The sequence below is a fragment of the Glycine max genome, chromosome 10 (assembly GCF_000004515.6).
Source record: "Glycine max cultivar Williams 82 chromosome 10, Glycine_max_v4.0, whole genome shotgun sequence".
Taxonomy (NCBI): domain Eukaryota; kingdom Viridiplantae; phylum Streptophyta; class Magnoliopsida; order Fabales; family Fabaceae; genus Glycine; species Glycine max.
This window is the reverse complement of record NC_038246.2, coordinates 9712687-9784775: the sequence shown is the minus strand read 5'-3', so window position 1 is coordinate 9784775 and position 72089 is coordinate 9712687. Positions and strand designations below refer to the sequence as shown.

At 35.2% G+C, this 72089-nt stretch overlaps 5 protein-coding genes across 6 annotated transcripts; all 5 read left to right on the top strand.

Annotated features, from left to right (window-relative positions):
• The first annotated feature begins 1889 nt into the window (after positions 1 to 1889).
• Positions 1890 to 3275, top strand: LOC106794742 (uncharacterized mitochondrial protein AtMg00810-like). Its single transcript, XM_014762626.1, has 2 exons — positions 1890 to 2015; positions 2100 to 3275. The coding sequence occupies exons 1-2, from the start codon at positions 1890 to 1892 to the stop codon at positions 3273 to 3275; spliced, it is 1302 nt and encodes a 433-aa protein (XP_014618112.1).
• A 21861-nt stretch (positions 3276 to 25136) lies between these two features.
• On the top strand, positions 25137 to 34848 carry LOC100792823 (DExH-box ATP-dependent RNA helicase DExH1). Of its 2 annotated transcripts, XM_003535769.5 has the most exons (16): positions 25137 to 25540; positions 25932 to 26077; positions 28127 to 28226; positions 28314 to 28526; positions 28649 to 28744; positions 29049 to 29324; positions 30019 to 30222; positions 30322 to 30474; positions 30968 to 31060; positions 31585 to 31799; positions 32568 to 32727; positions 32947 to 33220; positions 33311 to 33503; positions 33610 to 33796; positions 33963 to 34331; positions 34545 to 34848. In XM_003535769.5, the coding sequence occupies exons 1-16, from the start codon at positions 25244 to 25246 to the stop codon at positions 34659 to 34661; spliced, it is 3093 nt and encodes a 1030-aa protein (XP_003535817.2). In that variant the 5' UTR covers positions 25137 to 25243; the 3' UTR covers positions 34662 to 34848. The 2 variants fall into 2 exon arrangements, with proteins under 2 accessions (XP_003535817.2, XP_006588874.1); XM_006588811.4 differs by lacking the exon at positions 25137 to 25540 and having other exon boundaries at positions 25939 to 26077; positions 28123 to 28226.
• Positions 34849 to 36196: 1348 nt separating this feature from the next.
• Positions 36197 to 37174, top strand: LOC102666173 (zinc finger CCCH domain-containing protein 13). The gene has a single exon (XM_006589819.1). The coding sequence runs from the start codon at positions 36197 to 36199 to the stop codon at positions 37172 to 37174; it is 978 nt and encodes a 325-aa protein (XP_006589882.1).
• A 4274-nt stretch (positions 37175 to 41448) lies between these two features.
• LOC102665905 (uncharacterized) lies at positions 41449 to 43239 on the top strand. Its single transcript, XM_006589818.1, has 2 exons — positions 41449 to 41870; positions 42282 to 43239. Exons 1-2 carry the CDS (start codon positions 41449 to 41451, stop codon positions 43237 to 43239), a joined length of 1380 nt encoding a protein of 459 aa, XP_006589881.1.
• A 2370-nt stretch (positions 43240 to 45609) lies between these two features.
• On the top strand, positions 45610 to 71430 carry LOC100787719 (protein virilizer homolog). Its single transcript, XM_006588810.3, has 28 exons — positions 45610 to 45906; positions 46188 to 46276; positions 46951 to 47074; positions 47711 to 48367; positions 48510 to 48878; positions 48967 to 49071; positions 49254 to 49436; positions 49638 to 49779; positions 49881 to 50062; positions 50201 to 50286; positions 50376 to 50424; positions 56228 to 56294; positions 56397 to 56869; positions 56945 to 57044; positions 57845 to 57978; positions 58249 to 58316; positions 58395 to 58611; positions 58767 to 58982; positions 59093 to 59248; positions 59338 to 59391; positions 59546 to 59757; positions 59839 to 59908; positions 60090 to 60409; positions 68212 to 68395; positions 68481 to 69842; positions 69988 to 70725; positions 70851 to 70922; positions 71288 to 71430. Exons 1-28 carry the CDS (start codon positions 45832 to 45834, stop codon positions 71306 to 71308), a joined length of 6525 nt encoding a protein of 2174 aa, XP_006588873.2. The 5' UTR covers positions 45610 to 45831; the 3' UTR covers positions 71309 to 71430.
• The last annotated feature ends 659 nt before the right edge of the window (positions 71431 to 72089 follow it).

The window sequence follows — 72089 nt, the reverse complement described above, 5'->3', positions numbered from 1 at the left end:
AGGATTGGCTTTTCCTCATAAGCAAAGAAACATTCTTCTTCTTCTGAACCACCACACAAGGTTGTTCAATAAGTATCTGTTGATATGTCCCACTCACAACCTTCCTCTGGTGACTCGAGTTCCCAATTTCAGCTTACTGCCTAGCAATATAGCTAATTGATGAATCTTTTAGAAAGTCATGCTACCAATGTTGTCATCCCTCAAGGTGTTTCTTCTGCCAGTGGTATGATCCTTTCTACATCCACTTCTAATTTTCTTCATGATTGCTGGCTTTTAGATTCTGGTGCCAGCATTCATATTTCTTGTTCCCTTCATTATTTTCGATCTTACCAACTTATTTATGATAAAATTGTCACTCTGCCTAACAATGATGTTATACCTATCCTTGCCATTGGTTCGGTTTGCTAAACCAATACCTTAATCTTGCATAATGTTGCCTACATTCCTAAATTCAAATTCAATTTAATTTCAGTTAGTGCTCTTCTAACCAATCCTAATTTGTCCATTTCTTTTTCTCAAAATGAATTTGATATTCATGAGAAGCAAGCTTGCAAGAGGATTGGTAGAGGGGATCTCATCCAAGGCCTTTATGTCTTAGATCTCAAGGACACTCTTGATTGCAAATTTACTTTTTATGTTATCAATTCACATACAAATTCCATTCCTTGTAAAAAATGCTCATATTTGGCATTCTAGATTTGGTCATATCTCAGACAAAGTTTTCAAACATTTGAATAATAAAATTGGTCTACACCTTTCTCCCAATTTCTCTTCTTCTAATTGTTTTGTTTGTCCTCTTGCTAAATTTAGAAGATTATCTTTTCCTAACTCTTACCATTTATCTGCATTACCATTTGACTTAATTCACTGTGATATGTGGGGTCCCTATGCTCACCCTACCTATGAGGGAAGGAGATTTTTCTTTACATTGGTTGATGATTGCTCAAGATTCACTTGGCTATTTCTGCTTAAGCACAAATCTAAAGCTTCAATCTATGTGCAACAATTTTTCACCATGGTTCAGACTCAGTTTGGTGTATCTATCAAATGCCTCAGGTCTGATAATGCTAAAGAACTTGCCCTCACTTAGTTTTTGGCTTCCATGGGCACTCTTCATCAATTTTCCTTTGTTGAAAGGCCAAAACAGAATTCAGTAGTGGAAAGGAAGCATTAAAATCTGCTCAATGTAGCCATAGCTTTGTTTTTTCAGTTTAAAGTTCCTATCTCATTCTATGGTGATTGTATTACCACTACAACTTTTCTCATCAACAGAACCCCTTCACCATTACTACAAAACTGCTCACCCTACAATATTCTGTTCAAAAAGGAACCTGACTATCATGCCTTAAGAAGTTTTGGATGTTTAGCATTTGTTTCCACTCTTCCATCATCAAGGAACAAGTTTTCTCCTCGAGCAGTGCCTACAATTTTTGTTGGTTATCCCCAAGGTTATAAAGGATAAAAATTGTATAGCCTAGACACTAAGAAAATTTTTGTGTCCAGAGATGTTGTCTTTCATGAATCCATTTTTCCTTTTCAAACCATTTCACAGCCTCAAGTCATTCCTGATCCTTTACTTGATTTGGTTATCCCCATTCCCATCACTAATACCTTACCTAACCCTGACCAGACTTGTAGCCAATCACCATAGCCACCTAATAGCTTTAACCATGACCCAACTGATCCACCCTCAATCCTTAGCTCAGATCATCCTCACACTTTGCCCTTTGTCACCTTAAGAAGGAGTACATACCACTCTAAGCATCCCTTATACTTGTCTGATTATGTAATATCACAATCTCAAGTTGCATATCCCATCCAGCATCATTGTTCCCTATTGCCTCTTAGCACCCCTTACAGAGCTTTCATTAATCACATCTCAGCTATCTATGAACCTTAGTTCTATCATCAAGTTGTTCCTTATCTTGAATGGCGTCGAGCAATGCATGAGGAAATCCAAGCTCTTGAAGCAAATTCCACTTGGACACTTGTTCCATTACCACCTGATAAGCACTGTATAGGATGTCGATGGGTGTATAAAGTTAAATACAAAATGGATGGCTCTGTAGATATAGACAAAGCTCGATTGATTGCCAAAGGTTATACAACAAGCTGGGATCGATTTCTCTGATACATTCTCTCTAGTAGCCAAACTTACCACTGTGAGAGTTCTGCTTTGTGTTCCTGCTGCTAAAAACTGGTGCCTCCTCCAATTGGATGCTAATAATGCCTTTTTGAATGGAGATTTGTTTGAAGAAGTTTATATGGAACTTCCCAAGGGATACAGGTCAGCCAATCCTTCATTTGTATGCAAATTGAACAAATCATTATATGGCTTAAAACAAGCCTCTAGACAATGGTTCTGTAAGTTCTCCACTACTCTTCTTAGTCATGGATTCCAACAATCCAAGCATGATTACTCCTTTTTCACCATTGGCTCAGGAAATTCCTTAGTCATTTTACTAGTATATGTAGATGACATCATCCTGTCAGGACCCAATCTTGCCTCTATACAAGTTGTTCAGACCAAATTACAGCTTTTGTTTCAATTGAAGATCCTTGGCCCTTTGAAATATTTTCTTGGCTTAGAAATAGCCAAATCCAACATAGGTATGTCACTATCCCAGCGAAAGTATGCTCTATCTCTTTTGGAAGATACAGGTTTCTTGGCCTGCAAACCTTCCAATATACCAATGGATCCCAATCTGAAACTCAATCTTCATGATGGAGACTTACTCCCTGATCCATCAATATACAAAAGATTAATTGGTAGATTGCTTTATTTGACCATCTCACGACCTGATATCACCTTTGTTGTGAATTGCTTAAGTCAGTATATGAAAGCCCCTAGAGTTCCTCACCTACATGTTATTCATCATCTTCTGCAGTATATCAAATCTGCTCCTAGACAAGGTTTGTTTTTCCCTGCTCAGAACTCTCTCAACCTCACTACCTTTGCTGATGTTGATTGGGTCAACTTTGTTGATACCAGAAGATACACTTTTGGATTTTGTGTCTTTCTTGGAAACAACCTTCTTTCTTGGCGTTCTAAGAAACAACCCACTGTTTCAAAATCATCCACCGAAGCTGAATATCATGTCTTGTCTTTTGTTACTAGTGAAATTGTTTGGTTAAGCAAGTTACTTCTTTACTTTGAAGTTGATGTGCCCTCTGTGATGCTATTTTGTGATAATAAATCTGCTATAAGTCTTGTTTCAAACCCTGCTCATCATGAACGATCCAAGCACATTGACATTGATCATCATTTCATCTGAGAATATGTTCAGTCCAAAGTAGTCAAGCTTGTCCATGTCAATAACCAACACCAAGTTGCAGATATTTTTACAAAAGCACTTTCAGGCCCGGTTTTTGGTAAATTCATTGTCAAGTTGGGAATTATTAACATCTATTCGCCAACTTGAGGGGTATCACAATTAAGCAATTGCAGTTAGTTACAATAAGGTATTTGAGTAGTTAGTTGATTATGGCAGTTAGTTAGTTACTAGAAGTTATTTGAGTAGTTAGTTAGTTATGGCAGTTAGTTAGTTGCTAGAAGTTATTTGAGTAAGTTAGTTAGTTACTCAAGTTAGTTATTTTTTGTCTTTGTATAAATAAGCCAACTTTGTAATACTTTGATAAATAAATCCTAAAACTGTTTTTCATCTATCTTTCATTTCTGATACAACCATAATGCACTACATCGTTCCTGCAGAAACACAATCACGACGCAACCATAAGTCTTGAATTGGAGCAATCCTTTGGCTAGCTCTGTTATTTTCTTGATGAATAAAATTAATTGTTATCATGTACATGATTTTGAGCTCTTGCCTCCTGGTTATACTTGTTGACTTTGTTACATTACATTTACATGTTAACTATATTGTATTTGTTGAAGAGGAAGTACAATTATTTGTCAATCCAATTAGAATCCAAAAGTTGTATATGTTGTAGTAATTCTAAAATGTATTAATTTTTATGCTATAGATTTTGAGATGAGGTTGAGAGGAAGAAAATGACGTTAGTGATCCAAAGAAGGGAGAGAGGGTAAAGAGAACAATTTTTTTATTTGTAAATAAAATATTTGAGATGACTATAATATTCATTTTAGAATTGATTAGAACAAAAAAAAATTATGGATATATCTGTCTTAAGATATTTGTGTGGAGTATTAGTGATTTCATATATATATATATAAGATTATACCTTCCTTCCATCGCAAAATGATTATGAAGAAGGATCAACCACTATTCCGATCATGAAATAGATGAAATAAATCTCAAAATAAATTTTTGTTCAAAAATGAAATCTTATCCTAATACTAGTAGGTAGGGCTTATTATGGAATAGGAATTGAAATCCCGGGAGGTCCCCCAGATATCAACTAGGCTGGTATAGTAAGAAGGCTGAGGAACACGACACGAGAAGAAGGCTTCCGTTAATGGGTTAATGTATGTAGATGTCGTGGCCTTAGCACAAGCACTATTATATATATATATATATATATATATATATATATATATATATATATATATATATATATATATATATATATAATTTGTTTTTTTTTTAAATTAAGAATTTTATGTAAAATAATAAATTGTGATATGAATCTAAAAACATGTAATTAAGCTTTATTATACTTGAATTAAAACTAGTTAAAAAAGATGATAATGATGATGGATTGGATAAGAAAATAAATAAATACTTTAAAAAAATCTGAATTGAAAATGGACGTAAAACTATTAATTAGTATTAAGAAATTATCCATATCTACGTTACAGTTTCTATTCACTGTATGTCTTACGATGCCATTATATTTAGGAGCAAGTGGCAAAGTTATAATTATCTTGCACATGGCTTGCCAGCTAACTAGTAAAAACTAAAGATAATTCATGGAACCAATTGGGAACTAACCAAAAAGGGGCAAAACAAAGTACGAGATGAACAAAATTTTATGAATTATGTTGAATCGCAACTAAACCAACTGACAGTAACTCTCATGATTCGAACAGGTTATAAGCCTTGCAAGGTGGAGGAACCATGTTTTGTGTGAAAAATAGCCAACCTTCATCATCAGGCTACGATAACAGAATAAAAAGAGTAATGAAATTTAATAAAGATACCCAATCCTTGAGGAACAATATAAATAGGGGAGGAAGAAGTGGTCCCCAAAACAAAGGCATAACAAAAAATTATGTCGATTTCCAAAGAAAACTGGTAGATTGAGAATTGACGCTGCTCTACAGTCATTCTCTTTAAAGCAGGGGAATGAGACATTTATCATGGTATTTTAAAATAAGGAAATATGACTTTGGTTGTTGAGTGGGGTATCCCTAACCCCATCTTACCAATTTTTCTTTTCTACTTACTGTCATTTAGTTTGTCGCTAACCTTTTATTTGATCTTTCTAATTATTAATTACTAACTTCATCTTGTTAATTTTTCTTTTCTTTCTACTTTACTATCACTAACCTTTTATCCAACCTTTCTAATTATTACTCACTTCATCTTATCTTGCTTGTTTTATTTTATGCGCTTAATTATTACTAACCCTTTATTTCATCCCTCTAATTGTTACTAAATCCGCTTGCTAAATTCTACTTAACTAATCATTTTTTTTTTATCACAACAATTTAAACTCCTGGCTTATAAATATAATTTATTTTTTATTGTAGACATGGTTAACGCTGCACAAGAGAGATATATAATAATAAATAAAATCAAACTCTCAAATTCTACTTTTTTTTCTTTTATAATTGTTTGGTCTTCTTTTGTGTGTGTAGTTGGAAAAATAATTAAATTAAGTCTCACGGTTACTCGATTACGCAAATAAGTTTATTAATTTGCATATCAAGAAATTGGATACAAATTAATGTGTGATTGAATTATCGATGTAATATTAAATCAAACTATGTATGAGCAGCTCCATCCATCCCACCAATTTACCACAAAAAGCCAAGTTTGTGAATCATATAATACAATAAGGATGAAGATATTGAATCATAAGATTTTTCATAATTGACTTTAAAGATTAAGCATTCCTTCTTTCCCCTCTTGACTTCCTCCACCACTAAGAATGAAAATAGGTTCAGTCAGACCAGACTTTGTATAAATAAATCTAACCTATTAGTTTGTCAAAATTTCTTTTTAAGATCTGGTCTGACCTTCTTAAAAGTTTGATCTGACCTATTAGTCTATTTAAAGATTTTTTTATCTCAAATATTTATTTTATTTATGATAAAAAAGATTATTAACTTATTAAGATATTAAATATAAAAGTATAATATATATATATATATATATATATATATATATATATATATATATATATATATTATATTTAAATGAATAAAATGCCCAACCTATTAGGTTTAATAGGCTTTTTTATAAGCCCTGTGAGCGGCTTGACCTATTCCCATCCGGCCACAACCACCCCATCAAGCAAATTCCTTCCACCTATAAAAGCTCCTTGCCTAGCATCGAAAACTCCATCAAGCACCCTCATTATCCTCCTAGATAAGATGATAAGACCTTTTCTAAGATCTTATACAAGCTTCAAATGAGAGAAATTGGTCTAAATTCATCAAGCTCCTATGAGCCATCAACTTTTGGAACAAGTGTAATGAAGGAGGGGTTGACCCCCTTGGGATTACACCATGTTCATAAAAGTCAGCAAAAACCTTCAACACGTCATCCTTTAGTGTTGGTCAAAACTTTTTAAAGAACTTAAATTTAAAGTTATATGGACTCGGACTTTTGTTACTATCACAGTTCCTTACTACTTCTCTAATCTCACTCTCCTGAAACTTTTCAACAAGCATATCATTTTTCACAATAGGTTTATGTTTGAACGACTCTTTAAGCCCCCCTAACCTTGGTCTAATCCCCCCTCATATTGAAATCTCCTCTCAAAGAAACACTTCAAATTCTCTTTAACCAGTATTGGATCCTCCTCCCATTTACCATTTACCAATAAACCACTTATTGAATTCTTCATCCTTCTCCATTTAACAATTGTGTGGAAATATATGAATTATTTGTCACACTCCTTAAGCGACTGATATCTTGACTTTTATAGCAAAAAGGACTCATCCTTCCTTACAATCTTCTAATGTTCCACAAAAAAGAATTATCTTTCGCACTTGATATCCTCCTCAACCACAAATAGGTCAGTCTATTTAGCTTAAAAACTTTTTAAATGGCCTAAAATCTAACATTTTAATCCATGTAGGCTTTTATAAAAGCCTTGGCCTAGTTTAATAAAGGTCAAAGTGTAGCTTATTTTTGAAAAAGCTTGATCAAACTTGGCCTTTATGTAATTTAGGCCATAGGCCCTATGACCTATTCCCACTCCTAATAGAGTGTGAAATAGTTTACAAATTCTGATTCTTCAAAAATGTTTGTATGCATATTATATATATTATTTTTCTCATCAATTACAACTCATTCTGATTATTTTAGCTCAATAATTTAATGCTCTTTCATTTTTTCAAAACTTGAACATAATTGTTAATGTGTAATCTTCTAATAAATTCAAAAATGAATTACAAGTTGTTTATGTAATTAAAATTATCCGTTTGATTACAAATTATGAAATTGAGATTAGAATGAAAATTGATAAAATTAACATATCTACACAAATAAATAATAATATAAATATTCCTATAGTCTCAAAGTTTGACATGACGCTTATGCAAAAAAAGATTAAATGAAGTGAAAAATAAAAGAGTATCTTAATAGGAATTAAACTCATGATACTTTATTCATAAACAAGACAATAAACCACTAACACACTTATTTTATTTAGTTAAATATATTAACATTATTTTCTATGTATCATTAGCCTAGAGTTATTATTTTTTCTTTCAAATTAAAAAATATTTAATATATATAATTTTTTTTAATTTTAGTTACTATCATTTTATATGTTTTTATTTTGAATAATATACATATTTTATTTTTATTTTTATTTTACCAGTTTATAATTAAATTTAATAAATTAATATGTAAATTATTTATATAGTTTTTATAAATTAATTTTAATATACAAATTTTTTTTACTCTAATTATTTATGTAAAATTAAAAAAAGGTTTATATATTAAATATTTTTTAATTTATAAATTCTGATAATTTAAAAAAATTATTAAATTTTGACTAATTATACATAAAAAATAATGTTAATATAGTTAACCAAAATAAATGAGTATTTTATTGCCTTATCTATGAATAATGAGTTATAAGTTCAATTCCTCTTAAGACATTTTTTTTATTTTTTATTTCATTTAATTTTTTTCACGTTAGGACCATTTTAAAAGGTTCCTTTTTTACTAAATAAATAAACCATTAGCATCAAACAATTACCTCACTATGTTCCCAACATGGACGGGTTCTAGCATGCAAAGGCAAAACTCAGTTTGGTAGGTGCAAAACCTAGATAGGTCATCTGATTTAGTTGTCCCTAATCCAATGTTGTAGTTTGGGTTCATTGGGTGATATATTTATATTAGAATAAATACCATGTGTAGCTTATTAGGACGACATGTGTGCACATGTGTATTTACTCGTTCCCCATAATGTTATAGTAGTGGCTGCCTGAAAAGTAATTGCCCCAAATTGAGAATTTGGTTTCCCAATCTAATTTATGCCCTAATATTCAAAATTCAACCCCCCATCACGATAGCTACTTTTGCAGCTCCAATTTGAACGATGCATGGGAGAAGAATCCTAGTAAGAGACTAGAAGTTTGATATCCAGTTTTGCTATATTGTCTTGTTCGCACCTTCTATTTTGTTTGTACCATCGCCTTCGTTGGTTCTCCTTAATGTACGCACACCTCTCATCTTTCCCGATTCACAATTAGTGTTTTCAAATGATTTTCATAATGATTGGTTGTACCCCTATGTTCGTCCGCAATTGAATGGATTTCACATGCTAGATGTATGCATATTGTTTTGTTAACGATGAAGTTGCATGTTGAATTCACATTTGTTAGTATTTTAAAAGTTATTTTCGATTGAGAATAGATGTGTCATTTTCTTGAAATTTTTTGTCATGCATGAATAATGTTGTAATTGAGAATGTTTTATGCTATCCTCAACACCATGATTTTTCCTTACTTTTGATATGTCACTACTTTAGTGTTTTATGGTATCCTCTAATGCAGGTAGGGTCACCCTCTATTATTTTGTGCTTTGGTTTTCTATATTGATATTATTGGTATGAAAAATTCATAAATGCAGATTAAATGGAATATGTGTAGAGGAATGAATAGAATGCTAAGTTTTTTTTGTTATTGACCTTGGATGTTGAATGATGTGGTTGTGTTTAGTAGTGATGAAAAAAAACATTGCATGAATATGCTTCATTTGTAATATCATCTTCTGAGTGATCCAAAATTTAGAGATTGTGTGTGAATAATGGTTTGCCTGCTTCATTTTCTAACCTAGTCGATTAACATTGATTTTTGTCAAAAATTAAGGAAGATGCAATTATTGATGCAATAGTACAAAGTTTAATAGAGCAAAACGTACGACATTTTCTGCTTGATTGGTTTATTGCATTTGGACCTTTTACCATTGTCAAGTTAAGTGAAGAAAATGTATTGCATTTGGACATTGGGATCTTGTTACCAATTTGATGACCATAACAAGTGTTGGGTGATTTCCTGTAAATTTATAGAAGTGCATTCATGGCAAATTTTGATTGGTTATGCAAATATAGTGATTTTATTGACTTAACTTTTTTTATGTAATTTAATTTCGGATAAAAAGGTTGTAGTTAATCATTAAAACAAAATGGTCCTATTTATTTCAGGTCGAAGTAATGGTTGTAATGTGTAAGAAATTGTATATGGGCCTCATTTTGAACATGGTCATGGTGACATGTATTTTTGTTTGAATGCTTTAAAAGAAAATGGGTCTATTTAGTTCAGCCTTTTGCAATAGTCCTCATGTGCAACAAATCGGACATTGGGCATGTTTTTAATGGACAGTGGATACATTTTTAATGGACATGTAATTTTGGTTATTATGCAAAATTGAAGATATTTTTCAAATTTAATTTTTGGACTTATGATTGAAACATGTTTTCCTTATTGTTGGATTTGTTTAAGATAATTAATAAGAAGTTGCAGTTAAAGGTAGGAAAGTGTACAATTGTAGTATATGTGTAATTTTGATTTACGTTGGCATGAAGGTTTTTCATTATTAATATGTTTTTTTTTTAATTAGTGGATAAAGAGTAAAATTTGTTCATCATAAGAAAAAGGGCTATTGCAATTTGAATTAAAAGCCATATAATATGACAATAACATTACAATACACCATTTTTGTATATAAATTGTAAAGGCTAGAATAGAAGTACCGCAGTCCAAAAAGTAAATAACATGTTAAAATATGACTATGGACATCTCTGATTATGAATTCTAAATCCCATTAACTTTGACACGGATAAATTCACAATCGTTTTATTTTCATAAACACGATGTTGTCATTGAGCTAGAGCGGATAAAAAACAACAAATTGTTGTCATGCTAAGCCAAGTTGACAAATATTATGATTTATGTCATACCACTGAAGTGACCAAATTTCTAGAGTGTCAAGAGCTAGCATGACCACAATGCCACTTGGGTGATTTTCATTGAAGATGTAGTGCATCATGTGATGTGGGATGACCTATCGTTGATGAACATAAGTTTAGTTTTTTAGTAAAAAAAAAAAGTGAAATCACATGTAATAAGTAATAATATATTAAACATTATCATTATTAAAAGGCATCACCATTGGTTGTGTTAGTTGTAACATTGTTTCAGTTATGGTGGTTTGCCATAATAATTCTTCAAACAAATAATCTTCTTCATCATCTGAACCATCAATGTCTTGCTCGATGACAAACTTAATGATTGTTGCACAGATAAAGGAAACTTAGCAACACCGTTTCTTCAATACCATAAAAGATTTTCATATCATAAACATCATCCGTTAGTGGACCACACTAACTTATGGCTTCCATGGAGCATGTGATTTCCCCTTCATCTGGACCCATATCTTCTAATTCATATCGTAGACAATGGTAAAATCTTTGTGGGATTGTTGTTAGAAGAAAATATAACGTAAATAGTATGAAGGATGTATATGTATGCGACAATATGAGTGAATGACTAAGGCACAACTGAATATGCAATGCATATTCTGTCGAAATGGAGCATAATCTTGAACTGCATTTATGGTTCCATGGGTGGCAAATCTTACAAAAAAAAATGGAATATCATTTACGAAATGCACAAATTTTAACAGTATTCAAACAATGTTCATGAAATTACCACTGAGGATGTACTGCTACGATCTTTAGAAAGAATTGTTTTTTGGATGAAGGACTATTAACAGACTGCTTGATAATGAAAATGACCATATGCTTAAATAGGGTTGTAATTTAAGATAGTTTTTGTGACCTTATTAAACATAACATTAATTTGTTACCTGTAATGTCATCCTTGTAATCTCATTTTGTGAATGATACAATAGGTTGAGTATAGTAAATTATGAATTTTGTTAGGTGAATAGTGTTTTATTTATTTTTTTGGTTTCTTAATATGCTCAAAAAAATTGCTTGAATTTGAATTTTTTTTGTAATATATACTAATGCATTTGATAAAAGTAATGGTTGGTATTCCATATTAATAATAGTTAATTACTAATGGTGCACATGGTCATTTAGAGCTAAGTCACGGGCTAATGCTAGACCTTTTATTTATGAAGAAAAGGAAATTATGTGATGTGATGCGTTCTGAGAGTATGGAGTGCGTATATTAGCTTTCAACCATTGTCCGTACACTTGTTTAATCCTTTTCATGTTGTGTGGGTGATGCAATCCTACCCCGCAAGGGCATTGGATAGAAAAATCCACGTAGATTGGGCCAGAGATGCAAGAGAAGGCCCTAGGGTTCTTATAAGCCTTATGGTAGATTTCGGGCCCATGGGCTAAGTACGAGCCCACTTATCTTTGTAAATATTAGATTAAGGTTTCATTATTTTTGGGCCTTGTATTTAGGGCTCCATAATGTAGGTAGGGTACCATAGAAATATAGGATTTTTCAGCCCTTGTATTTTAGGGCACCTAGACTAGTTTTTGTATTAGGGGTAGTTTTGTAATTTCACATGCACTAAGTGAATATTTGATGTGTGTTGGGAAATAAATTTAATTGAATTGGTAGAAGCCCAATCCAATTAAATTTTAGAGGGGGAGGTGAGTATTTGCTTACTACACCTCATTGCCACATCATATAGTCACACTTTGTGCATGTCCTTCATGTTTTACATGCCTCATGACACCTAAACACACTTAGTGGAGAATCTTGGAATTAATATTGGATTAGTGGGTTGAACCATAACTAAAATTCACTAATCACAATTAGTGAAATTTTGGCTCTAAAGTTTGGCTCCACAAATTCAATTTCAAATTCAAGTGAAATTTGAATTGAAATTCAAATTTCCCTCCAATTTTGTGTGACACTTAGGCTATAAATAGAGGTCATGTGTGTGCATTTTTTTTAACTTTGATCATTTGAATATTAAACTTCAGATTTCAAAGCTCATTTGGAGCACAAAATTTCGTGCTCTTCTCTCCCTTTCCCTTCATTCATTTCCTTCTTCCTCCAAGCTCTTATCCATGGCCTCCTATGGTGGTGAACTTCTTCTAGACTCATCTTCTCCTTGAAGTGGCATTTCCTCTCTCTCTTCCTTCTCCATTCCACTGTCATTCATCTTCCAAGAAGCAAAGGAATCCGTTGATGAAGAAGATTCTAGGCCTACAAGCTCCAATGGAGCTTACATCAGTGGGCAAGCTTTATACGATACATCTTGTTTTGTCATTCATTAGGGTCTATGTTGTCTACTCTATTCTATTCTATATAAGATGCAAGATGTTACAAAATAAATCGTCTCAGGGTTTTTTTAGACCTTAAAGGGCCTCTTGATTTTCGAGGGGCATAGAACAATTAATAGGTATTTGTTGAGGCTGTGCACTTTTGTTGTTGAATTTGAAAGCAATGAATTGTTGTCATAGCAAGTTGTTCAATCAATACATTCGCAGCCGAATTACTAAGTGGTGTGTTGTCTTTTTAGTAAGCTCACTTGTTAATTGAAAAAATTACAATACAAAGCCAGACAACTATTTTGGTGCAGAGCTAATAGTCCCGAGGAGAATTTTGAAGTATGTGAAAATGTTGTCATTTTTTTATTTGGAGTTTTAATAAGGTGCAGTCTCATAATAAAAATTGAATTTTTTAACATAAAAATGTTTTAAAAAAACTATAAATAATAATATTTATTAATATTTAAAGAAAACAACATGAATAAAATTGAAATTGCAAAATATGTCAAAATATTTATTCATGTCAAAATATTTATTGTATATTTTTGTATTGTTAAAATTGTATATGGTAATTGGAACATTGTTTAGTGATAAATTATTTTGTAATATAGTCATGATTTAAGCAAACAATTTGATAGTTCACCAAAGAAAAAAAAATAATAAACATTAATTATGGCAACACATTTCACTAATAAAAACAAGAACAAAACGGTGGTGGTTTGACATCAACACTAACCCCCCCCCCCCCTCCCCCTCCTACAACCACCACTCCCTTCACTACATTTTTTCTATCTAGTAATAAGCATACACAAACAAAGTAGATAGACCTAACTTAATAACTATCATCCATATTATTTTATGTTGCCTTTCATCACAAATTAAAATGAATGACACCATTAATATCCACGAGTTATACTTGCCATTAAGTAAATAGTTGGTAGGTTTAGATAAGCAATAGATATGGCAAATGTAGTCTTCAAGTTATCGTTGTTCTCAATTTTCTGTGGCTAATAATGAACAAACTCACCTAATGGAAAAATAGGACAGTGAAAATACAACTCGCGAACCTTGAATCCCTCATATGGTGTTCATTGAGCTGCAATATTGTCCTTCAAGGCTTCAAGAGAGATATCTTTCTTCACTTCAATTGCACTACCATAGTTGCTAACAAAGATACAATCAAATACAAGACATGAGCAATTAATAGAGTCGTCGTATTGAACAAATAGTGATTGAGTCAGTTGTGACACAACCATTGTTGAATGTTGGTGGTGAGATGGAAGTAGGGACTACTTGCAATAGTTCTCTGTTTTGAGTGCAAAGAATTGCAATGGCAAGAAGACAATAATGCAGGCCTATATTTATAACAACTGATATGCATTGCATAAATTTTGTTGTTAATAAAAAAAAAAATATCAGTCATTGATATTTTTTAATGCTTGTTTCACGTATATTTTAATGAATTATTTTGAAAATAATGCACCAAACATGGAATGCTCTTTGCCACTGAAAACAAAATTATTATGTTGATAATTAATCTTGTGTTTATACTTGTGTCAATGGTATAAAGTGACTTATTGAACCTTTATTAACATATTCAATTTCCCCAAAGCCTGACCTATCTGACCTTACATGGAGTACACTACTATCATTTTATGATTTGTTTGTTCCTAGTTTCTAAAGGCAACATTATTCCATCTTCTGATCTTTAAATTCATCCTCCACCAAAGTAAACAAACATACTTTTTGAGTTGGGTTCATTGCAACATGATGGTGTTCCTTTTTCAATGGAGAAGGAGCTGTGGGAATGTCTACACATTGATGACTCTTATTTCAAATATTTTGTCTGGCTATCTGTGTTCAATTCCAAAAGCAACATTCCAGGACCAACTACTGTCATTCACACAATCATCATAAATAGGCAGGCTATTGTCTTTTGCCTATTCCTACCACACCCAAATTGTTATTTCAATATCACGCTATACAACATGGTTAAGGTATTTCATGACTATACCTACTCAATGATAGGGACACCTATGTAATTGATATGAGTTGTTGACTTTTTTGTGTTGAAATTATATACAGGTTTTTCCAAAAGATACCTTAGATAATCATGTGTGGTGATGTATCTGATAAACCCGAAGTATGAACATTATTAAAATCATACACTTTTTGTAGTAGATATTAGTATGAACTTTTGAAAACCTATATTTGAATTCATAAGCAAAGTTTGTTCATTTTCAACGACTGCAAACTTGTGTTGGAACATATGATGATATCATGAATTCATGGTCATTGGTGTGTGCACTAGATGATTACAAATGACAACATTTTCTAACAATCGCATGTGCAATTTGAATACTACATGGATTTGCTGTAATTATATACCTTTTTGACCGATCGACATGCAAAAAAGAAGAAGTCAATATATTATGAGGAGAATAACATCTTCAAAACATAGTCATTGAAACCAACTTCTAGTGTTACCGTGCAACATTTGTTCATAGGAAACCACTCTACGTTGCATGGGTTGTGATATATATATATATATATATATATATATAAAGAGTTTTTTGGTTTTTTTTAAATTTATTTCTATTTTTTCTTACAATTTTTTAATAAAAAATAATTGTTTTTTGTTTTAAATATTTATTTTAGTAATTTATATATATATATATTAATTTATAAAAAATATAATTTATGTAGAATATTATAAATAAAAAATGCATATATTTAAATACTAAATATAAATATAATTTAGTTAAATATTTATAAAAAAATGCATATATTTAAGTGATCTAATTGTTTCTCGTAAACAAATTAAATAAATAAAACATGTTCAATTTAAATTGTTGGTTGCATATATTTTTTTTAATTTCAAATATGTATTTTAATAATTAAATAAAATGAAAACACAAAGGAATTGAAATCTATGTTAGGTTGTACTGTTGTCCAATGTTTTTTATTTTAAAAATGGAAAAGTAATTGAATATTAAATATTGTTATTTTTAACATAATGATTTTTAAATTAACTTTATTCTATTATAGTAAAAAATTTAAATAAAATATATCGAAGGGATGTGTTTAATAGAATGTGGGTAAGTGTTCCTAATAGTTTACCTATTATTGTGTGTGTTTTATTTTATATTTAATGAATTATATACAAATATTTTGTTAGTATAATATGCATATTATAACCTTTCTTTTTATCCATATGCATATTATAACTTTAGTTACATTATTTTATATAGAATGAATATAACAATGAAATTATCATTTTTAATTCATAAAGCTTGCACTTTTTTCTCAAAGAAAGTTGGTGAATGATCTTGCTTTAACTTTTACTTTTATTTCTTTATATCTTTTGTGTCTAAATATATCTATGATATTAAAATTAAACGAACCTGAATGTAATACAAAGATCAAGATAAACAAACAAAAAGAAAACTAATTAAATTTCATATATAATGAATAATTCCACTTATTTTTACGTATGAATAATACAATGTAGTCAAATAAAAAAATTATTTAGTCAACATAATTAGAGTTATTTAGTCAAAATAAAAAAGTAAATTCAATTATCGAATGTAATAAACTAACAATGTAGTGTTAAGAAAAAATTGTGAAAAATATACAAAATATGATTTAACAACATATGAGAGTTTTTTTTCTATATCAACATATAGATAATGAAAAAAATAAACAATTTAAAAAATAAATAAAGAAATAACAAAAGAAAAACCAAAAAAAGAATCAATTCATTTTCTGAAATGAGTTTTAGTATTAAGAAAAAATCTACTTTAAAAGGAATTAATTTCTGAACTAGGAAAAAAATAAACAAAACCACTTTACAAATCGGTTGCTGGGGAACTCATTTCTAAAGTGCATTTTTTTTTGAAAAAAAAATTATACAAGTCAGAAATTGATTTTGGGAAACCTAGAGTGTTTTATCTGCATAGTTGTGGACTACCCCTTTAACATGTCTAAGTACAATTTGCAAGTATCGTTAATTTGTTATGTTAAAATTTTGATTTTTAATTTGTGGTTAATTTTTAATGTTTAATATTAAAGGTGTGTGTTTCTCATTGACTTTTGAAAGTTATTTTTGTTAGACACTACCTAATCCATCATTGGACGACCCAGACATATCTTATAGTTTTCGTGAAAACAAACATATCAAAAGTCCAAATCTTTATCAGACAAAAACGCATAGTAATTGGTTTTTTCAAGAAACAAGATGAAGTTGCACAACATTCATATTATTCAATCCGAAGATACTAACCACAATTACAAGCTTCTATCTACCTACAAATACAACATCAAGAGAAGGGAAAAACAACAATGAACAAGTACAAAAAAACAAGAGTCGTGAATGAAAAACAAAGAGTAAAGAAAAGCTTTAGACCATAAATACACTGAGCTTAAGTGAATCGATCTATTGTAATATACAAAGTACTTGTGAAAGTTAAGAACTTCATTGTAAATTTAGGCTTTTAGTGTTTTAAAGAATTTCTTATTCTATATCAAACTTTTGTTTGTGAAAGCTACGAGTGACTTAGTGACAAACCAATTCTTGAGTGTTTTTAGATTCACGAAGAGTCAAAGGTTATGCAAGTAGTGACCTTCGGTATACTTGTAAGTCATAAATGGTAGAAAAGAAAACTTGTTTTAATCAAGGTTAACACATTATGCACTTTAGGTTTTTACAAAAACATATGTTTTATATATCATTGGACAATAATTGACTTTTATCTTATATGTTAGTTTTAAGTTTCTACATTGAAAATATTATTTATAAGGACAACACCTATTTATTTATGGAAGCATTCTTTCGTTCTTGTAAATTTTTTTGTAAATATTTGTTTTGAATCTAGCCTATATTGGACACACCTTTTAAATCTTTGGAGAAAAGAGTAAACAATTACGATAATGGATTAGTGATTAGGGTTGATTGACGAAAACTAAGTGATTATCAAAAAATTTGTGTCATTATTTACGTGCATGTATATATATAATTATTTGATATCCTTTATTGATAAAAACAAATAATGGTACATTGTTTGTATTAGCAAGTATAAGCACAATCATATTATATTTTTGCTTTTAAATGGTTATGTTTTTCGATAACATTAAAATTGTTTAATTATTAAAATTCTACATTTATAAATGTAAAAATAGAATTGTGGCTTTTAACATATTTTTTACCTATATTTATTTAATAAGTAAATATTAACAACGTTTTAAATAAGTAATGTAAATATTATTGTAAATAAAATAAATAATTAACCTAAAAATTATAATCTAAGTTAACTATTGCGTCCACATCGCATTTAATGTGATAGATAGGAAATGCCTTGTGTGAAAATTGAATATTGTCATAGCAATGAAACCCTAGTCACTTTGGCATGCTCCCCACTTATTTTAAAGGAATTCTTTCAAGGTATAGAAATTACATGGGAAATTGAAATTACAACTATAAATGTGTTGGGACGGCCATGTGTTGGCTTGGACATGGAATCACTTGCGATTGATTTTATCAAACACATTTTTATGAGAGAGACTATAGTCACACCGACGTAGAAGTCGTCAGTCAACAATGGAAACTCAGAGCAAAACCATCAGATCTGACGAGTAAGATTTTTCCAAGCCTACTATGTTTCCACTATTAAGATTTTTATTCATGGTTAGTATGATGAATAAAAAATTCCCAGGAATAAGGCTCCAACAGGGTTAAGGGGAGATGCTCCAGGAGTAACAAATAGCAAAGAAAGCGAATGAACAGTGTGTGAGATGCCTAATAGGCCACCAATAATAGTTGAAGGCATCGCTGTGGGACAAAATGTTGACACCAACAAGGACATCACGTTGCCAGATTTGATGGAGGCTATATAGGTCAACTATCATAATACAATACAACCAAATTTGCAATATCGACATTTTTTTTTATGTGTTACAATACAAAATATAAACCTAAATATTGATGAACATGTATATACATTAATGGCTCCATGTTGTATGTAGGCACTTGGTAATAGAATTTACCGACTAGAGGAATCAAATACATCCCTTGTACAAGTTGTACTCCCCTATATAACAAAGGGAACAATATAATTGAACAAGGAAATATCTTCACAGAACAATCCAAAATATGGAAGTCATTCTACCCGGCCAGACGAACAATCCTGGAGTCGTAACATGTCAAACAATGGTGTCTTTTACTATGCTAAAACTGGTTATCATACCAAGAACAAGCAAAAAATCCCTAACATCAACATTATTGAAACCATTTATATAGGGGGATGAACCTTACGTCAACAAGCCAAACAAAAAATCGATGTTTAAAAGTAACTTTCTCTAGGAAGAAGTTGGTAAATCGAAAGAAATGTTAAGCAACGAAATTGTTACTAATTTGGAGGAGAGTCCTGTAAATACACAAAGCCAAAGTGAATCACGATTATTCTTCAGTAATTACAAGATAGGGCTTTAGTCAAAGGTTGGAAATTAACATATATAATAACATTATTTTAAGATCACGGTTGTTTCACAAATAAAAAATGTGTCCTTCAATGTAGGAAGGTAACATCTGTTCCCAGAGTTCTGTTTCATTTAGGAAGTTGTCCTTTCCACCAATAACAAGGTCTAGATCTATGAAAAAACCTAAGATTGAGTCACAAGCAACAAACAACATAACACAATCAAGTACTAGTTGCCCAACAAAAACGACTCAAGGCATTGTAATAAACAACAAGTAACATGCATGTTTAAGCCTACTGTTGACATGATGCTTAACCAAAATGAATTGCAAATGTATGCTTACCTCTTCAACTAGAAATTGGACCCAAGGTTACAAAAAATTACAATACATTTTTTCGAATTAACACATTGATATTGTCTATGTTAATTTATTGTAAACTTCCATTGCAGTGGAGATAAAATGGTCTTTGTCATTGAAAACAATATTGGAACAAGGAAGGATTTTTACAGCCTCCTTCCAAGGAAAATTGTTCACTCGGAGGTTGCAATTAATTTAAAACTTCTACTCCATATTGAAATTGAAATGGGCTCGACAATAACAATGATTACCTTCATCTGTTTAGATTGTCCTAATTATGTTATTAAAGATTATGAACACACAACTGAATACTCTATCAAGGAGGGTTTGGTGCCTACCCCCAACATTTGTTGTGAGTATTTTAATCTTGTTTGCCAATTGAAGTCATTTTAATAATTAATGTTTCAAAACAACATAACATGTCTCAAGTATTGATAATTCGTTAATTTTTAGGATGGTATCCTAGCCGGAAACAACCTTTATGAATTGGTGAAATTTTAGACCTAGATTGGTTGACTCCTTTTGAGCACTTGAATATGATACAAATACGAGCATGAATATTCATAAATTATGAAATTCATTTTTATTTAGAGTTGGAACCAAAATAGGTGCAAATGACCTCCTGATGGATGCTTTACAAATATATATATACCAATACAAGAAAGTTTCGAGCATTGATATCTTTGTGTTGTATGTTTTGCGAATAAAAAAATCTACCATCTAGACTCTCATCTAAGAGCCAACAATATCATCCCAAGAAAGGAGACCATTAGGAATTTGGTTTGTTAAATTATCGAAATACCATATTTTCATTATTTCTTTTACAAATAGTTACAATTTCATTTGACACCATTGTATTAATAGTCATTGAGTCAATCAGCTCTTATGGAGATTATCTATGACAACAACTCATGTAATGAGACTTTACCACCATTTGACAAATGGAAAATTGTTGAAGCTAGGGGAATTCCTAATTGTGGCCAAAGGTAAGGGCAACCGACCCTACAATTCACTATTCAATAATGACCAATTATTATAGATAGTGCATACAAATATAAAGAATTTTTTATTTATAATAAATAAAATTTATGTCTTTATTTTTTTTGTCAATGCAAACACAAGTGAAAACTCTGCATTGTGGGTTTTGGAATGGATGCAAATGGAGGAATTCTTTGTCAATAGTTTCTTTGGAGTGGTAAGTGTCTTTAACACATACCTATCTTCACTTGTTCTATTTGAATTGTTACCTTTCAAATGCATAATTTACTTTACATCATGTTGAAAACCCACTTTACAGCTCGATGACTAATGGACTAGGATGAAATTTGATCTGGCTATGGTAAATGAGACCATAATGAATACAAGAACACGATCCTCAATAAGGCTTTCCAGAATTGGCATGAACAACTCACCAAGAAGCAATAGATAGTGGAAACCTATGGGTCGTGTGGGTGTGGCTAGCTAATTTATTTTGTACACAGACTTTGTTAGAATGGTATAATGAATTTGCAATTTGTGTGTACAAGTTTTTTGTATCCACCTTAAGCTAATGTATTGGTGTTGTTAGTGCCACCTATAGGGTCCAAAACACTTGGAGATTTTTTGTCTATATTTAAATTAATGTATGTCGACTTGTCTTTTACTTTGTAGCATTATTATTGTTATGTGATGCACTAGATATTTATATCAGGAAATTTGGCCTTTTTCATATAATCATACAAAATTAGGCCTTTAATTATTAGTACACGCTACGAGCCTTCTTGTCTAATTAATTATGAATGCCACACAATGGTTCTATAAAGGCGCCATTCACATTTGTGAAATTAAAATGAAACACCCGGCATGAATTTTAGAAGACACAATGAATTCATTCAAATATATAATACTGAAGGCAAAGAATAAGGTCATCCATACTAATCCAACGGTTAAGAGTTGAGTGTCCACTAATAAGTTAAACAATACATAAACAATAATTTTTCATATCACTAATGGGTTAAACAACAATTTATCATGTCAATAATGAAATTTTTGCATCAGGTACACTAAACATTAATGAAATCTTTGCAATTAAAAATGTTTGTTGTCCATTGACAATGTTGTGCATACCTAGGCTTCAAGAATAACAACCATCATTAACCCATTGTGCAACTTGTTGAAGGGACAAAGGTCTCAGGAAATTGCTTGAACTACTCATTAACAACACAATAAACACATGTCAAACATTATAGCACAAAAAACAATAACATAGTTATTATTGACATATTTAAAACTTAGGACATTACCAGAGTTGCATTATAATTTGTGTCTTCATCACATCTTGATCCAATTTTGACAACGATGTTTTGGCTTCTTCTTGTTTTGTTATCACAAGATTGTTTGTTGTGTCCCTCTTATCCACAATTGTGACAAATTTGCATCCTTTGAGGCCTGTAACTATCTTTGTTAGTAGTCTGACCACGCCCTTTAAATCTTATGACAGAAGGGTCTTGCACATCATAATGATGACTTCCCCCACTAGTTTTATTTGCATGTTTACCATGTTGCACATTGTTGTCTTGCTTTACCTGATTCAATGCCTCACTTAGCAAATCCACCAAATGTTCATAATGATCAAGGCGATATGCATAGTGAATTGCATGCCTGGATAACTTGACCAACGTTGCGTACCTTCCAATATAATGAGAATTCTAATAGGAAGATCCATCAGAATACGTACCATGAATACTTTTCTTAGCATGTTTTGTCCACCTAGCCATAATCAAGCACTACGACAATTCTATAATATCTAGATTCGACAATACTTTCAAAATATGGTCACAAGGCAACCCCACAGACTCCATCCTTAGACAAGAACACTTGAATTCCATCAATGAGGGATAAAATGACACTTTTCATGTTGCACTTGATCAATTTTTTACAATAGTGAAGACTCTATACATCGCCATTTCTTTAGATTCTACAACTCGTAACAAGCTTGTATTGCTTAAATAAGGCTAGAATAAATGGAACAATTCCTTTGTCAGGTGTTCAGCTATAGATCTTTCTAGACAACGCAAAGATATTTTCAGGCCAAACTTTCCATAATTAGAATTCAAATCAACCTCAAGCTTCCTTTGTCGAATATACATTAGACACCTTTGAAACTATTACACAAAGTCAGTAAGATTTGTCCTTAAATCAACACATTTGGCAACATGGATGGGGAAGGCTTCGCATCGTGAGGCGATTTGTATTCCTACAAAAATATTTCCCTTTATGTAAGTTATGGTTCATATTTGCTTTCTTTCATACAATTTTCTCACCCAGTTATTATCTTCCAAACCAAATCTTACAATCATGTCATTCCATTTATCATCAAACTCAAGAATCTTAAGGTCTCCTAACATACATGTGTTCAATGCTTGCAAAAAATGCTTTATTTTTTACATGACTCAACGCATTATGCAATAAATGCCAAGCACACAACCGATGATGCACCCTAAGGAACACAATCTAATAGCATTTCTCATTACAAGGTCACCATCTGTAATAACAGAACTAGGATGTGTTTCTTTCATTGCTTTTAGAAATTGTTCTAAAAGCCACACATATATTTCCTCAATCTCATTGGTAACCAAAGCAATAACAAACATTGTGGTGTTATTGTGATGATTAACACCCGAAAAAACAACTATATGACAATTGTATTTATTCTTCCTATAATTTACATTGAACGCTAAAACATCTCCAAAAATAACATAATTCATTCGACTCTCCACATCACACCAAAATAGGTGTTGCAATCTCTTTTCAACATCTACATTATAAGCAACAACCATTATAGGATCTTTTGAACACAATTGGCGAAAGTAGTTCAAAGCCTTATTAACATTTGATGATTGTTCTCACCTTTGTTTGCAAAAATGGTTATAGATATCTTTTCCAACATATCCCACCTTATTATAACCCCCTAAAGTTTGGGCCAATGAGACATATATGTGCGGTGGTCTAATGTCAACTTTCCTATAATTTTTAATTTGCATAATATATGTTGCACTAATTTTCCTATGACCTGGAAGCAGTCCACAATCTTGCTCATTCAACAACTTATGCTTATGACGACCACTAAAGACAAAGACATACCAACGCCCAGTCAACTCATTCACATGAACACAAATATATGCCTTACATCCACATCGAGTGAAATTCTTATGTTCATACTTCCTTTTTCGTGGACTCGATCATTTGTCTTGTCTATAACCTTCCCTTGAACAAACATATATTTGTTGCAACATCTCCCCCTTCTTGTTTATGAGAGATGACTTTTTCAAATAGAAAATTCATTGGTTCGTGCATACCACTTATAAAATTCATAAGCAACATCAAGATCAACAAAATTTAGCCTTGCAATATCCTCAATAGAAAAAAAAATTAATTGCTACTCCAAAATATCAAAAGTACCATTAATCATCAAAGGATTCATCATTTCTTTCTACAACATATTCTACATCGTCTTCCAAAACAGTTTCATCATAACCCTCTTCATCCGAAACCTCATTGTCGCAACCTTCTTCATCATCTAACTCATAATAATCCAAAACATCATTCTCAAAACATTAATTATCATCTAGCCCCTCCTCCAACAACAACACATCTTCTACATCTTGCTTACCAAACCCATCATCCTCAAAAGCAACCCCATCATCCTCCAAAAAATCATCCTCTATATCAACCTCCTCAAATTTCCCATCATTTGAATTGTCTCTTATTTAATGTTCTTCCTTTTATATATGCATAGATTAACAAATTATTGATGATATTAAACAAATTAAACAACCAAAAAAGTAAAAAAAGAATAAACTTTCCACATTCAAAATTTCCTTTAAAAACACTAAAATTACACAATTAGATCTAGCATGGGAAATCCATTCAATATACAACTTCATCGTTAATGAAACAATATGTATATTGCTGATGAACATAACAAGTGCAATCAATCACTACGAAAATCATTTGAAAACATTAATTATGAACTGAGAGAGATGAGAGGTGTGTATACATTAAGTGAAAAGCGAAGGCGATGGTACAAACAAAATAGAAGGTGCAAACAAGACAATAGTGTAAAACTTGATATCAAACTCCTAGCCTCCCACTGGGATTCTTTTCGTATGTGCTGTTCGAATGAGAGACATAAAAATAACTATGACGATAAGGGGATGAATTTCGAATGTTAAAGCACAAATTAAATGAAAAAAAATCAAATTGTCAATTTGGGATAATTACTTTTGGGCGGCCACTACTATAACATTTAGGGAACGAGTAAATATATGTATGCACACATGTCGTCCAGATAAGCTACATGTGGTATTTATTTTATTACAAATATATCATCGAATGAACCCAAAATACACCATTGGATTAAGGACAACTAAATCAGGCGGCACATCTAAGTTTCACATCCATCAAACTCAATTTCTCCTTCGCACGCTAGAGATTGGCACCCCCACACGTTGCAACTCGCACTCGTGTATGTGCTTCCACTTCCCGCGGTCCCTCCTATAAATGCCTCGCTGCCTCTTCCGCCCTACTTTCTACACCGCCCACCATCGCCTCACTCTCACCTTCCTACACCCGCCCGCATCCAAACTTTTCCCCACAGACCTTCGAATCTCCTCCCCCGTCATGGCCTACCGCCCCAACTACCAGGGAGGCGGCCGCAGGGGTGCCTCCTCCTCCGCCGGTCGCGGCGGAGGACGCCGTGGAGGCGGCGGAGGACGCGGCGGCGGCGGAGGACGCGGCGAGCAGAGGTGGTGGGACCCTGTCTGGCGCGCCGAGCGCCTGAGGCAACAACAAGCGGAGGTAAATTCAAATGCAAAGTTCAAAACAAAATAAATAATTTAAATTTTGTCAATGTACATAGCTTATTATTAGTAGTAGTAGTAGAAGTAGTAATTTCTTTTGGCAAAAAAACTTAGATATAGTTCTTTAGTTGCTTCTGGATGTGTTGTTCTTCAATTAGAATTGAAGTTTCACTTGTATAATCCTTTAACGCGAACTTTTATTATGTGGATTATCGAGATGAAACTCTAATTCTGATAGGAGAATGACACAAGGAAACTATTTAAGTTTTTTTCTTTCTTTCGTGTGTTTGATAATGTGCACTGCCACTGCATGTTCTGTGGTGACTTTGGTTAATATTTTGATTCTTTTTGTTACTATATTTTGAATAATTTTATAAATTTTTTTGCAGAAGGAGGTGTTGGATGAGAATGAGTGGTGGGATAAGATAGAGAAGATGAAGAGAGGAGGGGAGCAGGAGATGGTGATTAAGCGTAACTTTAGTATTGCAGACCAGAAAACCCTAGCTGATATGGCCTATCAGCATGAGCTCTACTTGTATGTTCACTAAATACTTTTAACTGCTTCATCATTCAACTAGATAGTTAGTTAGGACTATGCTTCCAATTGTATATATGATGTTTTACCATATTTTCCTCGGTTTGGAGGGAGAGAAACAAGAAGGTGCAATCATTGATAAGAAAAGGAAAATGGTGCATGGACACCTGTCCTATTATTTACATATTGAGAGATATAGAGATAGACTTAGGTGGTTTGGGCATGTAGAGAGAAGACCGGTAGACTCTGTAGTGAGGAGAGTAGACCAGATGGAGAGAAGGCAAACAATTCGAGACAGAGGAAGACCCAAAAAGACTATAAGAGAGGTTATCAAGAAGGATCTCGAACTTAATGATTTGGATAGAAGTATGGTACTTGATAGAACATTATGGCGGAAGTTGATCCATGTAGCCGACCCCACCTAGTGGGATAAGGCGTTGTTGTTGTTTGTTTGTTGTATAATAGGTGATATGATGTGACAAAAAGAGAGATAGAGAAATTAAGAGTGTCAACTAGGTTCATGTATCATTACTGATAAGAAAATCAATGGTTGATTGGGATTATGACTGCATACATGCACACGTAAGACAAACTATATTTTTAATTTGTTGTTATTTCCTCATGTGCCTTGTGGGAAAAAAGTTGTTTTTTGTGAATTGTGATTCATCATTTTCCTTGTGATAGAACTCTTCACTGTGCCAAATTTATTTGTTGTCCTAATATGATGTTTTTTCTTTTTCCGAATATCACTTGAAACAAAGTTTAGTTTGTTTTTTCTATCGGTTTCCCTTTTCTTTGGCTAATGTTTGATTCCGCTTTGCAAAGTGTTTGGTTGTAGTTTGCTTTGATTTTGCATTAGTGCTGATGTGTGAATTAGGGGTGTTCAAGTTTAGGTCTTTTTGAGGATTAGGCTTGAACCAAACCATACTGCACATTCTGTGAATTAGCCAAGTCATGAGTTCACACACTGCCATTTGGCACGGTGAAAAACCAAAGTTTCAGAAATATTATTAAGTCTAAGATTTTCCTTGATGATGTCCTCCAACGTCCTTTTCGATATCCCTCCTTTTTCTGGGGCTAAAAATCATTCAATCTACTCTTTTAACTAGCGCCTCTTGTGGCCTTCTTTGTACATTGCCAAACCACCTTAGCCAATTTTGTCATCTTATCCTCAATGGGTGCTACACCAATCTTCTCTTGTATAGGTAATGCCATTCCTTATTCTATCTTTTCTTGTATGAACACACATCCATCTGTCAATTGTGTTAACATGACAGTATATATTAGATAACAATCTAAATTTCTTTTGCTATGATTTACACTCAACAATAAATCAAAAACAACAAAGTTCTGTACAGATCACATCAATTAACAACAATATGAATCATAGATTTTTAGTTTCTCAAGTTGCAGATTTTCTTTATACAGTTTCAGCTGTAGCAACTTAGCAAAACAAACATTAAAATAAAGGTCCTGTTTATGTGATAATTGGTTGGAAAGGTCAGTGAAATGAACTGGTGTGGAAATTGGGGATGGTGATTATAGGCTAAAATGCATGTAAAAGTGGCCTGGCTGGGATTTGACACTGGGATCAAGTAGTCCACAAAAGGACTTGGTGCCACTAGCTCTTGGGTAAATATATTATATTTAAATATAAACTATTGGCTAGATTTTTCCTCCCTAACTGTGGTATGGACATTCTTTTGTTGCTGTAATGTGCACTGAACCAAATGGAACAGCAAACATTGTTTGGCTTGGATTTGTTTCAATGCTGTACTTGGTCTGGGCAATGTTTTGACTAACCTAAGTTTTATATTGTTCTTCTGCTAGCAGTATTATGTTATCTAGAAGTAGGGGCTGGGCAACTGCAATGAGTAACATAACTTTCTAAATTCCTAACTGCAATTGAATTTGTGGAAATAATCATTTCTGGCATAGAATATGCTACATACTGCGCATAGATTAGCAGTACTCATGAACATGTTGAGCTTAATCTGATTTTTTATAACTAACATCTTAATGGTTTTATTTGTACTTGGGCAAAGAAAGCCATGCTTATAGTAAGGGGAAGGTTCTCGTCATTAGCAAGGTTCCATTGCCTGATTATCGTGCAGATCTTGATGAGCGTCATGGATCAACACAGAAGGAGGTGGAGTATATCTATCCTATTTCAATGTTTGATTACTTATTTCTTGCCGCATGTAGAAATGTGGTAACTATTTTAAGTTTTCGGCAGATTAAAATGTCCACAGACATTGAGAGAAGAGTAGGAAATCTTTTGAATAGCTCACAATCAACGGGGGCAGCACCATCTAGTTTGCCTTCTGTATCAGCTGACCTTGGACATAAACAATCTGCAGCCACTATAAAATCTGTTTCTTCACGACAGGCTGATTCTTCTAAGGAGAAACTTAGTGTTGCACTCAAGGAAGGGCAAGAACTTGTACAGGTACCTAAGTATTTGTCAGTAATTTTACCATAATCTGATATCATCTGTTTGCATCATTTGTGCCAATTACTTGACTGCTTTATTTTAAACTTACATCAGGATGGGATATTATTTATGTGCAGGCAAGTGATAGTTTGAAGGAAATGAAATCATTTAGGGAGAAGCTTCCTGCATTTAAAATGAAGTCTGAGTTTCTGAAAGCTGTTCAAGAAAATCAGGTGGGCAGATATTTCTATCTATTGTGACTAAAGTGGCTTATTTATCATAGTTTATTGACTTGATTCATAATAAGTTTGTAAAAAATAATATCTATAGATCTTCATGGAAGTAAGAAAGGGCAAACTTTATTGCTAGATCTATGGGTGGAGTCCATTGTGAATATGGATGATATATTGTCTGTTTGGACTTCTTTTCCTACATTGTTTATGACTGTTTCTGAATTATCATCAATTGCAATCATTATTGGTTATAGTTATATCTTTGATTTTGCAACAGCGTAAAATTTGGCTTGTGTTTGCACAGGTATTAGTAGTTTCAGGAGAGACGGGCTGTGGTAAAACAACACAGTTGCCACAATTCATTCTAGAAGAAGAAATATCGTGTTTGCGCGGAGCTGATTGCAACATAATTTGTACTCAGCCTCGTCGAGTATCTGCAATTTCTGTTGCAGCTCGAATATCTGCTGAAAGAGGTGAGAGTCTCGGAGAAGCAGTTGGATACCAAATCCGTCTTGAATCAAAACGTTCTGCAGAAACACGCCTTCTTTTCTGCACCACTGGTGTATTACTTCGGCAGTTGGTAATATTAGATTCCTCTCAAACTGAAAGTCTCCTGTTTTTTAGACTCCAGTTCCTGTCTAAACTTGTTTATGTTTCGGTCTTTCTTCTATTGCCACTCATTGGTATTTGTCTGAGGTTTTGATGTTCCCTATGCTATTTTTCCTAAGTTTTTTCTTTGGCACAGGGGGAGAAAAAGGGGGGTCAGGGGAGGTTGCTTGTCTCATACATATAGTAAATATAAAACCATTTATGAGCCATCTTCTAATAGCGTATGCTTTTGAATTTTGTGAGAGTTGGTGATGACGTGGTATAATGGTCAGAAAATTGTTTCTTGTCCCCAATATTCCAAATAAAAGAAAAATGAATTTCAATATAAGGTTAGTTTGTGCTGTTTTTAGTCCTAAATGCTCGTGTGATCAGATGTGTTTGATATAAATTTATAAAACTAAATGTGAGCCTTCACCTAGTTTATGTTTTTGGGACTGTTTCTGCTTGCAGATTGTCACTGGTGCTTGTATTGAACATAAAATTCATACTGTGAGGAGAGGATAGAATAGTTAGGTGATTACAAGATTGGTCCATAACTTAATTTCTATTTTTAATTGGAAAGAGGAAAAATATATAGTTGAGAATTTTGTATCCGTATATGAAATTTTCTTATATTCTTCCTAGCAACTAGTGGCCTTGTTTTTATTGTCTTTGTTGTTAAATAGGTACAAGACCCAGACTTGATAGGTGTTAGTCATTTGCTGGTGGACGAAATTCATGAAAGAGGCATGAATGAAGACTTTTTAATTATAATTTTACGTGACCTTCTTCCAAGGCGTCCAGATTTGCGTCTCATTCTGATGAGTGCCACCATTAATGCTGATATGTTCTCTAAATACTTTGCCAATGCCCCAACAATGCACATACCGGTATGAATTATTTTATATTTCACATTATCAATTTAAATTTGTGGATTTCAATGCAAATAAAGTATTTCTGTTTTTTAATTATATTTGGACATGTGTCAGGGATTTACTTACCCTGTGGCAGAGCACTTCCTAGAAGATGTGTTGGAGAAAACTCGATACAGCATCAAGTCAGATTTTGACAATTTTGAGGGGAATTCAAGGAGAAGGAAACAACAGGATTCAAAGAAGGATCCTTTGACTGAAATGTTTGAGGCATGTATATTTGACCCATCAATTCATGTCTTTAAAATCTTATAAATGTCAAATTTGTTGAACTACAAGCAGTTCCTAATTGTTGTTGAAAGCCAGTTGGCAACTTCCCAAGAGATTCTTCCTGTTAATATCGAGGGATGAAATTTGACAACTGACAATTTGCTTCAATTGGTCGATGTTAGTTGGGTCATATTCTTGTTTTGGGATGTACTTCTTTGATGTCTTGTTGGCAGTTAATTATAATGCCCCCTTTCCTATGTAATGCATCTCTCATCATTCTAATGAAAAATTTATCAAAAAGAAAAAAAAACAACTAAAACTTGATGAAAATTTGTCTAGAATTTAGGGGCCTAATCTTCCTGGCAAATTAAACATTTACTTGTCTTTTAAATTAGTGATATGTGCTACCTGCTTCTGCTACTAATTGGCTCACCTCTTCCTATTGTCACTTAATGTATATAAAATGCTCATACATCTCTCTTTGTTGTTTCAGGATATTGATGTAGATACTAATTACAAAAATTACAGCTTGGGTGTTAGAAAATCTCTTGAAGCTTGGTCAGGCTCGCAGATTGATTTGGGTTTGGTATGTGTATGCACTTTATTTTGGCAGATTAATCTGTATTTCATAAATTTAATTTATCTGCTAGTGTAAAAGTTTGTTGAAACAGGAAGCATTTGGGAGAATTGTGTTGTATAGTTCATCTTATTTATACAATAAGTTTCTTATGTATAATTGTATACTTATTTTCAACAATTGTGTTGCAGGAGCTGAGAAGGCCTAACTTCAGAGATAATTAACAGCTATTAACTACAATCATATGCTACAGTTGACTGATCTTCTAAAATGTGCTAATGAATCTAGATTAGTATTCTAACAATCTTCTACTTGACTTCCCTCTTGCCAATGAATTGTGCATTCAGTGACAGTGTTCTCTGTTGCTAATGTTGCCTTATTTTTCCGTACATACGTGGCTGTATGTCTTTACTGAAATTTCATGAATTTGTTTAGTCAGTTAGCTCAATATTTTCCTGATTACTGTTCCTCATGATGATTCAAATCCTTTTTGAAGTGTGCCTGTTTCATTTTAGTTACTATGATGTTTTCAGGTAGAGGCAACAATTGAGTATATATGTCGGAATGAAGCTGGTGGAGCAATTCTTGTATTTCTCACTGGCTGGGATGAAATTTCTAAGCTGCTTGACAAACTAAAAGGAAATAACTTAGTTGGAGACTCTAGCAAGTTTTTAATCCTTCCTTTACATGGCTCAATGCCTACTGTCAACCAATGTGAAATATTTGACCGTCCTCCCCCTAACAAGAGGCAAGTGTGTTTCTTTTGCCAATTTCATCATTGATGGTTTGTTTTGGAAATATGTTTGGAGAAGTTTATGTCTTTATGAGTAGAAAGTTGACAAGCTCTATATATAAATGGGATAAAGAATAAAGATTGAGCCAGAACTCAAATCCAACATGTTGGACCTGGATTGGGGATCTGGTGAATGGAAACTAGTTGATCTAGTTTACTTGGTTTTATTTTCGGGGATTTTCCCTGTATAAACTGTGTACCATTGCTAACTTACTAACATTCCAAAGTAGCTTAGCAAGTTAGCATCCAGCACAAAGCATTTTTTTTTTTTTTTTTGTTTTCATAAAAAAGGCCAAGGTTGGCAAGGAATTTAAATTGTCTTTGAAATATATTAATTTGGAGAAAGGCTGCAATAGATGCTGAATACTTTTGTTCATTAGTGATAATTTGGAGAATTTAACAGTTGTCAGACGGTGTGTCTGTTCTTTTTTTTAAAAAATAATCACGAAAATTAGCTATTCAATAACCACTTATTAATTGGAGCCAGGAGCTAAGTCCATTTTAGGTGCCCTGCATAGTCTAAACTCTTGAAAACCTAACTTCTTATAACGGTCTTTCTTCTACTTGTGTCGTGGTTTACTGTATTGACCGTGTCAAGTGACTTTTTGCTTTATTCTAATATATATCAGATGATCAGTAAAGATGAGGGGTATTTTGCTCATATATATTTGATTTTCTCATCATTTTAGCATCTATGTTTTGATTGTTATTTTTCTGTTGTAGAAAAATTGTGCTAGCAACAAATATTGCTGAGAGTAGCATCACCATAGATGACGTTGTGTATGTCATAGACTGTGGCAAAGCAAAGGAGACCAGCTATGATGCTCTAAATAAGCTTGCTTGCTTGTTGCCATCGTGGATTTCAAAGGCTTCAGCTCATCAGGTATTGAAGTTGAACATGGTTTTTCACAACATGAGGTTTATTGCTTTTATTAAACATGTGACTCTTCAGAAGCTGAGCTTTCTGTTACTGCCGAATCCCTTAGTTGCCAAACATTGTGTTTGACTCTAATCCCCCTGCTCCCCTCCCTTCCCCATTTTCTAAGATAAAAGACAGAGAGTAACATGCATTTTACTCCCACTAATGAATATACTTTTTCAGAGACGTGGTCGTGCTGGTCGAGTGCAACCTGGAGTTTGCTATAGGTTGTATCCAAAACTGATCCATGATGCAATGCCTCAATATCAGTTAGCTGAAATCCTCCGAACACCTTTGCAAGAGTTGTGCCTTCATATTAAAAGTTTGCAGCTTGGGACTGTAGGATCATTTTTAGAAAAGGCACTTCAGCCACCAGATCCTTTAGCTGTTAAGAATGCTATTGAACTTCTCAAAACAATTGGGGCGTTAGATGAACAGGAGGAGCTCACTCCACTGGGTATATTATGCTGAATATGTTTGTCTCCTTAAGCTATTGAGTTTAGATTTTTGGATGTTATCTGAGGCTGAGCTAATTTGATACTTGCAGGTCGGCATCTTTGTAACATACCTTTGGACCCAAATATAGGGAAGATGCTTCTCATGGGCTCTATATTTCAGTGCCTAAATCCTGCCTTAACTATTGCTGCTGCTCTTGCATACCGCAACCCATTTGTCTTACCCATAAACAGAAAAGAGGAAGCCGATGCAGCAAAACAATCTTTTGCAGGTGATTCTTGCAGGTTAGTTGTTGATATTCAAGAAAATGTTCCTTCCCTGGTGGTGTTCATTCAAATTTTACTGCATTGATCAAGCTAGTGCTCAATTATAAATATATTTTCATTTCAGTGATCACTTAGCCCTTCTCAAAGCTTTTGAAGGATGGAAGGAGGCAAAGCGAAGTGGGAACGAAAAACAATTTGGTTGGGATAATTTCCTATCCCTTGCAACCTTGCGGTTGATTGACGATATGAGAATGCAGTTTCTCAATTTATTATCTGACATCGGATTTGTTGACAAGTCCAGGGGTGCTACTGTAAGCCCCTAGCCCCAATTGCTTTTCTTTTCAACAGAAAAAATACTTCCCATCTTTCCCCCAATTTAGTTTCCCTCTCTTCTGAAAGTAAAAGCAAGTATAGCTTATGGCTAAATTCTGAATAAGTACTAGGAGAGTAGTTATGAAGCATAATTTGTCTTTGCAGGCTTACAACCAGTATAGTCATGATTTGGAGATGGTTTGTGCAATTCTTTGTGCTGGGCTCTACCCTAACGTTGTGCAGTGCAAAAGAAGAGGAAAACGGACAGCATTCTACACTAAAGAAGTAGGGAAGGTTGACATCCATCCGGCTTCTGTTAATGCTGGGGTTCATCTCTTCCCTCTTCCCTACATGGTGTATAGTGAAAAGGTGAAAACAACCAGCATCTATATTAGAGACTCTACCAACATTTCAGATTATGCCCTACTTCTGTTTGGTGGTAATCTTGTCCCTAGCAAAAGTGGTGAGGGCATTGACATGCTTGGAGGTTACCTTCATTTCTCTGCTTCAAAAAGTGTCATTGAGTTAATAAGGGTAATGTTCCCTCTGTCCTTTCCCAGCAAACCTATGCTTTGTCTTTATAACTTGTTTTAAAGGATGTGGCTCCTTCAAAGCGAGGAAGTGCACTCACAATTGTTAAACGTGACGAAATCAAACTCTAAAGTGCACTCCCCTCACTTTAGAAGAGCCTAATCCTGTTTTAAGCCATGCATGAGCCTAACAATGTCATGGTAATGGGACATGCAGAAATTGCGTGGGGAGCTTGACAAGCTTCTGAACAGAAAAATTGAAGAACCAGGATTTGATGTTTCGTCTGAAGGAAAGGGAGTGGTTGCTGCTGCTGTTGAATTGCTGCACAGTTAAGTCATGAGATAATTTCTTTTTTTCCAGGGCTAACATCATGTTGGTCTGAGTCCTGGCATTCATTAGATATTATAATTAGCATAATTTTGGTAGCAGTTTTTATTGATTGCTAGCAATAGTATTTTTCTGGAATGTGTATGTGCAATATCTGATTTCTTTGGTTAAAAAGGAGATAGTGTTTTGATAAGGAAAGGAGACAAGGTCATGATCGAATTTCACAGTGGATTCTTCTGCTTGAAGGAACACTGTAGCCTTGGGCTACATATAGCAATATTTGACTCAGCATGCAGTAGTTATATTTCTTTCACTAGAATAGATTATACTTCTGCATCATTCTGCATCAACTGGCCCATGATTAGGAGAAACTTTCAACAACTTTATATCAAATAAATTATGCTGAAACTTTACAATATCAAACCAGGTTGTAACCTTGGCTTATGTATTTTTTTTAAAGATATTAATAATTTTTAAGACTTTTAAAGTTAATTAATACTGTTAATTTTTGTCAAATATTATTATGATATTTTTTATGTAGTATATTTCCCCTCCATCTCAGATTTTTTATTATATAGTCTCTTGTACATTAAAATAAATTGTGTTCATTAAAATTTATATATTCATGAAATGAGGTAAATCTTTTTCCCCCTTAAAATTTGTGTAAATTACGTGTGAAAGTCTGAAAGAATAATGTTCTCAACAAATTATAAATTATAAGTAAGCTAATTACGTGATACAGTCAAATGTAGCAAAAGAATGCTATTTCAATCTCTGTTGCATTACAAGTACTAGAAAAGTAAAAACTGATCATTTAATTAAGAATCTTGTAATGTCACAATTGAGGCACAACTTGTTCTTTGATTTTTTATTAATAATATTGTCTTTACTTTGCTTAACCAAAAAATTTACATTATATTAAAAAAAATCAATTATAAATCATATATTCTAACTTTAAATTTTAGCATTTTTTAAGAATTTTAATTTATCTCTTAAATTTACACTGCCAGTTAATTAAATATCATCTTTGGTTTGACTTTTAAATTACTTATTAAAAAGTCAATAAATTTACTCATTGAATAAATGGAGTTCTCATTGGTTTTCTCGTTAGGCTTTATGTTTTTCAGATTACTCAGATGATATCTTCCTAAACCGTAAGTTTTTGTGATTTGAGATAGGTTCTCTCTTGTGTGTAAGTAGTTTTTTTCCAATTTCTTGTGTTGGGCTTTTGGAATTTTGTATAGGGTATGGAGTCTTTTGAAGGTTAGAATCAATGGTTGATACTATTTGTGCAATTCTTGTAAAGAATTAGAAATAATAGTAAAAATCTCAACTGTTAGCTACGGACTGGATTAAGCTCTCAATGGTAGAGAATGAATCAGTCTAAATTTTTGTGCAAGATTCTCTATCTCTAACTCTAAAGTCAATTAGAGATTTAATAAAAACAAGGTGTTAGATTCTTGTCCAACAAAAAAATTGTCCTTGAAGTTTCACTTGTCATGATAAAACATAAATGTCACTGAAAAGAGAGAGTAGCCAGCATGAGAGAGAGAATGAGAGAGAGAGAGAGAGAGAATGAGAGACAGAGAGAACGAGTCAAAGAGTGCGAGAGAAACACTGAGAGAGACACAATCAGGGATCGAGAGTGGATAACTGTGAGGAACCGAAAGAGAGAGAGACAGCGTGGATGGCAGCACCCGACGGAGGGCCTCAGACAACACTACGGCGGACAGCGGCAACGAAGGACTGGACAACAACGCAACCACTATCAAGTAAACTGGCATGACAGACCTGACGTCATGACATTTTACTTCACTAGATTTCCGGAGGACACATCGGAGAAGGAGCTGTGGTACCATTTCAAGCAGATGGGGGACGTGAGGGAAATTTTCATCCCTAAACACCGAAACAAAGAAGGAAGGAGGTATGGGTTCGTGAGATACAAAGGAGTCTCAAACGCGAGCTACATGGAAAGAAAATTAGATAACATGATCGTTGGGGGCTTCAAATTGCACTTGAACATCCCAAAGTATGGGAGAGGAAAGGAGGAAAAAGAACTAACCGCAGCCAAACAAAGGGGGCATAAGGAGGGTGATAATCCGAGGTGCAACGTGGCAGTAGAGCAAAACACGAAGAGATCGTATGCGGAGGTTGTCATTTCACACGCAGAGAACAAGGAAAGAAGAAGCGGTACCTCCTCCTTGACGACGACACATGGGAGAACCCATTCTTCCATCACACTTGAGATTTCGGAGGAGACGAAGAAAAGATATGCAGATACCTGGGTAGGAAGACTGAAGAGACAACAGGTGTTCGAACGAGTTGAGGACGAACTCTCGTGGACCCTTGGCTCAGAAGTATCGCCGAAATACCTTGGAGATGACTTGGTTCTCCTTATCGGGCTCTCTGATACAAAGGCCCAAGACTTGATTAAGGAAGAAACCAATCATGGCACATCTGCGTTTTACGGCTTGGAGAAATGGAACCCGAAGACCAAACCAGACATCAGGCTGATTTGAGTGCAATGCTGGGGTATCCCCTTAGTGGCATGGAGTACTGATCAACTGCGCAAAATAGTGGCTGAAGTGGGCGATTTGGTCAAAGTCGACGACAATTTCGAAGACATGCAAAGGCTTGATAGAGCTCGGGTTCTGGTCAGAACCCCATGGACGCCGACAGTAGAGCACATAGTCATAGCCCATATAGATGGCGACGCCCACAAAATTTCAATCGTAGAGGAGAATTGCAATGCGGGGATAGTATGCGCAAGGCACCATCAGAGTGTTTGGGGGTCATCGGAGGAAATCCTTTCCGACAGTGATGACACCGGCACCTTGCAATCGTGGCCGATCGATAATTCACCGCCTTCTACCACCTTCGTAATGCACGGTGACAACACATTCTGGCAAAGCTTGGTAAAATCCAATGGTCAAACCGGTACCTGTAGCCCATTGGGTATTACTCGTAGTAGAAAGAAACGTGGTCTGTGTAAAGCTATTAGCCACTCAGGAGCTGAAAAAGGAAAGGAGATAAACCTTGAAGAATGCAACCCAACTTTACTAGTAGTAGAGTACGAGGAATTGGAAAGTCAACTTGCAGGGGCAGAAGGACAGTTTACGCAAAAAGGGGAAGATATCCCACAACGTTTTCTGGCCAACACAGGGGAGAACCAAAAAGGGGAGCCAGATGCCTTGGACCAAGGACTTGTGGGGGAGAATTTTCAAAAACATAGTAACGGGCCTCTAGAGGAGTTTTTAAATAAGTCACGTGACATCACTGTGGACTTATTTGGGCCTAATCCTAATATGGGCCTTCATAGACCTACAACCCCAACGAACCAGCAAATTAACCAGCAGAAAAAAACCTGTAAGTGCTTTGCAGGTATACTCCCGAAAAAAGGGGTGTTCAAAGAAATGGGCTCAGGATAGGGGGAAACAGATCAATCCAAAGACACTGGACTTTGCAGAAAAACCCAGTAACCACAAGCACAATGCTGCCTCATGTGGTTCGGACGAAGTTTTGGAGTCTCCAAAACAGCATAACTTCCATCAAAGCCCTTCCCCTTCAAGTATCCTCAATATAAATGACATGGAGGTTAAGGATGATGCTTATAGGAACTTAGCCAAGGAATTGGGAGTTTCTTTCGCAGATGATAAAAGCAATGGTGCAAAGTTGATGACTGATATGGACAACACTGAAAATCCTCCAAAATCAGCAGCTGTGTTGGGAAATGAAGACAATGCCTCATGAATATTTTGTCTTATAACTCTAGAGGGCTGGGGAGTGGTGTCAAATTGGTCAGCCATCAGAAAATTGACCATGGCAAACAACATCGACGTTCTCTGCATTCAAGAAACCAAAAAGGAATCTGTTGATGCAAAATTATGTCAGTACCTGTGGGGTGACAACAGTGCTTCTTGGGAGTGTCTTCCTTCTTCCAATACTGCTGGAGGACTATTATGCATTTGGAATAATGGATCATTCTTGGTTGATAGGCGGGTGCTGGGGAGAGGTTTCATAATGCTGGAAGGTACGTGGATTAAAGAGGATAAGAGGGTTTTTATTATCAATGTATACGCTCCCTGTGAACTTCAAGGGAAGAGGGAGCAGTGGGCTGAGTTACTGCAGTTGAAATCATCCTATCAAGAAGGCCTTTGGTGTGTCTTGGGGGATTTCAACTCCATAAGGCATCGACAGGAGAGGCTCAGTTCATCTCAGACAGGGGGTACATCATCCAGCATATCTGAATTTAACTCCTGGATTTTAGATATGGCTCTAGAGGAGGTTAGGTCTGTTGGGAGAAGATTCACATGGTGTAAACCTAATGGCAGCGTCATGAGCAAATTGGACAGGTTCTTACTCTCTGATGAGTGGTTGTCCCAATGGCCGGATTCTACCCAATTTGTGTTGGAAAGGAATTTCTCTGACCATTGCCCTATCCTTCTGAAGGCTAGAACCATTGATTGGGGGCCTAAACCTCTCAGAATTATGGACTGGTGGCTAAAGGATAAAGGGTTCCAGAATTTGGTGAAACTTGAATGGGGTAATTATCACCCTTAGGGATGGGGGGGTTTAGTTCTGAAACAGAAAATCAAGTTCATCAAACAGAGAATAAGGCAGTGGAGTATATCTCAGGGTCATATCAGTACTAGAAAAGTCCTTAACCTAAAGAGGGACCTGAATGCTTTGGAGGATGGTCTCTCCAACAGAATTTTATCTCAAGATGAAGTCAAAATTAAGAAATCACTCCAGGAACAACTCTGGAATGCAGCCTATGCAGTTGAATCTATGTTGAGACAAAAGGCTAGAGTGAGGTGGTTAAAAGAAGGGGACAACAACTCCAATTATTTCCACAGATTGATCAACCATAGAAGGAGACTGATCGAGGCCGTACCCGAATCAAATAAACATGAAAATGCAGTAACTAGGAAGTGATCCTAGGTCGTTTCCCAACGAGCAATGACAAACCAAATGTTCATAATATACTTGCACAGTAACAGTAACGATTGGGGGGGTTTGTTTGTTTTGTGATTAAAGAGCAGAACAAGTAAACTGGAATATGAAACTACTAATATTAAAAACGGGTTGTTTCCTCTGATTCAGAAGCCATTCACTTATCCTGGGTTATGGAGAATTCGTCCCTAACAGTCAACCACTTAATCCAACCCTATTTCAATTTACTAAGCGAAAATCAACTTAGGGTTGTCAATACGTGATTAGGCACCACATACACCAGTTAGCCCTTCGTCCATTAAGCATGAACGCAAGTTAGGCTCTGAGGCAATTAATCGAACATGAAGCGTGCACTGATTAATGTTCACGAATTTGGGATAACTAGTGAAGGGAAAACTGCCAGGAAACCACATTTCAAACAAAACCTCAAAGAGAGTTGGGCTTTGTCCTCAAAAGGAAACAACACCAGAAAAACTAGCCTTCCATAGATTCAAACAGAAAACGCAAATGAAACATGAAGCAGAAATGTAAATGAACAGAAACGTAAATGAACAGAAATGTAAATGAAACAGAAACGTAAATGAAAGTAGAAGAAGAAGCAAGAACGAAATTGTAATTAGAAGCACAAAATGGAAAATTGCATTAAGAACGAAAACAGTAGCCTTAGAACAGAAAAACGTAAAAACCTAAAACAAAAGCTCTGAATAATAAAATAGCATAACAGAATGCCATCTCACGAATCCCAAGGCTGCTATTTAAAAAGAGTCACTCAAAGTCACTGGGCCTTATTACAATACTCTGGCCCAAAACGAAATAAACACTAAACCACATAAAATAAAATTGCGAAATTTCCTAGTTAAAAATTAACTAAGGTAAGCGCTGCTTTATTTGCCCTCTTCAAGTCCACAACCAAAATCCGGATTAAGCCCAATGTTTCATTAATTCCTGAAATTAGATTAAAAACATCAAATTAGCTAAATGAGACCAAATAATAAAACTGCCTAATTAATTGATAATTAAGATCAATCAGTAATTAAAATGGTGTAAAAAAGGTTTAGAAAATAGAAGAAAATGATGGCACATCAGAGACAAAATGCTATTCAAGGGCTCTTCATAAATGGCGTGTGGGTGCATGATCCTAGCAGTGTAAAAAATGCAGCTCTCCACTATTTCAAAAGTAGATTTGCTGAGGAGAATACTAGTAGGTCAACCCTAGATGGTGTACAGTTTCCTTCTCTTCCTCAAAGAGAAAAGGAAAGTCTTGTAGCTAGATTTTCAGAAGTGGAGATTAAATCAGCTGTGTGGGATTGTGGTGGGGATAAAAGTCCTGGTTCGAATGGACTAAATTTCAACTTAATTAAGCTTTTTTGGGAGACTTTGAAACTTGACTTTATAAGGTTCATGGATGAGTTTTACATTAATGGCTCCTTTCCAAAAGGCAGCAATGCATCATTTATAGCTCTCATCCCAAAGATCAAAGACCCTCAATCTCTTAATGACTATAGACCCATATCTCTCATTGGATGTGTCTATAAAATTGTGGCCAAAATTCTGGCTAAAAGGTTGGCCCTCGTGCTGTCTCATCTTATTGATGAAAGGCAATCAACGTTTATGAAGGGGAGACACATCCTCCATGGTGTATTGATTGCCAATGAAGTTATAGCTGAGGCCAAATTAAGGAAAAAACCTTGCATGGTCTTCTAAGTGGATTTTGAAAAGGCATATGTCTCGGTTTCTTGGGATTTTCTAGATTATATGTTGATGAGGATGAGCTTTTGTGAAAGATGGAGGAAATGGATTAATGTATGTATGTATTCAGCAACAATATCCATTTTAATTAATGGAAGTACTTCTCAGGAATTTGTCCCTAAGAGACTTAAGGCAAGGTGATCCCCTTGCACCTTTGCTATTCAATATAGTAGTGGAAGGCCTTACCGGGTTGATGAGATCAGCAGTAACAAAAAATCTCTTCAGCAGCTATCAAGTGGGAAAGAAAAAAGAGGAAGTTAATATACTTCAATATGCAGATGACACCTTGTTCTTTGGGGCTGCCACTAATGATAATGTTAGAGTTTTAAAGTGTATCCTGAAATGTTTTGAATTGGTTTCTGGTCTAAAGATAAACTACAATAAGAGCCAATTCGGGTGTCTGGGTAAATCTGAAGGCTGGTGTAGGGAAGCAACTTCTTTTCTCAACTGCAGTCAATTGGAATTTCCCTTTTCTTACCTTGGAATTCCTGTAGGGGTGAGCTCTAAATGCAGGTCTGTGTGGCAACTTATTATTAGCAAGTTTGAGGCCAAGCTTGCAAGATGGAAGCAAAGAAATCTATCAATGGGGGGTAGAATAACCCTCATTAATTCAGTCTTAACAGCCTTACCCACTTATTTGTTGTCCTTCTTCAAGATTCCTAAACATGTGGTGCAAAAGATTGTATCTATTCAAAGGAATTTCTTATGGGGAAGTCACCAAGACTCCAACAAGATTCCTTGGGTGAGGTGGGACATAGTCTGTCTACCTAAGAGTAAAGGGGGGTTAGGGATCAAAGATTTAACTAAATTTAATGAGGCTTTGCTTGCCAAATGGGGGTGGGAGTTGGCAAATAATCAGAATCAACTCTGGGCCAAAATTCTATTGTCTAAATATGGTGGATGAAAGAAACTGATTTCTGGTAGAAACAACAATGTAGCCTCTCCTTGGTGGAAAGATCTCAAGGTTGTCTTCCAGCAGCAGCAAAGCAACACATTTTGCAATCACCTGAAGTGGAAGCTGGGATCGGGTGATAAAATTAGCTTTTGGAAGGATAAGTGGCTGCATGATAATCTGACTCTCCAACAGAAATACCCTACTTTGTATCAAATCAGTGGCCAACAGTCTTCTACAATCAACCTAATGGGGGAATTGGTAGCAGAGAGGTGGGAATGGAAGCTAAAATGGAGGAGGCATTTCTTTGACCATGAAATCCAACTGATAGTAGCTTTCTTGGCTGAGCTTGAAAATGTCCACATTACTCTGTCCAGCAGGGATTCCCTAATTTGGCAAGCTGACCCTAATGGTATTTATTCTACAAAGTCAGCTTATACACTGCTGCAGGAGGCTGACAGGGAGGTTCTTGAGGACAGTGCATCGAAGATAATTTGGTCCTTGCAAATCCCTCCACGAGCAACGACGTTTTCATGGAGATTACTCAAAAATAGGATACCCACCAGGGCTAATTTGAGAAGACAGGTGGAGATGCCTTCATATAACTGCCCTTTATGTGAATATGAAGAGGAAACTACTAGTCATGTTCTGTTCAGCTGCACTAAAACAAGGATCCTTTGGTGGGAGGCTATGAGCTGGGTTAATAAAGTGGGTCCTCTCCCCATAGAACCAAAGAATCATTTCTTGCAGTTCTCACACTGGAATGCGAAAAGAAGCACAAACAAAAGATGGGAAGCATTATGGATAACACTGTCTATGACCATTTGGAAGCACAGAAACAACATGGTCTTCAATAACCAGCTCTTCATCCCCGAAAAAGTCATGGACGAAGCATTATTCCATACTTGGTCTTGGCTAAGGTGTATGGAGAAGGATTTTAATACCCACTTTAACCACTGGTCATCTAATTTGAGGGAGGAATTCTCTTAGGGGGGCTGACATATCCTATCATTGTATTCATTCTTATTTGGACAGTGTTTTTCACTGCCTATGCTATATGTTGTACACTTCAGTACATCTAGTACTGACCCTTAATTATAATATACACTATCTTTTGATGTGCAAAAAAAAAAAAAAAACATAAAGGTCACTTCTAATATTAATCCTCTACTTCTGTTAAGTTTCTAGTTGTATATATTTTTCTTAATAACGTGTTTGGTTATGGAGAAGACAATACTATTCGTGAAGAAATTTTAAAAAAATAGTGTGGGTTTCACATCTTATTTTTTCTATTTTAATTTAAATATTTCTTCTTAATTCTCTTTTTTTTCTTTTTTCTTTTTTACACAATCAAATCTAGTCTAATATCTTCTAATCATAACTACCTTTACCTCCAAGGCATTAGAAGTGAGTTTGAAATACAAATTTTTATTATAAGAACATGGACATAATGAAATTTGGAAGGAAATAAAGATTTAAATATATTTTTAATCCCTTAAATTTAGATTAAGTTTGTTTTTGGTTCCTTAAATTTAAAATTGGATTTTTAGATCTAGTAATTTTAAAAAAAATGTTTTAGTCCTTAAAGATTTTACTTTATGAAATTAATGAAATACAAGTCACTTGTATGATAATCCATTTTTATTTTGTATTCTTATTATTCTCTCTGGTCCTTTCTATAAGACTCAATCATGTAATTCATCTGAATTTATCAAAGTGATTTGATTTAGTTGATGACAATAAATGTCTTAAATTTATTTATTTTTTCTTCAAAATTACCATTGTCATTAAAAAATTTCCCTCTCTTCTAATTATTTTTCATTACAATCTTTCTTTCAATTAGGAGAATTTTAGTCTAAAAATAATTAATGTAAAAAATATTTTAAAAAAACTTAAATGGTGAAAAATAACTGAAAAAAAGGATTATATTGGATTTTTTTCTTATAAAGGATTACATTGGATGTTATAAAAAAGACAAATCATTACTTTCAATTTGAGTTTTATAAATTTCATGACAATGTTTTTGTTTCAAGACATTCATTCTAACAATGTATAGACAAAATGGCTAAAATATATATTTTTTTTTTCTTTCAAATTATATGATTTAAAAGATCAATTTTAAATTAGAAGACAAAAGCAATCTTACCCTGAATTTAAAAACATATTTAAGTCATGAAGAGAAATACTTGTAATGATAGATTTCTAGAATTCATAAAAAAAATGATAGATTTCTAGACTTAATTAGAAAGGATTTGGTACATGGAATGGAAATGTGCTCCTTCAAATTATAAGTTATGAGGATAAGAAGATCTAATTTAGTTGTTTGAACATGACACATAAGTTATTGTAAATTTTTTACCATCTATTTTTTATTTTTATAGATAAAAAAATTATGAAGACAAAAATAAATAGTGTGAATGAAATAATTAATAAACTTATTTAAAAATCAACGGAAGATTCTCTTGAAAAAGACATATATTTTGTCTAGAAAAAATTTAGAAGTGATTTTTTTATAGACTTGGACCTGGTATTGGTTCGGCTAGAGTACGAGGTCAAACATCAACTTACTGAGTCATCAAAGTTGCATGATCATATCTATATTAAACAAAATTAATTACATTAAACTGGTATACTTAAGATTTAAAGTTTAATAAAATTCAAGATCCATAGAAATATAGTTATGAACTTGTTTAAAATTTTGAGCATCCAACATATTTTTTTTTATAATTTGGTATATATAAACAACCTTAAGTTTGGATTCAAAATATATATTATTGTTGTACAATGACAAACATAATCTAATATACACACAAATTAGTCAAGAAAAAATTAAAAATGACAACACCTTTATCATCTCAAATTTTAAGATGTGATTATATTAGGAAAAAATATAAGCAAATTTATAAAATTTATAAAAAGTACAAGTGTAATGTATAAATTTATTTAAAATTAACTAAATATTCTCTTGAAGAAGAATTATATTTTGTCTAAAAAAAATTTATGAGTGTTTTTAATTTATATAGAGATAGAATTCATAACTCTATTTACCCAAATCACTTAATTTCACAAATAATTTTATTTTTTTGACATGTCAAACATATTGCAAGTCAATACTCTAATTTATAAAAAAATAGATTTGTTTTTATAATATTATACCTTTTCAATAAAAAATATTTATTTATTTTATTTCTTTCTACTTTTTTTTATTCGAGTTAACATCAACTAAGATAAGATTTTTTTTAGTGCAGCGACTTGCAATATTATTTTTTTATTCTCTCGGATTAATAAAAAAAGATAAGATTTTTTTAAAGAGGATTAAGATTAAAAAAAAGATTATTAGTTTTGAATTCAACAACCAAAATGGTAACAATAAAAATAAAAAAAAACACAAAATTTCCTTTCCCTCTCTCCTTAATCACCCTGTATCTGTCTCTCTCATTTTCGGAGGTCGGCGACGAGCGCTGAACCTTAAAACGAATCTGCATCAACTTGTAAGACTTTAGAGAGAGAGAGAGTTACCAACATAAACCCTTGAAATTTAAAAGTTTGCATGTTCCACTTTCTTTCGATCCCAATTTTCTCATGGGTCGACCTGAGCCATGCGTCCTCTTCGCCCAAAACTTCGTTCATACTCATCTCGACGAGTACGTCGACGAGGTAACGTCACTTTCCTACTTTCCTACTTTCACTTTCGTTTATCGCTACTTCGTTCTTTCAATTGCATTGCTCGGTAGACAATTTTTTTTTGAATGAATCGTTTTGGTTGAGATTTAAGCGCGGTTGGTGCTCTCGCTACTTGCTACTCTTCCTCACCGTAGTTATTGTGTGGATTAGAATGTGTTTTAGTGGGGGTACTGAGTTGGTGTTGCTGTTAGGGTTTGGGGGATTTTTTTTTTTGTTGGGTATGAGACTAACTAAGAGTTGTTTCTTCCTTGCAGGTGATGTTTTCGGAGCCCATTGTTATTACTGCGTGTGAGTTTCTGGAACAGACTGCGTCATCAGCTGCTCAAGCAGTGACACTTGTTGGGTATGTTTTTTTTTTGTGTGTGTGTGTGGATTTTTGAAATTGGTTTGAAATGATAGAAGAATGGACTGAATGGTGTATAGATACTTGCTTGGTGTTGAGAGTTGGATTGTTTTGTTGTTCCTAGAATGGACACATTGTGTAATGGAATGTAGAAGAACACTTTATATACTCTTTGGGAGTGTTTGGAAGAGGTTATGGGAAGTTTATAGTATGTTTAGTTGGGCGTTTAACCCATTATAAGTGCGAATGAGACATGATGACCTTTTGGAGCTAGTTGTTCATTCTTTCATGTTAGACGTGAAAATTACATGATTTTAAAGAGAACGGGACGGGCTTCCGGACACCCACTTATTTGTGCTTATGAAAAGGGCTTATGACCTTATAAGTTTTTTTATAATCATATTTCAATATGTTTCATGCTGAATTGCTGATTGGTGAATGTTATCAAAATAAGCTTTTTTTAGCTTATTTCTGTAAGCTTCATGATTAAGCTTATGTCATAAGCCCTTGTGTGATAAGCTTAGAATAAGTGCTAAAATAAGTTGTTTACCCAGATTCACTCTTGTTGGTGTTGCTCATGCTTAATTAGTCCTAAGGATTATTTTGCATTTATGATTTTGGTTGACTGTTGAAGTTTTTGTATTAATTTAGTTAACTGCTGGTGACCTTTTCAGGGCAACTTCACCTCCATCATTTGCGATAGAGGTGTTTGTTCATTGTGAGGGAGAGACAAGGTTTAGAAGACTTTGTCAGCCTTTTCTCTATTCACACTCTTCGTCAAATGTACTAGAAGTAGAGGTATTTATGACATTTTAGATGATTTTCTAATCTGGCTCCTGGTTACTTCACAGTTTAAATCTTTACTTGTGCTGCTATTTCAGTTGGATTTGTTCAAAAGTATATCAATGTTGTTATATTTCTCAGTTTGATCTACTAATTGTATTATGCGGTTCTTGAGTTTTGAGTCTTTTTTTACTGATAGATGTAAAAAATGTTTCTTATGAAAAATAAATTGTGTATGCATTGTCCAATATAATAATTTAAGAATTAGTGTTTCAAAGATCTTTTGACATGAATTGATCTAAATATAATAATTTGAGTTTGATGATTAAGTGAAAATAATACAATTGAAATTTTGAGTATGTGTGGTTCCTGTTTGCTTACCATACATTTTAATGTATATTATTATTTTTCTTTCATTGATTTGCTAAAGATGTTTGGTGGATGCATTGTCCTCCTGATTTCTTACTAAATTGCCCAAGCTTCTGTTAGTACTAGTTTATTTTAGAAAAATAGTTGCTTTTTTTGCTAATTTCCCGAGTTTAATAAAATGATTATTTTAAAAAAAGTGGTTGCCAAACAGTCTATAATTATTTTTTTATCAGAAGGATTTATACTGTTATTGGTGTTTCAGTACTTCTTTCTCTTTCTCAGGCTGTTGTTACTAGTCATCTAGTTGTAAGGGGCAGCTATCGCAGTCTGAGTTTGGTTATATATGGCAACACAGCTGAGGATCTGGGTCAGTTTAACATTGATATTGATGACAATGCATTGACTGATCTTGTTGATTCTACTGAGGGGAAGCTTGAAGACCTTCCACCTGCATTACGCTCAACTAATTTTACAATTGATGATTCACGTTCATCTCTGAGGGTGTTGTCTATTCCAGTTCCTGCAACAGATATTTCTGTTGAAGTCAATCTTTTTCTACAGTTGATGTTAAAAATTTTGGAGTTTTCAGAGCTTGGGGATGCTGGGCATAAAATTGTAGATCCTGTAGTGTCTGCAATCACTTCTTACATTTCCAGTGACATATGTGAATCAATCGGTGGGAGATATCAGATGCAGAAGAGATCTGAGAATTTGGAAGAGTTGCACAGTGTTGTTAATGAGGGAAGAAAAGAGCTTCTAGAGGTTTATAAGGTTCTTCACAAAAAATTTAGGAGTGGATCTTCTGAGTGTTCACCAGATGCCAATTATCTTGAAATGGATGCTGAAATGTTGGATTCCAAAACTTTGGTGGATATGTTTAACCAGTACTTTCATTTTCAACGGCACTCTTCTTGTATAGGAGATCACTGCCTTTCTCAGGTAATATTTTGTTTTCTGGTCAAATCTTCTACCAGCATCTTCCTATTAGTTGAGCAAATTAGAATCATAGAAATGCATTTCCCACTTTATTGCTTATTTATTTGCTTATGTTTTTCTTTTCCCCTCATATGCTTTACTGCAGAGTGAGCATGCCCTATTAATATTGAGCATGGCTTATTTGCTTTGTTCTGGTAGAGAGAGTGGCTTTCAGTTTGTTAGTAGTGGGGGAATGGAGCAGCTTGCAGTGTTTTTTTCCAAGGATTGGCAAAATTCTACTACTATTATGCTACTGCTTCTTGGTGTTGTAGAGCGGGCTACTAGGTATTCAGTTGGATGTGAAGCCTTTTTAGGTTGGTGGCCCCGGGAAGATGAAAATATACCCTCTAGTATCAGTGAAGGTTATAGTCATTTGTTGAAGTTGATATTGTCAAAACCTCGTCATGATGTTGCTTCTCTTGCAACCTATTTGCTTCACCGCTTACGATTTTATGAAATTGCTTCAAGATATGAGGTATTACTTCCATGATTGTGCTTGAAATAAATGTTTCTTTGCATTTCTGAACTTCATCTTTATCTTGTAGTAATTTAATTTTTGCCAGTCTGCAGTTCTTTCTGTGCTGGGAAACATCGGTACTGTTGGCAGGGTTACAGATGTTACACTGAATATGCTCAGTTCTGCTGAAATTCTGCTCAGAAAGCTCCTGGTCAGTTTTAATTCAATATAGCTTTCGCAGTATTAGAAACTAGTAGTATGCAGAATTTTATTTTATTTTTCCACACTACATAGATAGTTTTATTTCTTTTGATTTCGTAGTAGTAATTTGTAAATTGTAATTTAACTTTAAATAAGTTTATTGTTAATGTTTGTTGACAAGTACTAATGCAGAAATTGATAAATTCACGTGGTCCAATTGAAGATCCTTCTCCCATAGCTTGTGCAAGCAGATCACTTATTACTGGTCAAACAGATGGATTGTTGTCATATAAAACAACTTCCAGCTTGATTAGCTCTTCAAGTTGTTGCTTTTCAGATTGTGATATTGATTCCCATTTATTGGGACTTTTGAAGGTATACCATCTGATTCGGGTTGCAGCTTGTTAAACTTAAACATCATGTGTCTCTATTAAGTGAAATCTGCATTCTTGTCTGTATATAAGTAAAGGAAGATGATATTTGAATGTGAGAGCTGGGCACTGATTTCTGTTTTTACAAGTATTGATTACACTCATGCTTTTAATTATTCCTATTCTCATATTATCTTGGATGCAGGAGAGGGGTTTTCTTTCATTATCAACTGCATTGTTGTCATCATCTATACTGCGTGTGGAGAGTGGCCATGTAATGGAAATCTTCATGGATGTCACATCATCCATTGAGGCCGTGATTCTATCATTTCTTTTTTGTCGTTCAGGTTGGCTACAATTAACACACTCACACACTGTTTTCATCAATTATTAGAAAGAAGCAAGCGAAATATCAAGTAATTTGATTCACTTCCCCCTACCATTGTAGGCTTGATATTGCTATTGCAGGATCCTGAACTTTCTAGTACATTAATCCGTGCTCTTAGGGGCGGTCACCGAGGCAACAAGGAAGATTGTATTCCTCTTCGATATGCTTCCATTTTTATTTCAAAGGGTTTCTTTTGTAGTCCACCCGAGATTGGAATGATAATTGAGATACATTTAAAAATGGTTAGTTGAGCAACAAAAATATAATGTCCTCACACCCACTTTTTGCTGTGTTTCTCTTTCTGCTGCTTTTTCCCCCCTTAAATTTTAATTTTGTTTCTGGCTTGTATCTAATTGGGATAATTTCTATGCTTTCCCTAGGTTAATGCCGTTGATAGTTTGCTTTCTTTGAATCCGCAGTCGGAAGAGTTCTTATGGGTTGTCTGGGAACTCTCTATGCTCTCACGGTGCCAATTGCCTTATTCTTATTAAAATCGAATCTTAAATATTCTGAACTCAGTTTAAGTTCTGAATTAAACCTGCTGATGATTTGTAGATCGGATTGTGGGCGCCAGGCATTATTGGCTTTAGGGAATTTTCCTGAGGTATGCACATAAATGGTTAGCTATTTTAGCTATAATAATACTGCATCAGGAAGCTTATGCTATATGATTGTATGATCTGTTGGCTTACTCACTGGATGACTGGATAATATTTTGCAGAGTAATATACTTGTTGAATGTTGAATATTTCTTTTGTATTTTAGCTTTGTTTGGTAGCTTAATCTGTAAGCCTTATTCAGAAGGCAGCAGTGAGATGTCACTGTCATCTTTCCTCTCTCTTTTTTTGTATCCTATATATATGTAACATTTTGAATCTAATAAAGATGTGAGAGAAAGTGAGGTTTTGACTCCTCCTCACCTTCATTTCAAGTTGGCATCAGAGCAGGTGTCATCCGCCGTCGCCCGCCGCCGTCGCCGCCGCCGTCCGCCGCAACCGCCGCCGTCTGCCGCCGCCGCCGTCACTTTCCGGCGGCTATTTCTCCGGCGAAGCCAGGGTTAGGCTCGCCTTGGGAAGCGCGAGCCAGTCGGCCAACTCGCGTCAGCAACGGAGCAGCCACGCGCCGCCACCGTCCCGCGCGTCCTCCGGCGCGTGCAGTCCACGCGCCGCCGTCCCGGCGCCGGAATCGCGCCGCGCCTCCGCCGTTCTCTTGGTCGGCTTCTCCTGAGTCCGTTCCAGCCCTCAGTTTCCAGTTTCGTCACCTGGAACGCTACAGTCCTATTCTCTCCACCTTTTTGCTCCCTTAGGGTTTCACCTTGTGGGTCAAAATGGCTTCCCCTGGACCTGTTTTCTCCTTCTCCGGGACTCCAACCATCACAACTGCTAAACTCAATTGGAAAAATTACCCCTCATGGTCTGCTTCCGTAGAACTTTGGTTTCTTGGTCAAGGACACCATGACCACTTGGAGAAAGCTTCCGATTCTGTTTCAAGTGACAAAAGAGCCGAATGGGAGAAGCTTGATTATCAACTGTGTGCTGTGTTATGGCAATCAGTTGAGCCGGATATTTTGGATATCCTTAGATCATTTAAAACGTGTCGTTCCTTTTGGAAGAAGGCTCAAGAAATTTTTGCCAATGATATTCAGAGCTTATTTGATGCAACCATGAAGGTTACAGCCCTTAAGCAAACCAGCCATGACATGATTGCTCATGTGGGTAAGGCTCGGGCTGCCGTGGAAGAGCTGAGAAAGTTTCTTGTGGCTGATTCATTAGAAGAAGTGAACAGGAAACTGGACAAGTTTTACATGGTCCTTATCCTGAGAAGCTTACACTCAGACTTTGATCATGTTCGTGATCAAGTACTCGCTGGGGATCAGGTTCCATCCATGGATTCTCTCATCACTAGGCTTCTCCGTGTGCCTCACTTATCGAAGGATGAAAATCCTACTGATAGTGTGGAGACGTCAGCAATGGTTGCATCACGTGGTAGAGGAGGCGGTCGCAACAGCAGAGGAGGCCGCAATGGAAGGGGTGGACGTCCTCATTGCACCTACTGCAAGAGGATGGGTCACACCCAAGAGAATTGTTATTCGTTGCATGGGTTTCCTGACAAGGTTGCACAGGTTTCTAGATCAGAGAAAGCAGAGTCTAAGTTCTCTGATGAGGAGTATCAGGAGTATTTGAAGCTCAAATCTGAGAGACCCAGCAACCAAGCTCAATCCTCATCTGTACCATGTTTTTCAACAGCTTGTATCTCTCAATCAATTGAAGGTCCTAGTCCTTGGATACTCGACTCAGGTGCCTCTGACCATATTTCTGGTAATAAGTCTTCCTTTTCATCCTTTTCCTTACCAAAAATTCCTCACCTCGTCACTGTAGCTAATGGCTCCAAGGTTGCGTCTCAAGGAAGTGGTCAAGTTTCATTGTCTCCTTCCTTGAAATTAAACTCTGTTTTATTCCTTCCGCAGTGTCCCTATAATTTAATCTCACTAAGTCAATTAACTCGTTCGTTAAATTGTTCAGTAACCTTTACTGCTAATTCTTTTGTTATTCAGGAACATGGGACGGGGCGACTGATTGGAGAAGGACATGAATCACGAGGACTTTACTATTTGGAATCCAGTCCACTTGGGTCTTGTTTTGCAATCTCAAAACCCAAACTTTTGCATGATCGTCTAGGACACCCAAGTTTATCAAAATTGAAGATGATGGTCCCTAGTCTTAAGAATCTTCGAGTCTTAGATTGTGAGTCTTGTCAACTAGGAAAACATGTCAGGTCGTCATTTCCTCAAACTGTACAAAGATGTAACTCGGCTTTCTCTACCATTCATTCTGATATTTGGGGACCAAGTCGTGTTACATCTTTTGGTTTTCGATATTTTGTAACCTTCATTGATGAATTCTCCAGATGTACTTGGGTTTATTTAATGAAAGACAGATCTGAACTTTTGCCTATATTTGTGTCATTCTACAATGAAATTGAGAATCAATTTGGAAAAACAATTAAAATTTTCAGAAGTGATAATGCTAAAGAGTATTTCTCTCATGATCTTTCTTCTTTTCTGTCTTCCAAAGGTATTCTACATCAATCCACATGTCCTCACACACCACAACAAAATGGTATTGCAGAAAGGAAGAATCGTCATCTTCTTGAAACTGCACGCTCCCTAATGCTAAATTCGAATGTTCCGATACATCATTGGGGAGATGCGGTGCTTACTGCTTGTTTCCTAATAAATCGGATGCCTTCTTCTTCTCTTGAAAACCAAATTCCTCACTCACTTGTCTTTCCTCATGATCCTTTATTTCATGTCTCTCCTAAAGTGTTTGGTTGTACCTGTTTTGTTCATGATTTGTCTCCTGGTTTAGATAAACTCTCTGCTAGGTCAGTCAAATGTGTCTTCCTGGGTTATTCTCGTCTTCAAAAGGGTTACAAATGCTACTCTCCAACCATGAGACGATACTACATGTCTGCAGATGTAACCTTCTTTGAAGACACACCTTTCTTTTCACCCTCCGTGGACCATTCTTCATCTCTTCAGGAAGTTCTTCCTATTCCTTCTCCTTATCCCCTAGATAACTCAGGCCAAAATGTCAGTATTGTTCCATCTTCCTCACCAAATTCACCTGAAGTCATCTTACCACCTCTGACTACAGATCAACACAGGACAAGGCAGATTGGATCTCCAATACCTGAAGCCTCTCCTAGTGATTCTCGTCCTTCTTCAACCAGTCCTCCACTCATGGATCCGCCCTCTCCTTCCACTTCTTCTCCTCATTCTGATTCACATTGGCCCATTGCCATCAGAAAAGGTACTCGTTCTACTCGTAATCCTCATCCTATTTATAATTTCTTAAGCTATCACCGTTTGTCTCCTTCATACAGTTCCTTTGTTTGTTCATTGTCTTCCCTTGCCATTCCTTCCACTGTCCGTGAGGCACTTGATCATCCTGGCTGGAGACAGGCTATGATTGATGAAATGCAGGCCCTTGAAAATAATGGTACTTGGGAGCTTGTTCCTCTTCCCCCTGGTAAGACCCCTGTGGGTTGTAGGTGGGTCTACACTGTTAAAGTTGGGCCCACTGGTGAGGTTGATCGGCTTAAGGCTCGTTTGGTAGCTAAAGGCTACACACAGGTATATGGCATTGATTACTGTGATACTTTCTCTCCTGTCGCCAAACTCACCACTGTTCGTCTGTTTCTTGCTATGGCTGCTATTCGTCACTGGCCCCTCCATCAGCTTGATATTAAGAATGCCTTTCTCCACGGTGATCTTGAGGAGGATATTTATATGGAGCAACCACCTGGGTTTGTTGCTCAGGGGGAGTATGGCCTTGTGTGTAAGCTTCATCGATCTCTCTATGGGTTGAAGCAATCTCCTCGTGCTTGGTTTGGTAAATTTAGTCATGTTGTTCACATGTTTGGACTGAAACGAAGTGAAGCTGATCACTCTGTATTTTATTGTCATACATCTCCTGGAAAATGTGTTTATCTAATGGTCTATGTTGATGATATAGTGATTACAGGGAATGATGCTACTAAGATCAGCCAGCTAAAAGAGCATCTATTCAGTCATTTTCAGACCAAAGATTTGGGATCTTTGAAGTATTTCCTTGGTATTGAAGTGGCTCAATCAGGAGATGGTGTTGTGATCTCTCAGAGGAAGTATGCCCTTGATATTTTAGAAGAAACAGGTATGCAAAATTGTAGACCTGTTGAAAGTCCTATGGATCCTAATTTGAAGCTCATGGCAGATCAAAGTGAAGTTTATCCTGACCCCGAGAGATATAGGAGGCTTGTGGGAAAACTCATTTACCTTACCATCACTAGACCTGATATCTCCTTTGCTGTGGGAGTGGTTAGCCAATTTATGCAAAATCCTCATTTGGACCATTGGAATGCTGTCATGCGTATTTTGAGGTATATTAAGAGAGCTCCTGGACAAGGGTTGTTGTATGAAGACAAAGGTAATACGCAATTATCAGGATATTGTGATGCTGATTGGGCTGGCTGTCCCATGGATAGGAGGTCTACATCAGGCTATTGTGTCTTCATTGGAGGAAATCTTGTTTCTTGGAAAAGCAAGAAACAGACGGTTGTAGCTCGGTCTAGTGCAGAAGCTGAATATCGATCGATGGCTATGGTTACTTGTGAACTCATGTGGATTAAACAATTTCTGCAAGAATTGAGGTTTTGTGAAGAGTTGCAAATGAAGTTGTATTGTGATAATCAGGCTGCTCTTCATATTGCCTCAAACCCAGTCTTTCATGAAAGGACTAAGCATATAGAGATTGATTGTCATTTCATTCGAGAGAAGCTTCTGTCCAAGGAGATTGTCACTGAGTTCATTGGTTCTAATGACCAGCCAGCGGATATTTTGACTAAGTCCCTAAGAGGACCCAGAATTCAGACTATATGTTCCAAGCTTGGTGCATATGATTTATATGCTCCAGCTTGAGGGGGAGTGTTGAATGTTGAATATTTCTTTTGTATTTTAGCTTTGTTTGGTAGCTTAATCTGTAAGCCTTATTCAGAAGGCAGCAGTGAGATGTCACTGTCATCTCTCCTCTCTCTTTTTTTGTATCCTATATATATGTAACATTTTGAATCTAATAAAGATGTGAGAGAAAGTGAGGTTTTGACTCCTCCTCACCTTCATTTCAAGTATACTCATATATGTAAGGTGTGAATGTTTGGTCTTTTTTTTGGTATTTTACCAGGAGTTCTCTAACACTTCAATGTCTAAGGGTGTGTTTGAGTAAACAACTTTATTAATCGCTTATTCAATAAGTTCTTATCACATTAGAGATTGATAGGAGCCAGAGTCACAACCTATCAATTAAACTGTAAAAGATGCAACAATAACGGTAGGGAATATGTATTATTCATGGAATGAGGGAAATTACAGAGGAAGAAAATTCCTACTGCCACAGAGCAAGGCTCCTATAGAGAGCTACTGCTCTCTATCCATAACTAATATAATGATTTACCTCTGATACCCTCATGCACCCACAGCCTATATGCTAACCGAAAATCCCTATAACAGTTACTATTCTCTTTCTCTGCCAGCACAGCATCCCACCTCACACCTTCCTGACTTCCCTCTTTTGTCTCCTAGAGTAAACCTTCCACACCTTGGGTCCATGTGACATGCTGTACCATATGCTCTTTTGGGCCTGATAAATTGGGTTGGGCTCTAACATTTATGTCATGCTTAATGTGGTTTTTTGTCTATAAAATCAGTGCTAATATGCAGTTGCAGAAATTAGCTGTATATGCTACAGATGGCAGTTTCTGTTACAGATCTATATAACTGGAGTTTTTATTTGTGGTATTAGACATTTTAATATGTGATATATTGCTTATTTTCAGGCACTTATATAGTATGTTTCTTTCCTTTTCTGTAGGCTGTTTCCTTCTTAATTGAAGCTCTAAGTTCCATCAAGGAATCTGAGTCTGTTGGGAAAAGCAGCGGTAGTCAAGTCACTCTATTCTTTTTCTTATACACATACATGGTATTGACATGATTTCTTCATTAGTAGTCTAAATTGCTTGTTTTAACTCTACTGTATTCAGGATCTTCAGCGGTAAATCTTACAATATTTCACTCAGCTGCTGAGATCATTGAAGCCATTGTTACAGATTCCACAGCATCATCTTTGGGTTCATGGATTGGACATGCTTTGGAACTTCATAGGGCTTTGAATTTCTCCTCTCCAGGGTCCAACAGAAAAGATGCTCCCTCACGGTTGTTGGAATGGATAGATGCTGGCGTAGTATTCCACAAACAAGGGGGTATTGGTCTCCTGCGTTATGCTGCTGTATTGGCTTCTGGAGGAGATGCCCAGTTAACTAGTGTGCTAGTTTCAGATCTGACTGATGTTGAAACTGTTGTTGGAGAATCTTCCAGTTGCTCTGATATTAATGTCATGGAGAATCTCGGAAAGTTTATATCTGAAAAGTCTTTTGATGGTGTCACTCTTCGTGATTCTTCTCTGGCACAGTTGACTACTGCATTAAGGATTTTGTCTTTTATTTCTGAGAACCCAGTATGTTATAATCTATTTTGAATTATTCAACTTATAATTATATGTCCTTTCTTATGACAGTTTTAATCAATGCAGACTGTTGCTGCGACTCTCTATGATGAAGGCGCTGTAATAGTTATTTATGCCGTTTTGGTCAACTGCAGATTCATGCTTGAGAGGTCCTCAAACAATTATGGTAAGTTAATTACAAATTTACAATAGATTGCCTATATGATTATGTTATCACATCAAATTATCCTACCTTCCCTTCATAATATTTGATATACATTACATACCAGGTTGTTGAGTTAATGTTATGAATAGTTTTCAATAAAATAGCTGTTTGACAGACATTTTATATTATCTTAATTTTTTAATAATCATAAATTTAAATGTTAATTCCGTTTACTAATGGTATTTGGTATTTTGGTTTACATAATGATAATTCCTCATTATATATTATTCTCTAATAAAATGCCGAATCTCTCGAAACCAAATGGACAATGATACTTGGATGAAGAGAGTAATTGAAAAGGCTGTTTTTTGTTCTTAAGCACATCATCTTTTGATAAGCAAGTACCCATTGATTGTTTTGAAGGTTTTGGTAAGTGGCCAAGTTCTGTGACAGTGTGCGGTGTAATTGATATGAACATCTGATTGAAGCAAAATGTAAATCGATGGTGTTTATTTACATCTTGCTGTTTTAAATATACTTTAGGTCTTTAGGGGTTAGATTGCATTTTTAGCTTCTGGTGTTTTTCCCATGATTTTTCAAGAGGTCTTAGCCATTTTTAGCATGCAGGGGGATTGGGAATCCTTGCTGCATTTTTAGTAACCCCATTTTGTTTGTGTTTTAGATTCTTTGCCCCAACTTTACTTGTACTTTCCTTATGTAACTTGTAATGCTTTTTTTTTTTTTTTTTTTCTGTTATGAAATTTCATATTATCTATTTTTTCTAAAACTTAGCAAATGTAATTTTCCATATCATTGAACAGATTACCTTGTAGATGAGGGTACAGAATGCAATGCTACTTCTGATTTACTACTGGAACGTAATCGTGAGCTGAACATAGTTGATCTTTTGGTTCCTTCTCTGGTGCTATTGATTACACTACTTAAGAAATTACAGGTGTCTAATTTATTTATCTATATTATTATTATTATTGTTATTATATATATGTATGTATGTATGTATGTATGTATGTATGTATGTATGTATGTATGTATGTATGCATGCATGTATGTTTTCTGCTTTCACCTTTCTCTGACCTTAACAATTTTTTTCCATAAACAAAAAAAAAAAAAATCTGAGATTCATCTGTTAGTGTTACAGTACCTTGGGCAACACAGGTTGATAATCATAGTATTTTTGATAGAGATGGTTTTGGTTGCATTTTAGGAAGCAAAGGAGCAACACCGAAATACAAAATTAATGAATGCTCTTTTACGATTGCACAGGGAAATAAGGTATCCGTTAGTTCCTTTTTCTTTGCATCTGATTTTAGAGAATCTTACTTTATGCTGATCAAATCCTGGTCATTGCAGCCCCAAGCTAGCTGCATGTGCGGATGACTTTTCATCTCCATATCCTGATTATGCTATTGGTTATGGAGCTGTCTGTCATCTTGTTGCATCAGCACTTGCTTTCTGGCCAGAACATGGTTGGAGTCCAGGTCTTTTTCACACCCTTCTTGCCAGCGTTCAGAGTACTTCATTGTTGACTCTAGGTCCAAAAGAAACATGCAGTTTGCTCTATCTTTTGGTATGGCTATTCTATTTGAAGTTTTACTGTCCAAAGTTGTGTTGTTAGTGTTATTTCTTTAAATACTATATATTACTTGTGCTCATCCATTCTTCAAGAATTTTGGACTGTTTGTATGATTAACTCCTATGGTCTTATTTGCTTTCTATTGCAAGATTGATTTACTTCCTGAAGAAGATATATGGCTTTGGACTAGTGGAATGCCCTTGTTAACTGCACGAAGAATGTTAGCTGTGGGGAACATTTTAGGGCCTCAAAAGGAGAAGCATATCAACTGGTATTTGGAATCTGGACACCAAGAGAAGCTGGTTGGCCAGCTGGCACCACATCTCGACAAAATTGCCGAGATTATACAACATTATGCAGTTTCTGTACGTAGTTTCTGCCTAAATAATGAACTTCCAATTTTCTAATATGAAGTATGCGTTGTTATAAAGTTTGCTTAAATGTTATTTTTGTGTTATTCTGCTTTTTTTGGCAGGCATTAGTGGTAATTCAAGATCTGCTGTGTGTTTTTGTAATTCGAATTGCTTGCCATAATGCTAAGTATGCTTCCATGCTTATAGAACCGGTATTGTCATCAGTTGTTCATCATGTGTCAGAATCATCATGTCCATCAGATACAGATGCATACAAGGTAAGATTCCTGTCTGCCCCTAAAATTTGGAGCTTGCAGTTCTTCCTTCTAGTTTAACATTTTGATGAGTTTTTCTTCTCTGTTTTCAGGTTTTGAGGCTTCTTGATTTTCTTGCGAGCTTGTTGGAGCATCCACTTGGAAAGGTAGTACTTATATTTTATCTGCTTTTTCCTTTGTTCTTGTCTCTTATGTTCATTAGGATTATTGTGATGAATCTAGTTTTATTAACTATTGTTGATTGTTGATAATAGTAGCTTGCAACTTTACATAATATAAAGCTGGTTTTCTCTCTGTCAGGGCCTATTGTTGAGGGAGGGCACTCTTCAGATGCTAACAAAAGTACTGGATAGATGTTTTGTTATTGTTGATGTTGATGGAAAGCAGATTCATGATAGAAGTTCTGCAAAATGCAGCTTTAATTTTTTTAGTTGGTGTCTCCCAATATTCAAGTTTATCATGCTTCTTTTTCATTCTGAAACTTCTCGACATTACCCCCGAAGACATGACTTGTGAGCAGTTTACATTCTTGTAAAAATTATGTTTTATTCAAGTTTGACAGCTAAGTGACAAATATTCTGGTGTTCTGGCAGTAAAAATTTTGAAAAATTGAGTGATGAAGATTGTGCCCTGATTTTACGATATCTTTTGAAGAGTTGTCAGGTGACTCTCTGATACTGTCTGTATATACTTTTGAAGATTGTGCCCTTTCTTCAGCATGTAAATTGAGCACTTGTCCTTGGGCAAAGGGGTGCCAAGATCATGGTCTTACATTAGTTTTAAATTTTAGTGTGCTTCTTTTTGTTGCTTTCTTAATGTTAACTAAGAATTCTTTTATTTCAAGGTTCTGCCTGTTGGAAAAGAGTTACTGGCTTGCCTTACAGCTTTCAAAGAATTAGCTTCTTGTGGTGAAGGTCAAATGGCATTTGGAGCTACTCATTTTGGTATCCACTCTCATGCTCTTGAACTTGAGCCTCGGAAAGATGATAGGAATGTAAATTATGTCTCTAGTGTAGCAGAATGGATAAAATGCCCCCCTTTACTTAGCTGTTGGATGAAGTTGTTGAGATCGATTGATACAAAGGAGGGTTTGTCAACTTATGCAATTGAGGCTGCCTACGCATTATCTGTGGGGTCCCTACAGTTTTGCATGAATGGAGACAGGTAAGTTTTTGTGTTTTGTTTCTGGATTGCTGCTTCTGATTAACTTCTAGAAATGTGCTTATGATAACATGATTTGAAAAAACATTTATTCCAACTCGTCTGTGCTCATATCCCGATGTAATTTTAGAATGGAGAAGTTGAAGTTATTAAAACATTTCCCTTCTCTTGTTTTCTGCTTCTTTTTGTGTAGTAGTGCTGATTTACAGAAGACAATTGTTGTTGGGTTAAATTAGGTAGTAACTGAAACCTGATTATTTTCTTTTTAAAAAATTGATAATTTGATATATTTTGGCATATAGAAGTTTTCAACTTAACTACACAAAGTGTGAATAACTGACTGATACTGAAGGTTATAATGATCCATCCTAATACTAAGTTGAACTTTTTGGGTTAAGCTTGTCATCAATTGTGAAAATTACAGTGTTCATACTTTGTTAAGAAGTGTACTGGAGCCGAAGGTATAAAATCTTCCTAAAATATATATGCACGGAAATTATTTTCAGTGAAAACTAATTGAATATGGAATCTTGCTAAAATATATATGCACGAAAATTATTTTCTATGAAAACTAATAGAATCACACCGTATTATATTATATATACAAAAACGTGTCTTTCAAGCAAAATAATTAATCATATATATTATTATAATATCATTTATATATAAATATTATGTTATTAGTGTAAATTATATTGCAATGAAAATATATCTATATAATATAATAAAACTTAAATATACCGAATTAATAAAAAATAATTATAAATATATTTTTATTAGTTATATATTTTATTATCTGTTATTCTCTTATTTTATTTACACCCAGTTTACTATTATTGTTCATTAGCATAAATTGTGTGTGGACAGGGATGGATCCACGTGTTCCGTCGCGGGGGCAATTGCTGCCACTAATTTTTTTTTAATTTATATATGTATCATAAAAAAATAGGTATCATTCCTATAAGATATTATTTTTAGAATATATAAAAAAATATAGGAAATTGAAGAGTGTTATAATTATGTGTATCTATTGAGAGATTTTCTGTTGTTTAGCTTTCTTATTTTTCCTGCTTAGCTTGTTGTAGAAGACAGCAGTATGGCTTGTCTTGTCAAGCTGTCTCTATCTTCTTTGATGTATATATATGTTATTTTGAATGAAATAAAGTAAGCAAGTGAGAGAATAGTTCTTCCTCACTCTAGTCACAGCTTCAACTTGGCATCAGAGCTGAGTTCGTCCGCACCGTCGTCCGCCGCCGCCATCCGCCACTGTGCCGCCGTCGTCGTCGCCATTTTTTCCGGCGACAAGCAGGGTTTGGTGCGCCTCGAGAAGCGCAACCCAACCCCACAAGTCGCGTGACCATCAGGTCACCCACGCGCCCTCGCCGTTCGCTGTTCTCACCGGCGCGTGGCCGCCACGCGCCGTCTTCCCAGCGCCGGAATTCGGCCAGACCAGTGCCTGTCACCTCACCGGCGCGTCCTGAGGCCATTCCAGCCATCAGTTTTTGGTTTCGACACTGGGAACGTGTCGACCTTGCTCATCTCTCCGTTTTCTCTTAGGGTTTTGTGTTCTTGAGTAGAAATGGCTTCATCTGGTCTAGTTCTCTCCTTCTCTGGAACTCCAACCATCACAACAGCCAAACTCAACTGGAAAAATTATCTATCTTGGTCTGCTTCAGTGGAGCTGTGGTTTCTCGGCCGGTCACCATGACCACTTCGAGAAAGCTGCTGAGGAGGTTCCAATCGATAAAAGACCTGAATGGGAGAAGCTGGATTATCAGCTTTGTGCAGTTTAATGGCAATCAATTGAGCCAGACGTTTTGGAGATCCTTAGATCATTCAAAACATGTTGTTCTTTCTGGAAGAAGGCTCGAGAAATCTTCGCCAATGATATTCAGAGTTTGTTTGATGCAACCATGAAGGTTACAGCTCTCAAGCAAACCAACCACGATATGATTGCACACATAGGTAAAGCTCGGGCTGCAGTGGAAGAGTTGAAGAGGTTCCTTGTGGCTGACTCGCTGGAGGAAGTGAACAGAAAGCTGGATAAGTACTATATGGTTCTTATCTTGAGGAGTCTACATTCAGACTTTGATCATGTGCGTGATCAAGTCCTAGCTGGAGACCAAGTTCCATCAATGGACTCTCTCATCACTAGGCTGCTTCGTGTGCCTCATGCACTGAAAGAAAAAAATCCAGCTGAGGTAATGGAAACATCAGCCATGGTTGCATCTCGGGGGAGAGGGGGAGGACAGAACAGTAGAGGAGGTTGCAGTGGAAGAGGTGGACGTCCTCAATGCACATATTGCAAGAGGATGGGCCACACTCAAGAGAATTGTTACTCTCTGCATGGCTTCCCTGACAAAGTAGCTCAGGTAACGCAGACAGAAAAATCAGAGTCTAAGTTCTCTGATAAAGAGTATCAGGAGTATCTGAAGCTGAAATCCGAGAAATCCAGCGACCATGTTCCATCTTCCTCTGTACCATGTTATTCAACAGCATGTATTTCTCAATCTGTTGACTGTCCTAGTCCTTGGATACTTGATTCAGGTGCCTCTGATCATATTTCTGGTAACAGGTCCTCCTTTACATCCATTTCTTTTTCAAAAATTCCTCATCTTGTTACTGTAGCTAATGGTTCCAAAGTTGCAGCTCAAGGGAGTGGTCAAGTATCTTTATCTTCCTCATTGAAGCTGGATTCTGTTTTGTTTATTCCACAGTGTCCCTATAATTTAATTTCATTGAGTCAGTTAACTCGTTCATTAAATTGTTCAGTAACCTTTACCGCTAATTCTTTTGTTATCCAGGAACATGGCACGGGTCGACTGATTGGAGAAGGACATGAATCACGAGGACTTTACTACTTGAAGTCCAACTTTTCTGTCTCCTGTTCAGCAACTTCAAATCCCAAGCTTTTGCATGATCGTCTAGGTCACCCAAGTCTACCAAAACTAAAATTGATGGTCCCTAGTTTGAAGAATCTTCGAGTCTTAGAATGTGAATCTTATCAATTAGGAAAACATGTTAGGTCATCTTTTCCACAAACTGTTCAAAGATGTAATTCAGCTTTCTCTACCATTCATTCTGATATTTAGGGACCAAGCCGTGTTACATCTTTTGGTTTTCGATATTTTGTAACTTTCATTGATGAATTTTCTAGATGTACTTGGGTTTATTTAATGAAAGACAGATCTGAACTTTTGCCTATCTTCATGTCCTTCCTCAATGAAATTGAAAATCAATTTGAAAAAACAATTAAGATTTTCAGAAGTGATAATGCCAAAGAGTATTTCTCTCATGATTTCTCTTCTTTTTTTATCTTCAAAAGGCATTCTACATCAATCTACATGTCCCCATACACCACAACAAAATGGTATAGCAGAAAGGAAAAATCGTCATCTCCTTGACACCGCACGATCACTAATGTTAGCCTCTCATGTTCCTACACACCATTGGGGGGATGCGGTGCTTACTGCTTGTTTCCTAATTAACAGAATGCCTTTCTCTTTCCTTGATAATCAAATTCCTCACTCAATCATTTTTCCTGATGACCATTTATTCCATGTTCCACCTAAAGTGTTTGGCTGTACTTGTTTTGTCCATGATCTCTCCCCTGGTTTAGATAAACTCTCTGCCCGAGCAATCAAGTGTGTATTTTTAGGTTATTCACGTCTTCAAAAGGGTTACAAATGCTACTCTCCATCTACCAGGAGATACTATATGTCTGCAGATGTAACCTTCTTTGAAGACACACCCTTCTTTCCATCATCTACGGACCATTCTTCTTCCATCCAAGATGTTCTTCCGATTCCCTCTCCATGTCCTCTAGGTACCTCACACCAAGATGTCAGTGAAGTTCCATCCTCTCTAGCACATCCACCTGAAGTAGCTCCTCCACCACTTCTTACATATCAACGCAGGATACAGCCAGTTGGTTCTATAGTATCTGAAGATTCTCCTCCTGATTCTCATCCTTCCTCAATCAATCCTCAGGCCATGGATCCTGCCACTTCTCATCCGTCTGATTCAGACTGGCCCATTGCCATCCGCAAAGGTACTAGATCCTCTCGTAATCCTCATCCTATCTATAACTTTCTAAGCTATCATCGTTTGTCTCCTTCATATTCTTCCTTTGTTTTCTCTCTATCTTTGCATTCTGTTCCTTCTAATATTCATGAGGCACTGAGTCATCCTGGATGGCGACAAGCTATGATTGATGAAATGCAGGCTCTTGAACATAGTGGTACTTGGGAACTTGTTCCCCTTCCTCCTGGCAAGAAGGCTGTGGGTTGCAGATGGGTTTATACAGTTAAAGTTGGGCCTAATGGTGAGATTGATCGACTTAAGGCTCGCTTAGTGGCTAAAGGTTATACTCAGGTATATGGCCTTGATTATTGTGACACTTTCTTTCAAGTCGCCAAGATCACTACTGTGCGTTTGTTTCTTGCTATGGCTGCCATGCATCATTGGCCCCTCCATCAGCTTGATATTAAAAATGCATTCCTTCATGGTGACCTTGAGGAAGAGATCTATATGGAGCAACCTCCTGGGTTTGTTGCTCAGGGGGAGTATGGTCTTGTGTGTAAGCTGCGTCGATCTCTCTATGGGTTGAAGCAATCCCCTCGGGCTTGGTTTGGTAAATTCAGTCATATTGTTCAACTCTTTGGGTTGAAACGAAGTGAAGCTGATCATTCTGTTTTTTATTGTCATTCATCCCCTGGGAAATGTGTTTATTTGATAGTATATGTTGATGATATAGTGATTACAGGGAATGATGCTACTAAGATTGTCCAGCTAAAGGAGCACTTATTCAGTCATTTCCAAACCAAAGACCTAGGGTATTTGAAGTACTTCCTTGGTATTGAGGTAGCTCAATCAGGAGTTGATGTTGTGATCTCACAGAGAAAATATGCTCTTGACATTTTGGAGGAGACAGGCATGCAAAATTGTAGACCTGTTGATAGTCCTATGGATCCGAATCTGAAGCTCATGGCAGATCAAAGTGAAATCTATCATGATCCCGAAAGATATAGGAGACTTGTGGGAAAACTAATTTATCTCACCATTACAAGACCTGATATTTCCTTTGCTGTTGGAGTGGTGAGCCAATTTATGCAAAATCCTCGTGTTGATCATTGGAATGCTGTTACACGTATTCTTAGATACATAAAGAGAGCTCCTGGACAAGGATTGCTTTATGAAGACAAAGGTAACACACAAATATCTGGATATTGTGATGCGGACTGGGCTGGATGTCCCATGGATAGGAGATCCACATCAGGATACTGTGTCTCCATTGGGGGAAATGTTATCTCTTGGAAAAGTAAGAAGCAAGTTGTTGTTGCTCGATCTAGTGCAGAAGCTGAGTATAGATCTATGGCTATGGTTACATGTGAACTTATGTGGGTTAAACAAATTCTTGAAGAGTTGAAATTCTGCAAAGTGATGCAAATGCAGTTATATTGTGATAATCAGGCTGCTCTTCACATTGCTTCAAACCCAGTCTTCCATGAGAGGACCAAGCACATAGAGATTGACTGTCACTTTATTCGGGAGAAGCTATTGTCCAAAGAGATTGTCACTGAGTTCATTAATTCTAATGATCAGCCAGCTGATATTTTGACTAAGTCCTTAAGGGGGCCTAGGATTCAGTTTATATGTTCCAAGCTTGGTGCATATGATTTATATGCTCCAGCTTGAGGGGGAGTGTTATAATTATGTGTATCTATTGAGAGATTTTCTGTTGTTTAGCTTTCTTATTTTTCCTGCTTAGCTTGTTGTAGAAGACAGCAGTATGGCTTGTCTTGTCAAGCTGTCTCTATCTTCTTTGATGTATATATATGTTATTTTGAATGAAATAAAGTAAGCAAGTGAGAGAATAGTTCTTCCTCACTCTAGTCACAGCTTCAACTAAGAGAATAAATTTATACTAAGTTTACTATTTTATCCTTTTAATTTTTAGATTTAATTATTATTTTGGTCTTCTAATTTATTTTTTAGGTTCAATTTGGTCCCTTTAGTTTTAAAAAGGTTCAATTAGGTTCTTTATTTTTTAAAATGAGTTCAATTTGATTGCATTTTTCTACCATCATCTCCAAATATTTTCTAAAAGTGAGACTAAATTGGATCCATTTTAAAAAATAAAGACCTAATTAGAAATTTTAAAAATAAAGGGAATGAATTGAATCTAATATATATAAATTAAGGGATCAAATTGAACCTTTTAAAAATAAAAGGAATAAATTGAACCTAAAAAAATTAGAGGGCCAAAATAATAACTTAATTTTTAATACTCCATTTCCTCTAATATACATTCAACGGAGTACAATGATTCATTTACTAACTTATACTACTACATGTTTTTGTTTGAGTGATTTCATCCTGATTCCCAAATAGAGCAAGAAATGGATTAACAGAATGTCATTTAAGATGCTTCTCTGCTATTAATTTTGTGAAGAATAGAATGCCCAATCACATGGGAGAAGATGAATGATTGAATGATTGTTTCGTTACATATATAAAGAAATATTTTTTATAATATTGACAATGAAACAATCACATTGTTTTCAATGAAAATACATAAAGGACAATTGTAATTTGTAGAAGTTTAAGTATTTTAAATTATTCTTTTGTCATTACATTGTGTATTTTGTAAAAACCTACGATATTTTTCTTTTATAGAAATATTATAAATTATTTCTTGCCGCTACTAAAAAAAATTCCTGGATCCGTCCCTGTGTGTGCATGTATATGTATGTATAATTTTTATTATCTTTTATGTAAATTGAAAGCACATATTATGAAATAATTCCTTTTTATATATATGTGATTTTCTTAATTTCATCTCTCTTCTCTTCATACCCCATTGCCCGGAGGCTCTTCGCTATGCGAAGGTATGGGGGAGGGATGTTGTACGCAGCCTTACCCTTGCATATGCAAAGAGGCTGTTTCCGGATTCGAATATGCAATTAAAATGTTATTATAAGTATTACTTTTTCATTTCACTTTTTAGATAAATTATTCTAAAATATATCTGGAGAAGAAAAATAATAGGACATAAACAATCATTTGAAATGTAAAGTTAAAGTTTCTGTTGTTGTTTGTTGTCTGTTTTTAGTAGTTACAAGTTTGTCTTTAATTTTGAATTTTTTAATACTGCGTATTTATGCAAGTTTATAATAAATTATTTAATCCATATCTAAACTCAGTGTAGTGGTCATATCTAAACAATTTTTAGGGATTGACTCTATGTACTATTATATGGGATTGATAACTATGTATAGATCCTAAAGAATAGTGAGAGACAGTGCTTCAATTTTATGGTATTTGGTCAGAGTCACTGGTTTTAAAAAACACCTTAAATTACTGTATATTTGCCATCTATGTTCTCAATGTAACTAAAGGCCAATTTCAGAACTCTGAAAACCCAGAATACAATTGGTACAAGATAAAACCTTGTTTAGATTATGCACCATCACATTCTTGGTTGTGTCAATAGTATCCCATTCTTAGTGGAAAAAAAAATCTTTTTGTAGCCTTGTAGGTGTATTTTCATAAGGTGAACTTAAGGTGAAACAACATTTTGAAATTTGAACCTATATTATCTATATTTGTGAAGAAGTGGCAATAAAAGGATTAAATATTACAAAAAATAGATTTCTGAAATTTTGATTTTATCTCTTGATATCCCAAGGTTCTTAGCATTGAAAAGAAGGCAATGATGTATATGAAAATTTCTCTGTACTTTTTTTTTTTGTTATTCTTTTAGATCATGTAGCAGGATAATTTACAGTTTCTTTCTTGGTTAGTTTGAATTCCGACAGAGTTGTTGCACTGAAGTACCTCTTTGGGATTTCCGATGATATGACAAGATCAGTTGTCTTTCCTGAGGAAAATATAAATTACATACAAGAATTTAGTGCTCTGTTAAGTTCCAAAGCTTCTATGGATGACTGTTTGGTTACCTCTCACTCACAAATCCCATTATATCAGGTATAAATCCATTTGAGCACAGCTTCTTCTTTCATAGTTTTTACCTTATTACTCTGTAACTTCTGCTTCTAATTTGTGATGTAAGGTTTCCGAGTCAGTTAAGTCATTGTCATTAGTATTGGAAAGGCCTGTTGATTCCATGAAGCTAGAAGATGTTGTTTTACATCAAAATGAAGTTCTAGTTTTTTCAAAGACACATCAGTTGCTTGAAAACAGTGTTGAGAAGATTGATGATCATCTTTATGTTGGTGGACTTGGTGACAAATTTCTTTGGGAATGTCCAGAAACATTACCGGATAGATTAACACAGACAAATCTTGCTGCCAAGAGGAAGCTTCCATCAATGGATGGTCCTGTAAGGCGAGCTAGAGGAGAAAGTTTTCAGGCTGATATGTCTTCTCAAAATGTTTTTTCACGGGGTGTAGCACAGTCTGCTGTTTCTTCTGGTCCTACACGTAGGGATGCCTTCCGGCAGCGCAAGCCAAATACCAGCAGACCACCTTCTATGCATGTGGATGATTATGTTGCAAGAGAGAGAAATGTTGAAGGGGTTACTAATGTAATATCAGTGCCACGAGCAGGATCTACTGGTGGGAGACCTCCATCCATTCATGTAGATGAATTTATGGCAAGACAGAGGGAACGGCAGAACCCTTCAGCAACAGTTGTGGGAGAGGCTGTTGGACACCTAAAAAATGCTTCTCCTGTGAAACCCACAGATACGGAGAAGTTAAACAAATCTAAGCAATTGAAAACAGATCTTGATGATGATCTTCAAGGAATTGATATAGTTTTTGATGGAGAGGGGTCTGACCCTGATGACAAGTTGCCATTCCCTCAGCTGGATGATAACTTACAACAGCCTGCCCCAGCTATTGTTGAACAAAGTTCTCCTCACTCAATTGTTGAAGAAACAGAAAGTGACGTTGTTGATAGTAGTCAATTTTCTCAAATGGGTACTCCATTAGGATCTAACATCGATGAAAATGCTCAAAGTGAATTTTCTTCAAAGATGTCTGGTTCACGTCCTGATATGTCATTAACTCGTGAATCAAGTGTTTCTTCAGACAGGAAGTCTGCTGAGCATCTTGATGACTCGAAAAATGTTCAAGCTAGGCCCTCTGGCAGATATGATTCTGTAGCATCAAATACTTCATTTCCAATGTCTCTTTACAATAATCCATCCGCATCTATGCAATCACCAGCTGATTCAAGGATGGTTTCCCAAAATTACTTGTTAAAGACCAGTCCTCAACATGGTGGTATTGCTTCTGGTTCTCAAGGACTGTATGACCAAAGGTTTATGCCCAACCAACCTCCTTTACCACCCATGCCACCTCCACCTACAGTCTTGCCTGTAATATCGCATGCTTCAGATTCAGTTCCTGGTCATTCATCTCCATATGTTAATTCTCCAGCAGGCACACAGCGTCCTGTGGCATTCCAAGTGAGGAACCTTCCCTCCTTGTTATTTAGTTATTTCCTCCTTTTCTGGTTACTGCTGCAGTCATATGAATCTTCTTTTTCTCATGTGTTCTTTTTTGTCCTGGATAAGCACCTACTACTTTTATAATTCTTCCTTGCACTTGCAGGTTCAGTTAGACTATTCATCACCATTCAACAATGGTTCAACTGCTGCATCTTCTGTTCCTGTGCCAGATTCAAAATACTCCAGGACTTCTGTGTCTTCCCCTGGTGGACCTAATAGAATTGCTCCTCCCCTACCTCCTACACCACCTCCTTTTGCATCTAGTCAGTATAATTTACCCATTGTTAAGGCTTCAGCCTCCCAACCTTCTATGTATAATCAGACAAGTATTGGGGCCACTGAACTTTCCCAGGCCTCCATTGCATCTTCAGGAGCCAGATTGTCATCCTACCCAAATCCCTCAATGATGTCTGTGGGCTTTAGTAGGCCAGCTTCCATGCCATTGACTATGTTTGGCAACTCCCTAAATCAGCAACAGACTGAGAACCAGCCCAGCATGTTACAAAGTGTCTCTGTTCCTCCATCTTCCTTTCAGTCGATGCATTCAGTTTCTCAGTTGCAGCCACCCCAGCTTCCACGCCCACCACAACCACCTCAGCTCCTTAGGCCGACTGTTCAAGCTTTACAGCAGTTGGAGCAAGGGATGGGTTTGCAAAGCAATGTTCAAGTGCATCAATTACAGATGCTGCAGCAGTCTCAGGTTCCTTCAATGCAGACTAATTACCAAACCCAGCAGCAGCAAGTTGAATATACTCAACAGCCAGGGAATTGTCAATCACAGCAGCAACAAGATGCAGCAATGTCATTACACGAGTATTTCAAGTCTCCAGAGGCCATTCAGGTATTTTCTAATTGTAATTCATTTTTGGGAGGATGCATACCATGCATAATTTCTGTTTTAGCCAGATGGACAATTTGATTACTACTATTTTTAATGTTAATCATTTTACTCTTCTGAACTGGCAGTCTTTATTGAGTGATCGGGACAAACTTTGCCAACTTTTGGAGCAGCATCCGAAATTAATGCAGATGCTTCAGGTTGTTCTTCTTGGGATTTATTTCACAGATCTTTTGTTTGTTTGTTAGTGGTTTTCTTTTATACCTATTGAATAGTGTCCAGATTCTTTTTTTTTTTCCATACATTTCTTGTTAGTGTCGTTAGTTGTTCATGTTAGTGGTTTGGAATGGTAAACTGCGGAAATAGTCGGAAGGTTTTCTTGTCTGTTGGTTATGTATAACTTTACTGTTCTCACTTCCCAGCATTCTTAGTATTTAATGACAAAATTATTAGACATATCTTCTATCTACATAAATTCCTTTTTCAAAAAATGTGATGGTTTATTTATCATTTTTATTTTCCTGCTCTGAAACATGGATTAAAATTGTTTCTTTCTTTCATGCAGGAAAGATTGGGCCAACTGTAGCCGCATAATGATGACCAAGTAGACTGTAGAAGCATGACTTTGCCGAATTTATATGTCTGTAAATGTTCATTCATTATCCAAATGATGAGTTGCGCTGATGCTTATGCCTCAGGGCATTGAAATTTTGCTCATATGTACTTTTTTGGTCCTGTTTATTTTATTTTATTTTATTTCAATGAGCAGAATATTGATGGCCAATATTATGGTTGGAGAGTGGCTTCTGATGAGAAGCTTGAGTGGGGATGTTTACATTGAAGTCACTGGGGGCAGTGGTCCCACTGTTAATTACTGGTACAATCATTATGCCGTTTGTTGTATTAAATGTTGTACAGGTATAGCTCCTGGACGGGTCTGGGTTGGTTAAAATTGGAACTCAGTGAATAATGATCATTATGCATTATTATTTGTTTTACTTTAATTTCAAGATGTAGGTGAGGACTTAATTGATTTCACAAGGGAATTATAAAATTATTGTTATACTACAATTTGAAATTTTCTCTGTACGATAAAATGGTTGTTGAAAGGTAAGATGAAAACAAGGGTTAAGAGATGACGGGAAGGAGGGAATGGAAGAAAATGGTCAATGGAAAACTTTAAATTTAGTCTGTTTTATTTGACGAGTGAAAATATATGAATAGATGATTATTAGTTTATTAGAGTAAAAGGGTAAAATATGTGATATATGTTTTGGATTAGATGGCTTGAGTTGATTTAAACTTGTCTTAATCTAACATCACTGAGACGGTAAAACCTATATATATATATATATATTTTTTTTTTT

Excerpts from the sequence above, each read along its gene's own strand:
- LOC106794742 (XM_014762626.1), top strand. The coding sequence starts at position 1,890 with ATGAACCTTAGTTCTATCATCAAGTTGTTCCTTATCTTGAATGGCGTC. Across the intron at positions 2,016-2,099 it reads ATTACCACCTGATAAGCACT|GTTATACAACAAGCTGGGAT; the intron begins GTATAGGATGTC and ends TGATTGCCAAAG.
- LOC100792823 (XM_003535769.5), top strand. The coding sequence starts at position 25,244 with ATGCCTCGCTGCCTCTTCCGCCCTACTTTCTACACCGCCCACCATCGC. Across the intron at positions 31,800-32,567 it reads CGTCCTCCCCCTAACAAGAG|AAAAATTGTGCTAGCAACAA; the intron begins GCAAGTGTGTTT and ends TTTCTGTTGTAG. Across the intron at positions 33,221-33,310 it reads GGAGGAGCTCACTCCACTGG|GTCGGCATCTTTGTAACATA; the intron begins GTATATTATGCT and ends TGATACTTGCAG.
- LOC102666173 (XM_006589819.1), top strand. The coding sequence starts at position 36,197 with ATGAGAGAGAGAATGAGAGAGAGAGAGAGAGAGAATGAGAGACAGAGA.
- LOC102665905 (XM_006589818.1), top strand. The coding sequence starts at position 41,449 with ATGGAAGTACTTCTCAGGAATTTGTCCCTAAGAGACTTAAGGCAAGGT. Across the intron at positions 41,871-42,281 it reads GGGGTGAGCTCTAAATGCAG|AAACAACAATGTAGCCTCTC; the intron begins GTCTGTGTGGCA and ends GATTTCTGGTAG.
- LOC100787719 (XM_006588810.3), top strand. The coding sequence starts at position 45,832 with ATGGGTCGACCTGAGCCATGCGTCCTCTTCGCCCAAAACTTCGTTCAT. Across the intron at positions 56,295-56,396 it reads GTCTGTTGGGAAAAGCAGCG|GATCTTCAGCGGTAAATCTT; the intron begins GTAGTCAAGTCA and ends TACTGTATTCAG. Across the intron at positions 69,843-69,987 it reads AGCGTCCTGTGGCATTCCAA|GTTCAGTTAGACTATTCATC; the intron begins GTGAGGAACCTT and ends TTGCACTTGCAG.